Genomic DNA, 69,845 nt, shown 5'->3' on the forward strand with positions numbered 1-69,845 from the left:
CTTAATATGTATTTGTTGAGCGAAACTGTCACAGATGACTTGAATGAGATGAGGGCCTGAGGGGAACTCTGTTAAGAAGGCAAAGAGCAAGGCTGGGCCCCGGGTGGCTCAATGGGTTGAGCGTCGGACTTTGGCACAGGTCATGATCTCACGGTTCATGAGTTCGAGCCCCGTATTGGGCTCTGTGCTGTCAGTGCAGAGCCTACTTGGGATTCTCTGTCTCTTTCCCTCTCTCTCTGGCCCTCCCCCACTTGTATTCTCTCTCTCTCTCAAAATAAATAAATAAGTTTAAAGAGCACACATTAAAAAAGAAGAAGAAGAAACAAGGCACAGGCCGGGTTGGGGAAACTAATAAACGCTCTGTAGAGTCTAGATCCAGAGGCTCTGAGTCAGGGTTCCCATAAGTCTGGGCTAGGCTGACCCTGTAGCACCCCAAGGCTGGGGACAGGGCTGGAATGGGGGCGGCAGGTGATTCCCAGGCTGAACCTCCCAGTTGGGAGAACGAAAGTTACCACCACTCTCCCACAGTTTGTCTGCAGGTGGCCGGCCACTCTGGTCGACAGGGGGCTGGGACTCGAGCCGACCCGGGGTGTCCATCAGAGCAGAGCCGTGACCCCTACCTCTCTGTTAAGGGGGCAGATGTCAGAAGGTGCAGTTCTCAGCCGGTCATAGAGAAGACCAAGGCCCCGCCGCACAGATCTTCTTGTTGTAAAGAACAGGGGGGGCGTGAAACTCATGAAATTGGGAAGCTTTGTTAATTAGGTCCAAGGACTGTGGTTTTATTTGCCCTCCTAAGAAAAGATGCATCCCCAATCAGCTGCTGGATTTGAATGAACAGAATCGAGGCAGCAGAAAGGGAGAAGGGGCATGTGAACAATCTGTTAACTGGAGCAAGGATTTCTTTCCTTTTTTTTTTAAGTTTTTTTTTTAACGTTTATTTATTATTGAGAGACAGAGACTCAGAGCATGAGCAGGGGAGGGGTAGAGAGAGAGTGGAGACACCGAATCCGAAGCAGACTCCAGGCTCTGAGCCATCGGCACAGAGCCCAACGCGGGGCTCAAACTCACGGAGTGTGAGATCATGAACTGAGCTGAAGTCAGTCGCCCAACCGACTGAACCACCCAGGCGCCCCTGGAGCAAGGATTTCTTTTCTTTTTTTTTTTTAACGTTTATTTATTTTTGAGACAGAGAGAGACACAGCATGAACAAGGGAGGGGCAGAGAGAGAGGGAGACACAGAATCGGAAACAGGCTCCAGGCTCTGGGCCGTCAGCACAGAGCCCGACGTGGGGCTCGAACTCCCGGACTGTGAGATCGTGACCTGAGCTGAAGTCGGACGCTTAACCGACTGAGCCACCCAGGCGCCCCGCAAGGATTTCTTAAGTAACCTTGGTCAGTAATCAGGTCCTGAGGGTCAGATGGTAATGAACTGATTTTGTTGAACCTACGCATTAAGTGAAATAGTGACATTTTTCGTTGCCCCCCCCGTCTCAATTAAAGCAATTAATGGCTTTGGGATTCTCTGTACATTTTATCCCAAAGTGTTCATGCACTTCCTTCCTATGAACATTGCCGCTGGTCAGGGTTTATCCCTGCCCGCCATGTGTTTGTTGCTGACATGTTTGTTTGCTTGTTTTTTTTTTTTTTTTTTTTTTCAGGAACAATCCACAGTGGTGACGTGGTCAAGTGACATCCACTTGGGTAAATCCCAACCTGCCAAACTATCTTGCCCTTTTCTCCCCCCTTAACTGCTATGTGTCCAGAATCTGACACCTCTGGTGACACCTGTGGCTACTGTTCTGGCCCAAGTCAACATCATCTCTCCCCTGGTGCCTGTCCACGGCCATAGATGGTGTCCCCTCTTCCACCCTAGCCCCTGCAGTCTGCTCCTAACACAGAGCCACAGTGCTCCCCAGAGCACAGCAGACCTTTGGAGCCAGGCTTGCTTGACTGCACCCGCCGGCATGTCTCATCTGTTGTTCAACCTCCTCGGATAGGATTCAAGTGCATCCAAAAATACCTCCAGAGACTTGATCTTCCACATAAATTGTTCAGGAGCACCGCTGCTTCCTCTACGGTTTGAAGGTAGAGGAACACAGACGGACGTCAGAAGGGGCTGCCAGAAACTGCCCTAATCGGGAAAGGAAAATGTCACATCACCAGTGTAGACGCAAAACAAAACACCCAATTTTATTTTTATAATGTGAGTTGCCGTCTTGCGTGTTAGTGAGTCACCCGAAGTCGGCTCCGCTTGGATTCTGTCAACTCCTCCGCGGTGGCCTCTGACCTTCGCTGGGTTTGGGTTGTTTCAGGCTCGGGGCGAGGGTGAACGGGCTCCAAACTTTTCACTTCCTGGCAGGGTACTGCTCAGTGGACTACGGAAACAGATGTTCCTGTCTGCTTCTCAGACGGACTCCGAACTCAGGCTAAAGTAAAATCATCTAGTTTTCTTCGCAGTTCTGTTTAAAAGGTAGGAACGTGGATCACCTTGCCATCTAAAACACTCATCTAAAACACACCTCAAACTATGGGAAGCTGTGCATCTTTTTATCTTAACTTCTTGTGAAGACCTTAAAAAAAACTGGAAACGGGAACTTTTTTGCCTCTTGGGCAGCGTGACTTTATTTGACTCCAGAAACCCACTGGACATCGTGGCAAGAGCACGGATGAAAGCAGAGCTTAGTTCCTGGAATGCCCACTTCTGTACCGCATGGCGGGGATAGTGATCTATCCTTAGACGTCACGGTTTTTCATTGAAATGGAAACCACAAGGCTGGTGTCAACCTTTTTGTGGAGTGTTTTGTGTGGGATCTCTGGGGTGACTGCCGGCCCGTAGTCATGCTCATGTACATATCTCTTCATCAGGACTGCCCTGGCTTGCCGGCTGTTGGCCAGATCCCCAGGTACTTTCAGGGCGAGGACTGTTGTGTTAAAACCACCTGCCATCTGTTGGTGAAAATTTTTTGGACTCTAAATGATGAGTCACTGATTTCTCCTGCTGTTCCTTCTGCTGCCAGGACTGATTTACCTCTTGGACTACATCAGGAGAAACGCTGGGAAAACTGGCCCTGAAGCTTTGTCCTATGCAAAGTTCATGTCCCTGATGACCAGACTTGCTGGTGCCATCACCAGAAAGGTGGGGAGGACCTCCCTTTGCACTTCCACGAGGTGGTGAGGAGACAGCAACAACTGGTCTGGTCCTCACTCCAGGGTCTTTCACGGGGAAAGCTAACAGCCAGCAACTTCAGCCGGGTTGGGCTGGAGTTGAGAGTCAGAGGCGGTTCCACATTTCGTTGCCAATGCTCTCTTGGTAGGGCACTTAATGCCTGTCACCCAAGGGTTGGCACAAGGTAGGTCCTCAGTGACCACTGGTTAAACCAATGAGTGGGGTCTGTGACCACAAAGTGGTCACCCAAAGCGCCAAGCCACCAGGAGTAGGGCGCTGGACCCAGTTTAGCCCACTAGGCCAGGGTGCCCAAGTGGCAGTGCCATCGGCAGAACCACCACTCTGAAATTCTGATAGTGTCTGCTCTTGCCAGCCTCAAGAGGAGTGTACTTGGAATGATTTGCAGGAGAAGTTCAGGAAGACTTCTCATACAAAGCTTAGTGCTAGATCATATAAACGGAAAGGAAAGGCTACAGGAAGGGTGGACACCCAGGGTGCCTGGGGGCGAGGACTTGGATTTCACAGAGGAACCCAGTCGTTTCCCAAGAAGCTCAGGTTAACGAACCCCTCTGTCCGCTAGAGCGTGGTAGCCCAAGTCCTGTGCTAAAACAGAAGATACGCTTCTCTGCTGACTCAGTTTCACACAAATCGATTTTTATTGTAGCCTTTCGTTCAAAAAAAAAAAAAAGTTGATTAAGGTGTCTCAGATCTAGCTTTATTCACATGTCCTAAAATACCCTAAAATATTTCTGTTTCATGCCTTCCACTTTGTTTTTGCCACCCCCAAATTCTAGCTAAATAGCAGCACACCCCTAAGTGCAGAAGATTCTAACTCCCTCGAGCATGCTCCGTCTCACTGAAGTTTTCCAAAGATTTCCTGCCTGGAGAAATTACCGAGTCCCAGGTGGGTGGGATTTTATTCTTACACACAGAGTAGGTGTGATTTTGTGGGAGGCTCTTCTCCCAGCCTCCTAGATCAGAGGCAGATATGTGCCTGAGTCCTGGGTGGGAGGTGAAAGTCCTGTACTTTCCTGTACTGTGATTACCAGGCTTGAGCCGCCAGTCCCTTCTGCCACGGTCAGTGATTGGGAGAGGGGACCAGTTGTGTGGGCTTGCCCAAGGCCCTGAAAGCCCCAGCTGACCTTTGCAGCCGAGACGGGATTGGGAAATTTTACCCCGTGTTCAGAAATAACCCACTCTCCGGTGATCTGGGTGGTGTGGGATGCAGTTAGGACAAGGCGAGCCTTCTTGAGAGGAAACGGCGTTGGTGCTAATCTCCGTGGCTGAGTAGCGATTTGCTGGAAGTAACGAATCCAGCCACGTTCCTTATCTAGGCACAAGATGCACTTGTTGCTGAGGCTGAAACACTGATATGCTTCTAGAACTCCTGCCTTCTCTGTGGACCCAGGAGCAGAGGGAGCACATTGGTACTCGGGGCTTCATGATGGCTGAGCTCTTGAGGGACATGTTTCCCTGCTCTGAAGGGTGATTTGGCCGTAAAGAGGATCCAGATGAGAGGTGGAAGTCTCGCTAAGCTCCCAATACAAGAGAACTTTGGCAAATTGTCCGCGTTACCACTTGAGAGTTGGAAAACCAACACTCTATGCTCTAGAGCACAGCTACGGGCTAGGGCATTCAGATGCACTTCATGCCAGTCAGACAGACCCTTAGGCACGTGGTCTCTAGCAACAGGTGCAATACAGTGACACCCGCCCGAGGCACCCTTGTCCCCTGGAGGTTACCAGATCACAGAACAGGGGCACCGCTGTCCTCGCTCTAGGGAGTCTCCATGTTTGAAGTAGATGAGACACCCGGGAGATAAAAATCTGTATCCCCACCCAGATAAGCCAAGGGGGCCTTCAGCGTAAACATGCACAGACTTGTAGATTTATATGATTTAAAAACAAAAGATTCCGAGAGTGACAAAAAGGGAAATCAGAAAGGGAAATCTGAAAGGGCAATCAGATTACACTGGCCTTTCTGTTTGGGAAGAGTTTTGCATACATAGAGTAGTTACCAATATTTGCAAACCTACTTAGTCTCTATTTAAAAGTAGCTACTGGGCTAATCCATGGTTGTGGACGCAATTTATTTTCTAGCTCCAAGACTATTTCAGAAATGCCGATGTGTTGGGGGATTTGTATTAGCAAGTCTTTCCTTTGAAGCCACATCACACAAACAGTAATCCCCAAGAAACTCTAGCCACCCGATCCCAGCACAGTTGCTGCTTCTAAGATAGCGTCAACTGCCAGTTTCTTAAAGATGCTTGCAAGAAATACAAATGCCAGTTCGACATTTCCTGAGCCCTGGTTATTTACCAGACTAGAAGCCTCTCTGGGAAGTGTTTAATCCTGCATCAAATACAGAAAGGCGAACCACTGGCTTCAAGAGAGGGAGGGTTCGTTGGGAAGGCAGGCAGGTGCTCCTGAAAGGACCCAGAACTCTGGGGAGGAGAAGGCCTGGTCACAGCAGTTTCAGGAACGTCCCTGGAAACCTGCCGGTTCACTCCAGGGGTGGGAAGGATTGAAGAACTGGAGGAGAACCTTCTCAGTGCCCCGGGTGCATGTACAAATTTTGCTGCTTCCAAAGGAGATGCCGTGGAGAGGGAGCCCCAACGATCACAGCGGCAGCAGGTTCACATGGCACTTGGAACCGAGCTGCCTGGGAGGTCACAGCACCCAAGCGTGCCCGTTACTCAGAGACCCAGGGCCCCAGCTGGGTGGCTGTGGGCTCAGGGCCACTCCTCCCCTTCTTCCTGTGAGATGCCCAGCACCGACTTGTGGGGGATCCTGCACTCCTGCAGAGACTTGGTGAGGTCAGAGAAACGTCTCCGGGGTACCTCCATTGTTTCAATGCTGCAGTGGTGGTAGGCAGCCTGGTCCTCGTGTTCAGCCACGGCCACAACGCTGGATAAGTCATCAGTTGGCCGGAAATAGCGAACGAACCTTCGGCCCGACGGCGACCTGACCGCAAGCAGCAGCCGAGGCTCCCCTTCTGATGGCTCCTTCAGGTCTCCAGCCCTGGAGGAGGCCTGTCTCCTGGCTCGGCCAATGGCTTTCCTCTCTGGGGAACAAGATGGAGCTCTGGGACCTTCTTCACTTGTCTTCACAGTGCCGGTCTCCTCCTCTCGGTACAGAGCCTGGGTGTTGCTCAGCTGCAGGGAGCTGGCCTTTCGAGCGACAGTCTCCACGGCCCCCTCCTCCAGCGTCTTCCTGTGGATGGAAGGAAGGACTGGGTATTTATTGAGGGAAGAGGAAGCCCCCAGGGGCATCTGTTGCAGCAGCTCAGGGATCTCATCGGGAGCTCCCGGGTTTGGAGATTTGGGTGCACAGGCTCCTGGCTTCTGGCTGCTTGGCGACTCACAGCGAATGGCTGGAGGCAGAGAAGCCGGCGCGCGGTGAGAGCACAGCGCCGCGTCCTGCGGTTTGTGCCGACTCGGCCGCGTCCGTCCCTTGGCGGATTTGGGCCTGGTGAGGTGCATGTTTATGGAGTCTGGCTGCCAGATGAAGCTGTCAGCTGCTGTGCGGCCAACAGCGTTGCGTTCAGGGGGAGTTATGTTCACCGGGGCTTCCGTGGCCATTGCTTCTCAAGACCCCTAAGGAAGCAGGAGAAGAGAAAAGAGAAGCCGTGGATGAAACTTCCTGGGGCTCCCCGATCCAAGCCCTTCACACCACCACCCCCTTCCCCCGGGGTGCCAGAATTAGTGCCAACTGGCTGGGAGTTAGCGGCTTCCCTCTGGATTTCTGGCATGGGAAGAGGGGCGCTGGCTGCAATTCATTCATTCATTCATTCATTCACTCATTCATTTCAATTACTTGGAAAAAAAACCATCAGTGAACCAAGAGTGACGGAAGACGGGTGTTGAGCCTACAAGTAAACAGATACTTTCAATGAGTAATAGTTGCCGTGAAGAAAATAAACAAGTGTGCACTAGACGGTGACTAGGGTGGGAGACGAATTCTTATTCTTATGGGGTTGGGGGCGGGGGGGGGGGTGTGGACTTTAAGCTGAGAGACCAGACTGATGAGAAGCAACAGGTCATGTCACAATCTACAGCAGGGCTGGCTAACTTGTTTGGGAAATGTTTTCGGCTTTGGGGGCCACGTGATCTGTGTTCCAATGACTCAACCTTGCCATTTTAGCCACTGACCCGTTTCCCCTTGCTCCCGTAGTCCTGACTTTTTTCCTGTCTACCCACAGCTTGACCTTACTTCAGTTTCCTTCCTCTTGCCTTTTCTTTCAACCTTGCCAGGTGGCTGTGCACAAATCAATGTAAAAAAAAAAAATCCTCCCTCCACTGCCCTCACTTTGTCACCAGGTGGGGAGGGAGAGGGGAGGGAAAAGGAAGAACAGTGCTCCCACCCCCCCTCCAGCACCCCCCGCCCCCGAACCTCCCCGCCTTGCTGATCCACCCATTGGCTAGAATTCACAGCGAGGTACGTGGGTTCTAGACCAGAGGTCAGCAAACCTTTTCTGTAAACGTCCAAACAGCCAATATTTTCAGTGTTGCCCACCATAGGGTCTCTCACAACTATGCAACTCTGCCCTCTTAGTGGGACAGCCACCACAGAGAGGATGTAAATGAATGGGCGTGGCTCTGTTCCCATAAAACTTCATTTATGGACGCTGAACTTAGAATTTCATATAATTTTCATGGGGCACAGGATATTCTTCTTGGTTTAGTTTTTTCAATCACTTCAAAGTATAAAACCTATTCTCGGCTCGTGAGCCACACAGAAACAGGCGGCGGGCCATCATTTACCAAGCCCTGTCCTAGACCAACTCCCCAGGGGACTCTGGGGACTTGCAAATTCTACAGGTGCATGAGCCAGAAAGGCAGAGCAATTGCCCTAGGGTCACAAAGCAGAGCCTGAAATAGAACCCAGGTCTTGTGACACCTGGTCCTGTTCTGGAGGACCAGCCTTCGCCTTCTGTCTTCCCAGCTACCTTGTAACACTTTGAGGGCCTCAGTGTCTGGGTCTCCCGCTAGGGGTGCTCGTGAGTGCTTAGCTAAACCACACAGAAGGCGGGTTCCCCGGAGGCACGGGCATTTCTGTGTGTGGGCCCGAATTGCCAGGTCAGGTGTCCTTCCTCACCATCTTGGCGGCCCCTTCATTAACACAGTTACCACCACCTGGTTACATCCTTCCCAGGACACTTGGATGTCTCAGACTCCCCTCCTCCCTCCGAATCCTGACCACCACCAACCACACTGCTGTTCTGTGCCCACAGGCCGACCAGGTCTCTCTCCACCCTCTAAAGACCATCCGGTAACTTCCCAGGGCCTCACGGTCCCCAAGAAGCAACGTGTTTGGATGCAAAGGACACAGGACCTGGTACAGTAAGACCTGGGTTCTATTTCAGGCTCTGCAGAGTTAGCTGTGTAGCCAGGGGACAGACATTCTCCCTTTCCGATACATCTCTTTCCTAATCTATAGAATTCGCCATCTGAGTTTGAAGACATTGTGTAAATACCTCTAACATCAGTCCCTTTATCTACAACACGATGACAGTAATATGAGATAATGTAACCACAGCTGTAGGCACCAGGCATGGTGTATGCACGGTAAAGGCTTACTAGGTGGGAAGGTTCTTTTGCTTGTGTTTTTGGTTTTCTGTCTGTCCAGTGCTTTCTCTTATTTTAGGTCCAAATGCCTTACCTGTTGCTTCAGAGCTTTTTCCCCAGGGGGCCCTTGGTGGTTCTACTCCTAGTCACCTCTAACCCACTGGGCAGATCATGGAACCCACACCCGCCCCGCCCACCGCCCAGAAATACTGGAAGGTTGATTTCAATGAGCTGCCGCCTACGAACTTGCCTCAAAAATGCAAAATAATGCCTTTCTAATACATGCCTTCTGATTCCACACTCTAATTGCATCCTTAGCTCAAACTCACTCAGAGCTACCTTCGTCACACGGTCCTGAACGATGCAATGCCCGCCCCGCAGTTTTCCATTCTAACGTTACCGTTCTGTGCATGTTACCAATATTGCCAAATTTTAGAAAGAATCCTCTCCCTCTCCGGCAAAACCAGAACCAGACAAAACACAGTCTTCCTGTATATTCCTGAAGCTCTACTCAGTTCAAAATCTGCCCTCTCTCTCTTAATGTAAAGGCCTCTGTGTTTGTTCTAGTCTATCCACAGACTGGGTCTCTCCACACTTCTAGCTAGGTTTTCACACACAATCTGGCTGCCGGGAGTTCAGGAACCTTCTCCCCGGCACCAAAAAAGCCTGCCCATCTCCTTGTTAATTTAATCTATTTTCTGATCAACTGTGAAGCGTGTGTGGTCCCTCCCTCCACCACCACCCCCTACCCCCCACCCATTCGCTTAGTTCTGAAGTCTTTCCCTTGCAATTAAGCAGCTCTGCACTTGAACTCAGGATGACAGAGGGGGTCATAACTGTCCAACTGTTCTGCCTGAGATAAACTCCAGCGAGGAACCAACTCCCCTTCTCGGCCCACCCTCCCCCCTCGAGGAGTGGCTATTAATTTGCCACAGCTTCTACAGAATTATCACAGACTTGGCTTCTCACTCCCACACATGCCTCGGGAAGGTTTAACTGTCAGTAAGTTTGGTAACTTAGAAACCTCTTCCTTAACAACTTTGATGAGGAAAAGTCATGTGTTCTCCCAGGCTCCTTGCTGGATTATTTTTAACAGTATGTGCATGCACTTTCTATACCTTTTGGTACTATATAATTATCCATGTTTGGGGGGGGGTGTCATATTCAAGACACCCTGGTCATAAGATAACATGACTGCGAGCTATCTCAGAGAAAAACCTCAATTATGACTAATTCCTATAAGCCCACTCATGGTTATTTAGAGACTAACACCTCCTTCAGGTAAAACCGTTCCATCGAACCTGCTTTCATAACCCACTGCCTCCTCCCGAGTGCAGGGACCATCTGTTACATGGAGGGAACACCAACTCTCCCCAGCATCTACCCCATGGAGAAGGAAAGTGGGGGAAACAGGTGTTTGGGGACCTGGTCCAATCTTGCCTTTGTTCCCACACTTTGTGCCACAGTCCCGGGCTCTGCCCACCCCCCTCGGTCCAGGAGGGTTTGTGCAGCCCCCGTCATTACGCCTGCTCAGCTCCTTTCCCCACCTCTAGTCCTGGCAGATTCTCAACCACAAAGTGATTTGACAAGATCTAGGCGTAGGCATCCGTCAAGCTGCCAGCTGAATAGGCAAGTGGCCTGTTTACTTAAACAGAATAGCTGCGCCCCAGAGGCCAGCGAGGAGTCAGGAAAACAAACACTGATAACTGTTTCCAGGGAATTGCCAAAGAGCAGGCGCCCATTCCTTGAGATTAATCGCCAAATCAACGGGAAACAAAGAACGTGTGATGGGAAAGGCGGAGGCCATATTCCTGCTTTCCAAGGGAGCCTGCCTCGCATCACAGGGTCAGACCACCTCCTATCACTCACAACCCAAATCGAAACCCACAGTAAAGGCAATAAAATATAACCACCCACATACCATCTGCTGATACCCATCAAGGATGCATACATTTGAATTGGTCTTTTAAAAATGTTTATCAGTTAATAGTATCCCCTGCCAACCCCCAGCCCTCCCTGGCGGGACTTGCAGGATGAAAGTGCTCAGAAGAACTAACAGGAGACAGGGGTTGGCCTGAGCAGGACAAAACTCTGGTACTATTTCCACTTCTACCCCCCCCCCCCCCGACGAAATGATCAGAATGGACCGTCCCACGCACAGTGCCTTGTTTAAAAGGGGGAGTGGAGAAACTGGACCACAGGCCACCAAGTGATCAAAGGTTTGGAAAAGGCAGTGGCGATGGTTGCAACAGCAGTGTGGGGAGGGGGTAGGTGGAGGAGGAGAGCTCAATTATTTCCAAGTACTGGCAGCTCTAGAAGAAAACAAACTGGAACGGCAGAAGCAGGCATTTGGGGGAGGGGCAAGGAAACAAGACCGTCTAGAAAGTGAGAGGTGCCTTGGGTCTGGGGGAGGCTCTGATCTGGTTCCGGTCTCTCCGTGTGTCCCTGTGGGTCTGCGTCCCCGTCCGTACTGCCCAGCCAGGAGGGCACGGCCCGCGCTTTCCCGGGAGTTGTCCCATTCCAGCAACGGTGAGCTGGGCCGGGCTGGCTTGGCCCCGGGAGTGGCCGCTTCTCCCCGGGCCCGTCCTGTTCCCCCGAGGGCGCCGCCGGGTCGCCGCAGGGTCGGGGCCGGGGAGGCCCGCCTCGTCGCCGGGCGCGGGCACGCTCACCTCGCCGCTGGTCCATCCGCTGCGGTCGCCTGGCCGTGTCCCGCTGGTAAACAGCCGGCGTCTCCCCGGCAACCGCGCCGGAGGGGGCCACGTGCTTCCGGTTGGGCTGCCGGGTCGCGCGGTTGGGGGCCCTCCTGGCTCCTCTCCTGGGGAAGGTGACCCCTGGCCTGCGGGCGCTGCGCCGGGCAGGAGAGCGTTCTGCCTGCTGGCTTCGGGGCAGGCCCCCACCCTCTCTGTGACCCCGGTTGGGGAGAAGCTGCTGGACTGATTCCTGGGAGCCCTAGAACCTCCGTGGCTGCTTTTAGGGCACCTGTTGAGTTGGGCCACTTGTCTGCCTTGTGTGTCCTCAGTGCAATTCCTTCAGCACCACTTCCGTGACCCCCATTTCCACATGAGCATCCCCATTCCCCGTGGCATCTGGACCCTTGTTATCAACCACATCTGCCCCTGCTACGATGACCCCCACCCCAACCACCACCCCTATACCTCCAGCAACTCCAGGCTAGCCTACCACGTTTGTCTGGAAACTCCAGTCCATTGCCTTCTGGGCTTTCCCCCTGCAGACCAACCTGCTTCTGCCCTACTCTGTCCAGCCCATCCATGGTCCTTTACCTGGGCCGTTATCGCCCCTGCCCTTGTCCCACTGGTCTTTTCATCCCTCCCATCTGCTGAAACTCCATCAGTCCACCTCTACCAGGGTGCTGACAAATCCTTGACCCACCACAGACGTTGCCCTAATGGAAACGTGTGGTCTCCAACCTCTACCGGACCCTCAACCCCCACTCAGAAATCCTTCCAACTCCCCCCAGTTCAGTTGTGTCTCCTTTCTCCTCCCGGGTTATTGCAAACCTTGTCCTCTCTCCTGAAACCTCTCCCCTTTCCCCCGCCCTCCTCCCACTCAGAAGAATCCTTCCCTCCTCAGAGACAAAGTAGAAGCCATCCTATGGAAGCCTTCTTGGTGCTCTGACATCAGATTACACACTTGCCTGCTTTCCTTCCTCCCTCCTTCTCCAATGGGAGGAGACCCGTCCTCTGACTCTGTCCAAGACCTCCAGCTCCTGCAGACGACCCTGAAGCCCATTCCCTGCCACAGGGCCACACACATACACACCCTCCCCTCACTCCAGGCCTTTGCTCCCGCTGTCCCCTAGGTCTGGAAGATTCTTCCCCACCCTCCCCGAACTTCGCCTCCTCCCTCTTTTTCCCTAATGCCCACTTACCCTTCAGACCCCAACTTGTCAGATGAAGACTTGCTTCCAAAATGGACTTAAGATAGCTTTAGAAAAGGTCCTTACTGGTCTATTGCCTGCCTGCCAGGCACAGCACTAGACTCTTGGAACATACAGATGAATAACTTAGTGACTCTGTTGTTGGCAGATAATGTTAATCGACATCTAAGAACCAGATTACCGGAGGAAAGAATTAGGACTTATTACCTGGCATTGTGGCCAAATATGTACTATCTTGTCCATCCTGGACGCATGGACACAGGATTGCAATAGGGTACAACTCTGACCCTCCTACAAGATATTCACAATTTGGTGGTGGTGGAGGGGGGCAGGGGGGCATGTCACACACCCAAAGTTACAAATAAGATTATTTTCAATACAATTTGAGCCAAGAATGGAAGAGTGGGTACAGGCTGGACATGATTATGTGCCAAATGATTGTCGCAGACAGGAGGTTCTTTGGGCCTGGAGAGGGGGGGCGGTGGATCATCTGGGAAGTGGGGGGTGGGGGTGGGGGAATCATTTCAGCAGTGATGTCTCTTCCCTTCTCAGAAAAGCAGCACCTGATCTGTGGGAGCTGCTGGTGGGCAGGCCTCCTGCTAGGGTCACCCCCTCCCCCCACCCCCCACAGCCAGGGTGGTGTCTGAGGCCCCAAGAAGGTGCAGGAGGTGGCGGTTTTACGAGCTGTTGGCTTTGAAGCTCCCGGCTGGTGGCTTAGTTCTTGTAAATGATTCTGTCAGAAATATCTAAGCAATGCTCTTAAGGCCTTCAACGCCCACCCAAAAAAGATTAAAGTAGATCCTTCATCAGCTATTTTAATATCACCTAAGAATTATGCAATCTTTTGGAAAGTCAGATTGGCTTCTCACCCCCTATGTGTATTTGTGTGTGTGTGTGTGTGTGTGTGTGTGTGTCCCAGTATCCAGTAAAATGTTGCCTATGTCCAGGGGCTGCTTAGTATTTAGTGGTATGTGCCCTTTGCTCCCTGGGGCCATGTAATGCACGGTGCCAGGGGAGGCTGGAGGGAAGGAAAGGAAACCAACCAGCCAATTGCTGTGCCTTCCAGCTCTTTAAAGAGATTGCTGGCTTGGCTACTTCTGTGTCCTCTCTTTCTTTAAAGAGCGTGTCTTCAAAGGACAAACCCTATAATGTCTGGTCTCTGGCACACGAATAGATTCTCAGTAAACGTGGCCAGAGGTCTCTGCCCTGAAAAATTAAATGTGGACTCATCCTCCTTCCCAGCCACGGTTTCCTTTCTCCCCAGCTTGTTCCCCAAATGGACCTTTAGCCTTTTCTCTCTAGGGTCATGCCTGCCCCATCCTGCTTCCTTCCTTGAAGTTAATCCAAATTTATCCATCCTTCAATGTTAAAAGTCACCTCTTCCATGAAGGCCTTTCCTGACCACCTCCTCCCCACCCCCAAACCTCATGGGCTTTTGCTGATCCCTTCTGGTCCAGTGGAACATGCCCAAGATGGCACCATGCACCCTCCCCAGGCAAGCTCCTCTTTCAGAGCTCTCGTCCAGAAAGGCATCATTGGCCTCCTGTGCCATAGAAAACTGACCCTCAGGATCCTTCAAGTTAATGAGTGGCAGAGCACTTTCCAAACCCTAAACCACCTGATTGCAAAGCCCACCCTGTGCCCCACCCCCACCCTGGCATTCCCGCCTGTACCCACCTATTGTGCTGGTCGTGAGGTTGCAGGCATGGCCCCCGGAGTCAAGGCTTGAGTTTGAATCCCTGCTCCACCCCTTGGGTAGCTGGTTACACTGCTCTGGACCTCGGTTTCTACCTCTACAGAATGTAGGGCACAGGAATGGGATTGTGGTGGGGGTGAAATCAGATAATACATGTAAAAGTCTTAGCACAGTGCTGGGCACGTTGTGAGTGCTTGGTGAGGGTTAACGCTCATTATCATGTTGGTTTCATCCTACAGGGTGCCTCTCCTTCCGTAGGTTATGAGCTCCTTGAGGGCAGGAACTTGCCTGGGTCTGAGTCCCCTGCTTTGCCCACACAGTGCCTGCTTCATGGTAGGCGCTCAGCAAATGAGAATAAAATTAATGAGGAGGCAATGCTGATTCCACAGTGGCTTTTCCACTGAGAGACCCAGCTAGCTGCCATTTGGTGTTCCCCAGGGATATGTGGTTTGAAGTCTAAATGACCTGCCCCAGGGGCTGGGCTGAAGCCAGGAGCTTCAGTTTCTCAGCAGCTTGTCCCCAAAGAGCACTTGGCCTCTTTTTGAACTAGCAACTTCTAGATTCTGGAGTCTATACCCAGTGTCCTATTCTGCCCTCAATCTCATCAGATGTGTTGATTGAGACTGTGGATAATCTTTAAGCCGAAGGAGGACTGAGTGCATGCTCTGGTGGAGAGAGCTTGCCTCCTGATGCACCAGCTTCCCAGGGGAACCTGCAAGAGGGAAGTTTCCAGGTAATGAAATTTACCTCTGGAAGTGCCGCATATTATTGGAAAACATCCATAAATGCGCCTACTCCCCAGTCTTCTTGAGCAGAAAATATCAAACACGGTAACTCACCTTGGCTACTGTTGACCAAGGGCTTTCAACTTCAGGAGCTTGTTGAAGCTTGCTGGCGGTCCGCGGGAGGCCAAGGCCATTGTCTCCACCTCACAGATAATGAAGCTAAGGTTCCAGGAGCTTAAAGGGCTCTGCTAGGGAGTGGTGGAGGCTTGCTCCGACCCCCTTCTCCGACCTAGAATCTCAAGTTCTTTGCTCTGCACCTCCACGGTCCCTTCCACGATGCAGCCTTTTCTTGGCGACCGGAAGCCAATAACTACTTCAGGTGCACCAGTGTTGATGCGGCTAGAGACGTCTGTCCCTACACTCAATGGCCCTGGGTTTGTAGGCCTGGTCATTTATCGTTGTGATCATTCCTCTCTCTCCCTTGCCTTCCCGGTAACGGCCGCCGCTGTAACTCCCTTCCCATTCAACTGCTGGGTCCGAGAAAAAAGAAGCTGACGCCTTTTGCTGGAATGGTGTCTAAAATAAGATCGTTTGTGGCAGCTGCTTGGACACTCGGGTCGTTTTAGTTTTGTTTTCTCCTCTGTGTTTTGGGTACGTACAGCCCTTAGCTCGAGGACCTACAGGGAAACAGGAGAACAGCTAAGTGTTAGGGACGCTGCCTTTGGAGTGGACACACCTGGGGTGAGTCCCGGCTCTCTCAATTTGCGGGGCCGATACCTCCGCCGGGCTCTATTCCCTGGTGGATAAACTGGGGTTGATCTTCTAAGCCTCATCGGGAGTGCTGAAAGAGGATTTTAGGAGATAGTCCACAACCCATGCTTTAGCCCTGCGCTGGCCCTCAGCAGGTTGTAGTTTTGCTTCCGTGTCTGTAACTCGAAGCATGATCAGACTCTGATCATTCATTCATTCATCCATTCATTCCTTAAATGCTTGTTTACTTCTCATCTCTCCGTGCCTGGTTTCCTTATCCGCACAAGGAGGGTCATGGCAACACTTCTCCAGCCAGGGGACATGAGGACTTAATGGGTAAATAGACATGAAGTGCTCAGAAGCCACGCATGGGGGAGAATAAGTGTGACACAAATGTTACCATCCTCACCATCAGTACTAGTGTGCACTGGGGCCTGTGCGGGCCAGTCAGGCACAAGGGACAAAGAGGGGAGCAAAATGGAATGATCTTTGACTTATGCAATGTGCAGGGTCCTTCCTCCTTATTGTCTCCATGGGGGAAAAAAGCCGAGCCATGTTTCATCATTGTCTACGTAAGACGAGTTGATAGCTCACAGAGACCCACCAGCTTGCCAGCTGCTGTCCTAGAGGCTGGCACTGGAGTCCCTGATGGGCCCCCTCCTGTGTTCTCACCCTTCATCAAGTCCCTGGGCCTCCGGCCCTGTGCTCTTGGTTTTAGTTCGGCACAATCCAAAGTACCTGCAAATAATCAGTCCAAAGGAGAGAACCATGGCCATCTTGCCCAAGTCACGGCCGTGAAGGCAGGTGTCTGTGAAAATGCTCTGTAACCCTCAAAATGCCACACGGGCGAGAGCTCTAGGCCGCGAGCCTGGATTCGGAGGTTGGGACCAGAGGTGAAGTCCTGGTCCTGCCACTTGGCAGCTGTGTGTCACTTGTCTCTGAGCGCTTGCTCTCCACAGCTACCAAGTGAGAAAGCGAGAGGCTCTTTCTGGTAGGGTTGTATGAGGAGCAAATAGGAGCAGAATGAAAATTTAAGGAAGTTCAAGGCCCCCTCAAACACCTCCTTTTTGGAGGTGGGTTCACTGCTTCTCACTCTCCATGGGCTTAGACTGGCGTCCCTGGACACAGATCTGCAACAGAGAAGTGCATTCCCAGGAGGCTCCCAAGAAAGACACGTGTCGGGAAGTGAACAGGGCAAGATTGGAGGGAAGGAGGAGTTGACACACAGACACTGATTTCACTGTCGGTAATGCATCCAGGTCTCTTTCTTTGTCTCTCCAAAGCATCATCACCTGCTCGTGTAAAAGACGTGTGTGCCTTCTTCATGGACTAAACCCTCGCATGGTTATTTTTGCAGACTCAGAAGAGGAAAGGGAGCCAGACTGTAGAGATGGAACCTAATTTAAAAACATCCATGCAGCACTTGAAACAGAGGCCGGCTGGGACCAGGTCTGGTCAGGGCCAGGCCTTCCAGCATCCACCAGAATCTTGCCAAAGAGGGTCAAAAGTTGCAAAGGCGCCTGATGACCCCTCCCCCGCCAGGGCTCGGCAAGAGGATGCTCACTTTGAAGTTTTCCTGGGAAACTTGGTCACTAAGAGTAAATCTAGCCAAAGCCCTGTACCTGCCAAATTCTCTGGGCTCAACGGAGCTATTGTTCATCCTCCAAGTATCAGATTTAGCCTGATTTCTAATGAGCAAGACCATGGGTATTTAAAGAGAGCTGTCGACTGAGCAGTGGGGGCTCCACGGAATGACGGGGGACCCTGAGCCCACGTCCTCCTCTGTTGTCCTGTGGGAAACGGGCCACAGATAGGCACCCTCACCGTTGCTCATAGTAACAAGAGGGGTGTGTTTCGCCATCCTGGCGTTTGACTGCACTAAGTGGGTTTATTTGCTTTGTGTGTGTAGGGCCCCGCAAGTCTGTGACACTGGGGGCTGTCTGGGCTCGAGGAAACTGTTCTGACTCTGTTTCTCCATCTCTGCAACAATCACAGAGACTCTCAAGTTGTGGGGATCAAATAATGAAACACCATGAAGACCTTATAGAAAACAGCAGCTGGCATTTAGTAACTTCTTTTTTTTTTTTAATTTTTTTTTCAACGTTTTTATTTATTTTTGGGACAGACAGAGACAGAGCATGAACGGGGGAGGGGCAGAGAGAGAGGGAGACACAGAATCGGAAACAGGCTCCAGGCTCCGAGCCATCAGCCCAGAGCCTGACGCGGGGCTCGAACTCACAGACCGTGAGATCGTGACCTGGCTGAAGTCGGACGCTTAACCGACTGCGCCACCCAGGCGCCCCTTTAGTAACTTCTTAATAAATGTTTCAAATTACTGATAGGTACCTGACCCTCACTCTGTAGGAGGGGCAGCCGAGGTTCCGGGAGGCTAAGTTCACGAATAAGATCCCTGAGTCTCAAGGAGGCAGACACGGGCTGGGGGGAAGGGGGCACCATGCAAATGGGGCTAGACTTCCTGGCACTGGATTTCCATCATGGACCCTAAATATGACTTTAAACTTGGCAACAGAGGAAATGCTGACTTCTCAAAATCAAAAAGAGAAGAGTGGCGGCGGGGGGGGGGGGGGGCGGGGAGGAGATAAGGTTGCCAAAAAAAAAAAAAATCCCTTTGCTCTGAGCCCTGCGCTGTGATTGGGGTTTCACACCCACATGGCCTCCCCTCTTCTTGGTCACGTTCAGGAGTTCATCTGGCAGACACCTCGTGAGCAGAGGAAGGTGTGACTGTGGTGCCTCCGACCCCCCAGATGTCCTCGGGAATGAAGGCCATTGGGGTTCTCGTGGTCTTTGCCTCCTGCTGTGAGTAGTAAGGAGCTGGGAGAGCTCCGGGGTGCTGTCCTCGTGTCTGGGTGTCTGTGTCTTGGGGTGGCCCCTCCTGAGGTGGCATCGGGTGAGGGGAAATCAGGTGTCATTCAAAAGAGACTCAGGAGTGGAATAGGTTCCCACCAAACTCCTTCTGCTTCTGTTTCTTCTACAAAAGGGGGTGGTCCCAGCCTTAGGACCTCACAAAACTTCTAGAAAATCAAAGGTTGCTAACTATTTGCTAGAAAAAGGGCCTTTGACTACTGTTTTACCACACGCCCCCTCCGGGACCCTTTTTTATTTTCCTTTGGATGCCAGTTGCCCGCAGGCCTGAATCTAGCTAGTTTAGGGACAATTAGTTCTCATCAGAAAGGCTCTCTTGTGGTGACTTATGGAATCATGGGTGATTATAGGTCATTGCTACCAGGAGATCAGATAACACCACTCCGCAAAGTGAAAAAGAGCTTCACAGGAAACAGTGTTGGAAACAGTTGTTGGAAAATTCTTTGACTCTGCTCTGGTTAGTTTGATTAGTAGAGATGTCTCCGAATCCGTTTCGCTGCTTCAACAGTGTAGCTTTCGGGTCCCTAAATCGAAAGATGTCAAAAATGGAGTTCCCATTTTTCCCTCAGTCAGTGGTAGAATTTGCAGTTTTCAAGACCATGGTGGGGGGTGGGGGGGCTCACGCAGGGAGAACCAGTTCCCTCCTTGGTGTCCCCCACTCCATCAGCGCCTGAGGCACCCCTGACCACAGGAGCTTCCTACCCCCTCCGCAGTGCTTCTGCTTTGGGACAACAAAACCACAGGAAGTCTCCTGTGAACGCTTCCCAAAACCCTGTGTCTCCATCTCCGTTTTCTTCAAGTTCATGTTTTTATGTTATTGTATGGCAAAATTAATATATGCAGGTAATTAAGAAGTAAAATGAGTGAGTCTATATAGAATACCAAGATGAAGCCACTTCTTGGGGCGCCTAGGCGGCTCAGTTAGTTAAGTGTCCAGCTTTGGCTCAGGTCATGATCTCACGGTTCTCAAGTTCGAGCCCCGCATCTGGCTCACTGCTGTCAGTTCAGAACTCGCTTCGGATCCTCTGTCCACCCCCCCGCCCCTCCCTCCCTCTCAAAAGTAAATAAACATTTTTAAAAAAAGCCACATCGCATCCCTCCCAGACTCCAGTCCTTCTCCTACACCCAGATGTAACTAACCACTCTTAAGAGTTTGATATACAACCTTCTAGGCTTTTCCACACACACATTTTGAACATTTTAATACAAAAGTAATACATGCTCATTATAAAAAAAAAAAGACAGCATAAAAGTATATAAACAGTGCCTATCTTTTTCTCCGCCTACTTCCTCAATCTCACTGCCCGGAGATATTGCTTTTAAAAGTAGATGTTTTCAAGACATCTCCCCCGTCAGTGGATATGTAGGTGGTGTTCAATTTTTTTCATACCACAGGGGACGCGCTGCAGCAAACATCCCCCAGAATATATATATTCTTTCCCCACTTTTGTAAACATTCTGTAGAAGTAAAAAATTGCTGGGTCCATGTGTATTTGCCATTAAAAAAAAATAGACTGAGGGCATCTTTTCTGCCTCTCAAGTATTTTGTTTCTCCTGCGAGATTGTAAATGCCTGATGATATTTGGAGAAACTGGCATCTCTAGCTTTGAACTTTTCCCGTTAATGTTGCATTAGACCTAAGGGTGTTTCTGCCTTAGATAGTGGATTTGGGGTTTGTTTGGGTTTTTTTCCACTGGGGGTGGGGGGTGGGGGGAAGACCTAGTTGACAGTATTGTCCTGAACATCGTGGAAGCTGGGTTCTCATCCCGGACCAGCAAGAAACTGGCCATGGGACACAGTGTTCCAGCCAGATTGTCTTCCCCCCGACAGGGGCTGGTGATCCCAGCCATGCTCAGGCAGCATGTTTGGGGGTCTCCTGAGGTCCCGGCTGCAAGCCCTCTAGTTGCTGGTATTGTTCTCACTGCACCCCGCCTTCTTTCTTACTTCCTGCCCTCCAGTGATGGCCCCTGCCCACAGCAGCTTCTGGCAGTTTCAGGGGATGGTCAAGTACATCACAGGGCGGAGCGCCTTCTTCTCATATTACGGATATGGCTGCTACTGTGGCCTTGGGGGCAAAGGGACCCCCGTGGATGACACTGACAGGTGAGTCCAAAGCGCTCATTGGATTTGCACTGAAACCGGTGCCCGAAGGGAGGCAGGAGGTTAGGACGCTTGTGTTGCAAGTAACAGAAGCCCATGGATGGTTGGCTGTCCTGTAGCCGCCATCTTGAAATCCTCGTGTCTGAACAACGTGCCCTGGATTCCCGTTTTGCACCAGACCTCGAAAATTATCTAGTCAGTCCTGCCCAGAGCTCCAGAAACGTTTTCAGTTCTCAGACGTCACAGCAAACATGGTCTTCTCTCAGCAACCCAGTTTTTTAGGCTTAGAGCACAGCAAGACTGCCCTGCTGTCTCCCGGGCCTAATTCCACATTCGGGGAGAGAGAATCCCAGTGGCCCAGTTTGCAAAAGTTGTCCATCTGGGCGAGGCCACATGGCCCAACGTGGCTGCCAGGCCTACTCCTTGGTGTGGGGGTGGGGAGCGCGAGCCCCAAGAAAAAGCGGAGGTTGGGGTGACCTGGAGAGGGTACGGGGAGACAGGAACCAGGATAGTTTGCACGTCGTGTGTCTGGAGAAATAAGAAGTGAGGTGTTTCTTGCTGCTTTCAACCCCATGTGGATAAATACGTCCCTGCAGCGGGGCCTCAAATGTCACTCCTGGAGCTTGAGTCTTCCGGGCCAGGCATGGAATAGTCCAGCTGGAGGTACCCCAGAGCCCTGCGGGGGCACTGACATCGATGAAGTACCCATCATGGGCCGAGCAGTGGGATTGGTGATTTGCACACAGGGCCTACCTTTAAGCCTTGCATCCAGTGGCCAAGGCAGTGTGACTGTCCGTATCCTACAGATGGCGACTGTGAGCACCCACTAAACCAACGTGGCAAAGCCGAAGACACAGCAGCCCCTGAGTGGCTAGGTCAGGATTTGAACAAGAACTTGCCTGGTTCAAAGTCCCGGCTCTTTGATGCTCTGTGCCTCCCCTTCCGAGACCAAAGGCTGGCGAGAATTTTACCACCGTTAGACGACGACGACAAACAGCAGAGAGCCCACTTGCAGGTGGGGATGGCGGGAGGAAGGACCGAAGCGTCTGGCCCAGAGCATCTTCTTTTCTGTGTCTTAGAATCCAGTCCCCGGTCTCTGCTTTCCTGCCCCTCATGCTCTGGTTGAGGCATTCCGAGCTGTTTTCTCTTTGTGGATCTTCTCCCTCCCTGTCCCCGGCCGCTCTCAGCACGGTGAGAACAAGGACTAAAGAGTTATGGGTGTTTTTGCTCACACCTGTCTCCTCAGGGACTGTCACAGTGCTTGGCACGTGGTAGATGCTCAGGAAAAAGTCATTACATGAATGACTGAGCCACACGGACCTAGATTTGAGCCCCATGTCTATCATTTGCCAGCTGTACAGTTTTGGGAAATTCCCCTCTTGGAATTCTGCCACCTCCTCTATGAAATGGGGACAATGATCACCCTTCACAGGGTTACGCTGAGGAGCTAATGGGATAGCAGAAGGTGCCAGAAAGAGCTCACTAGATGTTAGTGGTTATTTTTGTAGTTTCAATATTTTCAGGAACTTACCTCCTTACCCTTCAATGCCTTCTCACGCAGGGGAGGAGGCGGGGGAGTCCTTTCCGGTTTCCACCTATGGTCTTCCCGCTGATTCCCCAGGGCCCACATGCCAGGGAAGCCCCTCACCTCTCCTCTGCTCTGGCCCCCAGATGCTGCCTGGCACATGACTGCTGCTATGAGAAGCTGAAGCAATTCGGCTGCCAGCCTGTGATGAACAGCTACCAGTTCCACATCGCCAATGGGTCTGTGGCCTGTGAGTAGCCCTCTCTGTAGGGAAATGGCTTTGAACCTGGGCCTTTCCTAATGTCTGCCTCCTGGCAGAAGAGTGCTTTGAGACGGAAAGTGACCATTCTAGGAGTCAAAGCTTCTCGGGAGTCTTTGCTTGGTCTCCGGTCTCTCCCGTCCAGCGCCCTCTGGGAGCATGGAGCATGGTGCCTGGGGTATAGTACCTGCTCAATAAATAGTGGCTGACTTGAGACGACATGGAATCTTGCAGCTTCACCTGGGAACCGTTGCTGTTGAGAACATTCCTCCTTATGTCTGTCATGTGTTAACAAAGCAGCTCGGCTGTCTTTCAGTTGAACAAATATTTGTTAAGGGCGACTCTACGCCAAGCGCTAGTAGGTGCCATGGGGGACACAAAAGTAAATAGGAGGGGGACGGGGAAGAGAACTCACATGTCGTTGAGGCCATTCAGGGAGGAGAGCAAAGGACAAGGGTGGGCAAGTACCGAGTGTCCCGCACGTGGGGCGTGGCCCCTAATATCCCGGGGCATGTTCTGGGGCTACCGGGGTGTGGGGTTTGTGTAGGGCAAGTTTGAAGAGCAAGCCCATTTGAAGTCACTGGGCTGTAGCCTTCTTGCCAATGCCGTTCATTCCGGTGGAACCAGTGGTTTGAGTGCCCCTTAGGGCGACTGGCCTCCTACCCCGCCTTGTGGAGTTGCATGAACCGCTTTCCTCCCCGTGTGTATTCGTGCTTAGCTGTGAATGTGTTGGAGTCTACCTGTCTCCTCCCGAGGTCAGGGAACCACCACCTCCCTTCCCTTCATCTCCGCCTTAGAGAGGGTGCTCAGCGCCTAGACCCTAGGGCTCCCCAGCACCCCCCCCCCACCCAGGGCCCCAGCTCAGGACACACCCAGATTGATCGAGCAATACAGCTACACGGTCTCCCTGGTCCAGTGGTGAGACCTGAGCCATGGGAGGCTGCTGGTGGCTCAGATCCCTGCCATCTGAGGCCAGATACAGCCTGGTCTGTTTCTCAGCCTTCACAGCCTCTGGCCCCAGACACACTGTTGATGGGGAGAACCCTCTTTCCAGCATGAGCTCAAGGAGACTTCTGTGTTGGAGCTCTCTGGCCATGACTGTGCTCACACCTAAAGCAGTGTCTCTTCTGGGAGGTCCCCAAGGCCACATACAGGAGATGGGACAGGATCAGGACCTAGTGGAGGGGCAAGGAGAGGGGGCTGGAGGAGATTGCCCCGGAAGTGTTGTTTGCTTTGGCTCACGATGCCCTCGGAGGGAGGGACAGAGTTTCTGACCACCTCTCCCCACCCCTCTGGGCCCCACTTGGTGGGATTGGGGGCGGGACAAGCCTGGCCATTGGTTGTAGGGGGGCACACACAGAAAAGGTGCCCCTGACTCTTCTCAGCCTGGCACATGGTCCTGCTTTCATATGGTTCCTTCTCATCTCTTTTCGTCTTGATCATAATATCTGTCATGTCAAGTGTTATCTTAAAGTGGTTGAAAAGTTCTCCCTTTTAGAGGAAATACATTTGAGGAGCTCTGTCTTCTGATGCCCCCATAAAGTGCAAATGCCAGGAAAGAAGGGAAAAGATGCCCTGAGGAGGGAAGTGGATTTTCAGCAGATGCAGCCTGTGCGCGCTGTGGTCGCAGCCCTGGAAGAAGCCTCAGCCCTTTGCACCTGCTGCTGCTGCGTTCTTTTTTTTTTTTTTTTTTGAGCATCTTCTTTAGCACCTCTCTTCCCCCTCCCCCGTGAGGCCAGAGCCGCAGCCTGGGAGCCCAGGAGACGGAGAAGAGTGACCTGGGGGAGAGCCCGGAGCCCCCTCCCCCGAGGTGGCACACAGGAACATCTGCTTGGCACATGCTGGGCAGCGGTAGGCGGTGTGGGCAGGGACTGGGCACTGGGCTGGGAAGTTTAGGGTCTGGGCTGTGCTTTCCACAGATGCCGCCAGGCAGTTAGCGGCTCCTGAAGCTTGAGCAGGGCCCCCGCAGTCCAGAGCCCCGCTTAGGGAGTTAGCACTGGGGTGGGGTGGGGGGACATCAGTATCCCCCGCCTCAGCTGACCCAGCCGGTGAGTGCCAGGTCGACCCCCTGTCCTCCCCACCCCGCCTTGCCAAGCCCCTGCTCCCAAGAGTGGGGCCGGGAGCTGAGTGATCTGGGTTCTGACCCCGGGTCTGCTGCTGATACGTGCTGAGCCCACAAACCAGACACAGGAACATTCACTTACTTGCCCAGCATTGCTTGAGCGCCTGCTGGGTGCCCCTCCAAGGCCAGCGCTGTGTGGGGGCCGGGCGCAGAGCAAGGCAGCCTCGGGTCCTGCTCTCCTGGCACGCTCCAGAGCTGAAAGCGCCCTGAGAGACCCTCTAGACCCACACCTTATGGTAGTGACAGGGAGACTAAGGCCCAGAGAGGGCAAGAGTGTGATCCAAGTAACAGGCAACATTAACATGCATGTGTCTGGAGCCTTTCCAGTGCTCAGGAACACACTGCTTGGCCTGAGTTTTCTGGGCCTCAGTTTCTTTATCCATGAAATAGGTATAATAGCAGCAGCTGTGGTCTCTGAGCATCTGTGACATGTGCATTACATACCGCACCTTGGACCCCTGTGATACACCCCTGGGGTGGGCATGATTATCAGAAAGGACCCTGAGGCTCAGAGAGGTTAGCGGAGATGGCCGAGGTCACGCAGCCAGGAAAAGAAGAGTCACGATCCCGACCTAGGCCGTCTGCCCCCAGAACCAGCGTCCCTGCCTTACACTGCCCTCCCCAGCGGCATGGGGCTGCCAGGAGGGTGGCGGGGGGGACACACTTGGTTGGAGGGCTCACACAGATGCAAGTCTTGTTGTCCTGTGGGCAGCATGCTCGTGAGGGGGCAGAGAAAGGCAGATGGTCTCGGCTCATCTATAACGCCCCAGATCTTTCTGTTCTAGCGCTATGGACCCTGCTAAGAGGCCCAGAGAGAGCACATACCTCGGGTCTGGCAGAGCTGGGTCTGAACCCCAGCTGCACTCCTTCTAGCTGGGTAATTACACAACCACCCTGGGCCTCAGTCTCCTCGTCTGTAAAATGGGGATAAGAGTCTGCCCTTCCTAAGGTTGCTAAAGTAACCCCGCTGAAGGGGCTGGCCCATAGCAGGTGCTTAGGTAGTGCCTTTCCTTTTAGAAACTGAGACTTCTTTTTGCATCAAAGTTTTCTTTTCCCCTTCGCTTTGGTGGAAAAGCACTGGGATTTTCTTCATCACTGTTAGGAGATTGCTCTGAAGCATTTCCTCTGCACCTGCATCCCCTTGCGCTAACGTCATTAACTCCCTAGAGAAGAAAAGCTCTCCCCCCCCACTCTGGTTACTCTGCAGTTCAAAGAGCTGCCTTGCAAGGGTTAACGCCCCTCCCCTCCCCCCAGCCTCCAAGTTCTGAAATCCTGTACCAGAGCCTGGTCCCGGGTTGCCTAGCAACCAAGGGCTGATCTGGGATGTAGTTGGTGAGCAGGGAAGGGGAAAGGAGAAAAACAACTTGGCCTGTCCGTGTCTTTAAATGTCACCGGAAGATCCGTGCAGAGAAAGGCCTGGAACCCAAGCCCTGGGGCCAATTTGCCAGGTGGGGAAGGCTGCCCTCGGGCAACCAGGGAGGTCGTTATCCCTCCTTTGACTGGGCTTACATAAGCACTTGGCATTTGCAAGGGACTTTAAGATTAGCCCGCGGAGACGCCCCCTCCTCCACCCACACATGCATGTGTGGCTTGTGCAGGGGCCGTGGGAGGCCAGCCAGGTTCCAGCCGGAGGCATGTCGGAGCCTCTGCCCTTCTCCCTCTGCCAAAGAGGGAAGGTGAACATGAGAACCACTGGAATTTGCAGTTTGCAAAGATCTTTCTCCAGCACTGCTGAATTGATCCCTCACAACACTTCCATCCCTGACACATCACCCCTTTTCCTCTCCTAGCATTGGTCTCCACCTGAAATTACCTTGTGTACTTAGGCTTCCCCTCTCCCGCCAACCCAAATGTGAGTTCCGGAGAGCAAGGGACAAGCCTGTCCTGTGGGGGCGTGGGGGGCACTCATCCTCACTGGAACGCACAGAGAGGGACGCCCTTGGAGCTAAGTGATGTGGGGTCTGCTTGCTCAGACCTGTACCCCCAGGTCCTAGCCAAAAGCCAGGCACATGTTAAGAACTCAGGACCTGTCAGTTTGATGAGTGAATGAACAAAAACCTCATGAGATAGTTAACATAAGTATCTGTTTCCTGATTTGAAAGCGGAGGACACAGGCTTGGGGACACGCAACTTGCCTGACATTCTAAAGCACACACAGGTGGTGGGTCTGGCCCGAGAACCGGGCGTCCCGGGTCCTGGGACGGGGACCCTTTCTCTGACCCACAGACCGTGAGCGTCCAGGCAGGCAAGCTGTAGCACATAGCGATGGAGTGTTCATTGCGTGTTCAGAGCTGAAGACGTGCGATGAAAACACAAACTCCCTGGGCAGAAAGAGCCTGCCTTCTGGGAGGAATCCAGCTCACAAAATATTCAGAAGTAAAGTACACTCGGGTGTTGACTAGTGCTGTGACAAGGTGACAGGCTACAGAATGATGACAACAGAAGGAGGGAAGGCTGGCTACTCCAGGTGGCCTTTGGCTAGTGTGGCAGGAGCAGAGGCAGCGGGTGGCCGGGGCTGGTGTCGCACAGGGGAACGGGTTCCTTCGTGGGGCTTGGGGGAGGGGCAGACAGGGAAGGAGCTCACCGCCTCCTCCAGTGGCAGGGGAGGCTGCCAGAGCATTTGAAGCGGGAAATGATAGCTCTAATGTTGCTCTAGAAAGATCGCTCTGACCACTGTCCGGGGTGGTTGGGGAGCAAGGGAGGAAAGATGGGGCGGTGTCAGTGAGCTGTTTCAGGAGCACCGGGGAGAAGCTACCACAGATGGTAAAGTGGAGGGGAGAAGCACCAGATGCTGGGTGTCACGGAGGTAAATTGTCAGGGCCTGCTGATGGGCTGGATGTGGGGTGGGAAGGAAAAAGAGACTGAATCCAAGGTTCTGGGCCAGGGCGGCCACAGGTAAAGTGTCGTCTATTGAGTTTCTGCAAATGGGGAAGAAACAGCTGTGAGAACACAGCAAGGAGTTCAAGATGCGAATCAGACACCCACCAGTGAGGGAAGTCGGGTGGACCCGAGCACGTTGGAGTATTGAGCTCAGGCGGGACACTGGGCTGGGATGAGAACCCAAGAGTCATCGGCACTGTGATCGGTATTGAAGGCCCTGAGATCGAACCAGAGACTCAGGGAGAGAATTTGGAGAGCAGGGAGGAGGCCTGGGACGCAGGCAGGTGGCGGCCTCGGCAGGAGGCTGAGTTCACGGAGGGCAGCGATGTGGAGCGTCCTGCTTCATCCTATTTATGGGAGTCTGTCGTGGAATGACAAAGAATGCCCTGAAGCCATGTTCCTCTCTCATGCCTCAGTTTCCCTGCTAGCAAACTAGAAGATGCAGGAACAGATTCGGGTTTGTCTTTTGAAAAGATGGCTTGCAAACAGGGCATTTCTCGCCTTGGGGCTGCCTCTCCTTCCGGGTCTTAAAAGGCCTGGTCCTGCCACGGCTGTGGGATGCCCCAGGAATGAGAGTCCATGCCGTCGACCCCTGCTCGGGATCAGTTCCAGCAGGCCTGGGGCCCGGGAGAGCATCAGAGGTCACACTGCGCGTCAGGAGAGGGTCCTACTCCGTGCATCGGCAAGGACAGGACAGAGTGAGAAAGGGACGGGAAAGTGAGCGAAAAGACAGAGGAGGTGTGGAGAAGTGAGACGGTAAAGAAGAAGAGAGGAACAGAAGACAGAGACAACCAGGAGGCCAAGGCAGAGTGAGAAAGGTGTCTCACTTCAGGCTTCCAGAAAGACAGCGCCGGGGTGAGTGACAGCACAGGGTGCCAGGCCCTTTCCGAAGGAGAGCCAGGCTGAAGGGGGTAGGGCCCTGCACCCTGAGAACACCAGCCACGAGACCAAGTGGCGGACCCTTGGCCCCTGCAGACTGTGGCGGCCACCCAGGAAGGAAGCAAGGGGCATGCTCGAGGCAGTCGAGGCGAGAGACCTAGAGGGGATGGGGCGTGGCTTGGGAGGGGCTCCCGGGGGAGCTGGGGCCTGGAGGATCCTGGAGGATGCTCACAGATGGAAAGGGGGAACACGAGGGCAAAGGTGACCCAGGTGTCAGGGAGGGTGGGAGCGGCGGGATCCCAGAGCCAGGGGCGCGAGCATTCCTGGCCCATTTCTAGTGGGTGAGTGGAGGGCGCAGCTGAAGCGTGGGGTGGGTGTCGACGTGCCTTGAGAAATCAAGTCTCCAGGGAGACGTGGGAGGACAGCTTGCTGCAGGAGTTGGACTTTGGAGGGAGAAAGGCAAACAAACAGAGGACAGTCAGCACTGGATCCAACTTCAAAGGGCTCTTCTTCCGGGATGCACCACTGCCATCACCAGAAGCTCATAGGGAGCACTCCGTGCATGCTGCAGCCAAACCACTCTCCCTGTAAACAGGGAACTGGGGCGCAGTTCTCTAGAAAGGGGAAGCCACAACCACACACACACACACACACACACACACACACACTCACACGCACATACACACACACACACACACACACACACACACACTTCAGCTCCAGTAACTAAATAAAAGATCCCCATCTAGTGGTAGCTCGGCCAAAGGGCAGACACTCAATCCCAAAGGCCCGGAGGGGCTTCATTCGCTTATCAGGGGCTGTCGGTTGAGCACCTACGACGTAAGGAACATTTGCTCCGCATGCTGGGCATACTGTGACGGACGAGATGCGCAAAGCCCCAGCCTCACAGAGCTCACACTCCGTTGAGGAGGGATAGACGGAAGCAAGTGAATACCCAAGAGATGTGCGGGTTGTGCAAAGCACGATGAAGGCAATAAACGGGGATGCGCAGGGGGGGGGGCTCCTGATCAGGGGTCAGGGAGAGTCTGTCTGAGGAGGGGGCATCTCATCCCAAACGATGAGATCCTGGTGAGAGGTGTTTTAGACAAGGAGAATGGTGAGAGCAGAGTCCCAGGACAAGACCGAGCCAGGCCTGTGACAAAGTGGCCAGTGTGCCTGGAGCAGAGCAAAAAGCCACGGCAACGGACCAGTTGGGGAGGCTGGATCATAGCAAGGCTCCCCTGGAGACCCCGGTGAGGATTTGGACGTCCTCCTCCAAATACTAGGAAACCCAGGGGCTTGAAGCAGGAGAGTGGCCATGATCCAGGCTGCAGTTTAGGGAGGAAGAGCTGGTGGCGATAGGGACAGGGGGAGGGTAGCGGCCAAGAAGGTGGAGACAAGAGGGCGGAGAGCGAAGTATTTTAAACAGAGAAATCAGCGGCGCTGGCTGTGGACTGGATGTGAAAAGTTGGAAGGCGGGTGGGGGGAGCCCAGGCTGCTGCTCGCTTTCTGGCTTGAGTGGGAGGTGGTGCCGTCTGCGAGCTTTGAGCGTGGGTGAAGGCCGGGTTGGTGGGTGGGGGGAATGCTACTTCAAGTGTTCCTTTTTGAACGTCTTAAGTTGGAGATGCCTCAGGCGTCCGAGCGAGATGGCCAGCAAGCAGCTGGACATAGGTGAGTCCTGAGAGAGGGTCCCGTGCCCTTGGCCTGCGCGCTAACTCAGGGCGCCCCTCCGTGCAGCCCCCTCCCCCTGCCCTCCTCATTTCCTTCCAGGCTTCTCTTCCCTCCCGTCCTCGTGGCATGTCCAGGTGTGACTGGGGACACAGCGAAAGGACGAACGAAAAGGACTCCCCGTTTCTTCCCTTTCTGTTTTCAACCCCCGACCCCTTGTAGCAAGCCCCCTGTTCTCCGCAACCTTAGGACCAAATGGAGCCCCCCCGGTGGCCCTCTGTCTCTCTGCAGGTACATGTGCCCTCGGTCCCGGCGTCAGCTGTCTCTGTGGGCTGCGGGCATGTGAGTGTGACAAGCAGTCTGCATACTGCTTCAGAGAGAGCCTGCCCACCTACGAGAAAACCTTCAAGCAGTTCTCCACCCGGCCCCACTGTGGGAGGCGTAAACTCCAGTGCTAGGCAGCCACAGGCCCCTGGCCGGTCAGCATGTGTTCCGGAGTCACCCTCCCGGGAAGCCTTCTCATGCCGTCCCCAACAGGCTCCAATGGTGGCTGCAGCCACCATTCGGCACAGGGCCTAGGGTACTCCTTCGTCACTCGACACCAGAGGGCTGCAGACCAGCAATGGAAAAGATAAGACCCTGGCACGCGAGGGAGGGAGACTGCCCGTTCACATGTACACAAATAAATGACGCTTTCTGATAGTAGTAAGTGCTAAGAAGCAGTACATACAGCAAGGTGACAGGGTAGAGAGATGTTCCCAACCCCCATCTGGGAATTCCCAGGAGGGCAGAGGACCCAGGATCTGCCCTAAACTCCCCCTCCGCCCCCACCCCAAAGTCAGGATGCAGGGCGGACTTGGGAATGGGGCACACGACCCAGGTCCAGCCGGGGACAGAGCAGGGACCGTGCAAAACAGGGACCCAGCCAAGGATCCGAGAAGCATGCTTTGGACTTTTTTCTCATTTGCTTGGGTTCTGCTCTCTGAAATCCCTCCGGTGGCAAAAATTAAGGCCACTTTCACCTCTTAAGAGACAGAGCGTGAGAACAGCCACATCCACTCCACGTGGATGTCGGGGCCAGGAAGACGTCAAAAAGTTGGGGAAAGATGGCCTCGGAAGAGTGCGTCAGAGGGACCCGAAATTTCCATCCGAGTTCAGGAGGCCCTGGAGATATCAGACTCCGATGCTAACGAACACCAAAGTCGCCTGACGTGGGCGGATTCTGTTCTTTGTCACGCCCACGTGGCGTGGTAGGTTGCAAAATCGGCCGCACAGCTGTCCTCTCTGGAGGCTATGCCTCTCTGTACCCTCGCCTCTCGTGAAGGAACGTTGCCCATCAGGAAGTAGAGTCTGCTCCTCCCAGTGGTTGAATCTAAACTCTGTGCTGACCTCGTGAATTACTTTGGTCGACGGAACGTAGTGGAACGTACGAATGGTCGGTCTGCCAGTTCCGAAGCCCAGGCCTCAGCAGGTCGGGTCTCAGGACACCTGGCGCTGCTGAGAACAAGCCTTGGGCTGACCCGCTGGCAGACGGGGCCCAGAGTGTCAGTCCAGCTGTCTCAGCTCAGACCTCAGACATGTAAAAGCACCCAGCCAAGGTCAGGCACGCCCACTCATTGCCGACCATGACCCACGAGAGAAGCTAGCTGGAACCAAGGCAACCGCCCAGCTGACCCCAGGCTAAGTGGCCGATTGCAGAAGTGTGAGCTGCATAAAGGCTGCCGTTTTAAGTCACTAAGTTGTGGTGTGGTCTGTTATACAGTTAGTACTCGCCGGTCTTCGTTCATGGCTCGCTGAGAACTGTGACCAGTTCTCCGCACTGCGCTGCACGGGGAGGCCACAAAACGTTGTGCACGTGGCCCCTGCCCCTCACCTTGTAGGTCTGGGAGGAGAAAGGCTGTGATCAAATATAATAAGGACGAACGCACAAAGGGCTGTAATCACACAGTCATCCAACAGACGTTTATTGAGCCCCCACTACGTGTCAGACACAGTGCTGGGCAGTAACGATTCAGAGATTTAAAGAAAACAAACCACATCAGGTCTGAATATCCTGGGGAGAACTTCGAGAGCCATAGCAGCTTTTAGAAGTTCAAGTTCAGACACTTACACTCTGGATTGGGTGATGCTGTCACTGATGTGAGGACAGAAAGGGAAGCCACGGGCAGGTGGTCAGCAGAGGGTCTGGGAGCCATGGCTCCTGGGCTCTGCTTTGCTCAGCTGGCAGAGTCCAGTGGTAAATTCGTCTGCCTTTCCTTCCTCCCTTCCTCACTCCCTCCTCCCTCCCTTCCTTTCTTCCTCCCTCCCTCCTCCCTTCCTTCCTCCCTCCCTTCCTTCCTTCCTTCCTCCCTTCCTTTCTTCCTTCCTCCCTCCTCCCTTCCTCCCTTCCTTCCTTCCTTCTTCCCTTCCTCCCTTCCTTCCTCCCTCCTCCCTCCTCCCTTCCTCCCTTCCTTCTTCCCTCCCTTCCTTCTTCCCTCCCTTCCTTCCTTTCTCCCTTCATCCCTCCCTTCCTCCCTCCCTCCCCCCTCCCTCCTCCCTCTTCCCTTCCTTCCTCCCTCCTTCTTTCCTTCCTTCCTTCCTTCCTTCCTTCCTTCCTTCTTCCCTTCCTCCCTCCCTCCTCCCTCCTCCCTTCCTCCCTTCCTTCTTCCCTCTCTTCCTTCCTTTCTCCCTTCATCCCTGCTTCCTTCCTTCCTTCCTTCCTTCCTTCCTTCCTTCCTTCTTCTCTTCCTCCCTCTCTCCTCCCTTCCTTCCTTCATCCCTCCCTTCCTCCCTCCCTCCCTCCCTTCCTCCCTCCCTCCTCCCTTCCTTCCTTTCTCCCTTCATCCCTCCCTTCCTTCCTCCCTTCCTCCCTTCCTTCCTCCCTTCCTCCCTTCCTTCCTCCCTTCCTCCCTTCCTTCCTCCCTTCCTTCCTCCCTTCCTTCCTCCCTTCCTTCCTTCCTTTCTCCCTTCCTTCCTCCCTCCCTCCCTCCTCCCTTCCTTCCTTCCTTCCTTCCTTCCTTCTTCCCTTCCTCCCTCTCTCCTCCCTTCCTTCCTTCCTGCCTCCCTTCCTTCCTTTCTCCCTTCATCCCTCCCTTCCTTCCTCCCTCCCTCCCTCACCCCCTGCTCCCTTCCTCCCTCCCTCCCTCACCCCCTGCTCCCTTCCTCCCTCCCTTCCTCCCTCCCTCCTCCCTTCCTTCCTTCCTTCTTCCCTTCCTCCCTTGCTTCCTCCCTTCCTTCCTTCCTTCCTTCCCTGCACGTGCTGTAGTGATTGCAACAAGAGGAGCTTGAGATTGACGGGCATTGGTCGACTTAAAGGCAGGTGCTTACAGAAGGGCGGGTGTGCAACTAGTGGGGCTGGGTCCCCTCCTAGAGGGGTTCTGGCCACAGCAGAGGCCAGCTCAGGACTCTAGATGTAGCTAGCCATGTGCCACGGAGGAGGAAGAGAGCCAAGGCTGCCTTCAGCATGGGGCACGGGGGATCCAGTGAGAGATCCAAGCTACCTTCTTCTCCCTGGGCATTGACTCCTAATGTCTAAAATCGAGGGAATGGGCCCATGCTGGCATCCAAGCCCCACTCAGTCCTGAGAGGCGCAAGGTGCGACTGCAAAGGGATGTCATTGACTTTCACCGGGAAAGCCTGCTGTCTTGGAAGGACAATCACTCACCCATCAACAAGTACACTCTCAGGGTCTACTCCAAGCCAGGCCCTGTGCTAAGAGCAGAGAAATAAAGATGCGTCAGACTCCAAGTGGCTCTCAGATCAGGGGAACACAAGTCAACAGACAATCACAAAGCAGGCTGGGGAATGTTGGAACGGGGTCAGTGCGGGGTGCAAGGACACCATCCGGGGAGGCCAGGCCAGGCTTCCCAGGGGAACGCTGGGGGTCTGACATCTCATCTGCAAGCCGAGACATGAAGAGGAACTCCGGGCAGATGGATGGCAGGTAATCAACATGCGTGCAAGCGAGCGCCTCTGCCACCTGCCTCTCCCCGTCTTCGCGGAGGGGCCCCTCCTCCATCTTGGGCCCCCCCACCCCCCCCCCCGCACCAGCCAAAAATCTGCATGTCAAATTCTTTCTCCCATATCTCACATCCCACATCCAATCTGTTGGCTCTCCTTTCAAAATAAACCTAGACTCTGTATGTATTTATAAAATACTTAGTAAAATGCACACATTAAAAAAAAAACATAAAACGAGAGAGGAAACATCTAGCATCTGACCACTTCCCACCACCTTCATGGCTGCCATGTTGGTCTGAACGAACATTACCTGGGCCATGGCAAATGCTTCCTCATTCTCTCCGCCTCTGGGATCTCTTCTCCACACAGCAGCTGGTCTGCACAGAGCCTGACCTCTGGCCGTGTCCCTGCCCTACTCACGTCCTCCAGTGGCTTCTCATTTCCCTCCAAGAGCCAACGTCCTCCCGGTGCTCGGGGGGTCCCCACGCCCCCTACTTCTTGACTCACCACCTATACTCTCTCCCCACACCACGTGAACTACTCTGGCCTCCATGCTGTTCCTTGAACACACTCATCACCCTCCCTCCGGAGGACTCTGCCCTCTGCCTGGAAGTTGCTTCCCATACAGCTCCCTCCCTATCTCCCCCAACTTTGCTGGAATCCTACCTTCTTCATAAAGCTGACGCCAACCACCCAGTCTAATACTTCCCACCCCCCATTGGCATTTCCCATCTCCCTTGCCCTGCCCTTCCAGTCCTCTTCTCTGTTACTCAGTGCACCACACAGTCTCCTATGCTTGTTTGTCTGCCCCGCTAGAATGGAAGCTCATGAGGGCAAGAATCTTTGTCCTTTTTTTTTTTTAATCATTGATGTCTATGTTGAGAGGGACAAGTGGTCAAGAAAGAATGTGGAATGCAAAGGAATTACAAGTCTCTCAGAGTGGGGAGCGTGGAATGTGGGGAGTGGTTTTCCAGAGCCAACGAAAGTGAGGAGGTGGGAGGGCTGGGCTAAGGCGAGCCTTATGTTCCCCCTGAGAAGTCCGGGCCCAACCCTGGGAGTAACGGGGGTCCCCACGTTCTCTGCAACCCAAACCACTTCCCCCCCTGCGTGAACCTCGGCAGCTCAAGCATCTCGAGCCCCAGAGTCCTCACGGGCAACCTAGATGCCCGAGACGGTGGCAGGTGGCAACAGGGAGGGCACACGTGGAGCTGGCAAGGGTTCAGTGACGTTCCTTCCCTTCGCCACTTGGCCCTGTTGGAGGGAGTGCCCCGCCTCGAAGGGGACAAGCTCTGAATGTAGTTGTATTTTTACAACAGCTCTCTATAGCTTTTCCCTGGCTGTCTCTTGTTGTCTGGTGAAGCTGTCAGCCGGTGAGGGAGGTGGGGTAGGGGACACACCCTCCGCCTTGGGCAGGCGTTGGGCTCCGTGCCCTACTGGGGAGAAGCTGTCACTGCTTTGGGCCCACTGTGCGCGTGTGGGCTGAGTCTGTGGAGTCACTGTCCCCCATTCCCGCTCCTGGGGTGTCTGTGAAACTGTGAAAGGCATAGGGATGAGCAGATGTGGAGAGTGAGGCATATGGCCGCGTGGGTGTGGCTGTAGGTCTTAGAGGGGGGCAGCGGGCCGGGTGGCGAGCGAGGTGACTGGGTTTCTGGGTCAGCGAGTGCCCCGGCTGGAATGGGTCAGGCACTACTGAGCTCCCTGGGAAGTGGAGTCACATCTAGCTGGGAGAACGAAGCAGGGGCATGGCCCAAGCCCCGGGACCCTGAGTGGGGAGACTGCGCCCCCCCTGCCCGGCCAAGCAGTCTCCGGGTAGCTACCCTCGAACACAGAACACCCGACGCATCTTCAGGCAGCTGCTGTGCAAAACTCCAATTTGTCTCAAGACCACACAGCTAACAGGTCCAGAGCAGGGGACTTGAGCCCAGTGCAGCCAGATTCCGTCCCCTCCCCTCCAGCCGAAGGTTCCCCTCAGCAGGCTTGTCCCAGAAGGAATCCAGAACTGGAGCGACTTAGAGGAGGGGCAGTAGCTAAGGAGGCTGCTGCAAGGGGTTAAGTACTTGCCCTAGAGGGAGGCCTGGGTTCTGGTTCGTCGTGCAGTTTCATTCATTCTTTCATCCCCTGCACGGATATCCAGCGTGGGAGACTGGGCTGAGCACTGCGGATCCTGTTGGAGTAGGAGGGGTTTCCCCTCAATGAGCTCTCGCAGCCCAGACGGGGTCACACGGGTGATAACAGGACAGTGAGGGGCGGGGAGCCCAGATTCAGGCACACCTGGGGGCACCCCATCCAGACCGGCTGGTCAGTGAAGCCTTTGGACCTACCAGAAGTGGGAGTTAGCCGGGCAAGGCAGGGAGGAGGGGAGGGGGCTCCCGGCAGAGGGACCGGTCTGAGCAGAGGCCAGGAGGGAGGCTGGTGCTGAGAGGACGGGAGCAGAGGTGAGTGCAGAGCAGGCGTGAAGCTGGAGGGGGGCCGGGGGTGGGGGAGACGAGGGGGACAGCGAACCATGAGGCTGGAGAGAAAGTCCCCGTCTGGGGCACTGGAAGGAAGCTGGAGGAAGGATGACCTCACCCTCACACAAGACCCTCTTCTTTCTGGGTCTGATTTCCTCAGGGTATCGAAAACCCAAATTAGGGTACATCTGCCCCTTCCAGAGGCTCTTTCTCATCCACTGTCTTATTTAAAATTTTTTTTTAATGTTTATTTATTTTTGAGAGAGAGAGACAGAGTGTGAGCAGGAGGAGGGGCAGAGAGAGAGGGAGACACAGAATCTGAAACAGGCTCCAGGCTCTGAGCCGTCAGCACAGAGCCTGACTCAGGGCTCGAACTCACGAACTGAGAGATCGTGATCTAGGCCGAAGTCACAGGTGCCTGCCTTTCGTCCATTGTCTTATTGTTCATCAGAGGGGTCCCAGGAGTTATTCATCCCCATTTCACAGACTACAACAGAACTTCCAAGAGGGCAGGTAGGCTGGAGCTCGAACCCATGTTTTCTGATTCAAATCTCTTATTTCCCATTCCAGTTCTCAAGAGGAGGGGGCTGCCCGGATGCTGTCTGAACGAAGGCTCCGAAGTCAGGGTTCAAACCCTGCTTCCTCTGCATGACCTTGAACCTCTCCTTTTATAAGCAAAGCTATTACCGGCCCCCACCCCACAGGGTAGCTCAGAGGATTGAATGAGATAGCACACACAAAGCTCCAAGCACAGTGCTTGGCATACAGTAAGTGCTTAATAAACCCCCGCTCTCCATACTGGGCCCTGACATCCTGAGAGCCTGGACAGCCTGCCCAGGCAGAGGTGGGTGTTCCAGCCGTGTGGCTGTCGGCAGGGCCCGGCGCCTATGAGCCTCCACGTCCTGAACTTGGCTTGTTGTCACCGTTGGTGGCATCAGTTTCTTGTTAGAAAGCCACAGCTGGGCAACTGACAGCCAGTGCTGCTGTCTCAACCCCTGGGGAGGAAAGGGCCGCCTGTCTGCATGCACAGTCCGGTCCTGGGCATGCAGGGGTGGCGGCTCCCAGGCCCCGCTGAGACCAAGGCTGGGCAGGTGCCAGGTGCCTGGATGCGGGTTTGGGGTTAGAAGTGCTACCCAGAACCTTCCTACTGCCTCTGTCCCCTCCTCCCTCTCTGCCTCTCTCCCTCCCCACCTCACACCCATAAGCAGGGAGCCAGATTTTCTTGCTAAGCCACCGCTTCACTTTGGCCACGTTTCCATTTTGGGGAGGATGTCCCCCATGAATGTTCACTAGCTCCTTCTTCCTTCTACTTACTGCTTTTTGCCCATCTGGCCCCAAGGACTTTTGGTCTCACCCGCCAGCCAAGGGCACCAGTCACCAGTGCTGGCAGTTTCCATTCCCCACGCCAGGCCCTGTGCTGGTGCATCCGTGGCCTCATTTCATCCTCAAACCCCACAATGTGCTCTTCATCATGGTCCGCATTTTACAGAAAGAGAAATGGAAGCTGTGTGTGTGTGTGTGTGTGTGTATGTGTTGGGGGGTGATGCGCTCAGGGCCATGTGGCCTGTGAGTGGCAGAGCCAGGGATGCCCCCAGTCTGCTCTTTGTGGGAGATGGTGTTGATGGCACTAAAGGATGGCAGAGGTGATGCTGAGCATGTCCTGTGCCCTCCTGGGCATCGCTGGTCTAGGTCCCTTAGCAGAGGGGCAGGGGGTGTGGAGTGCGGCATGGGCAGTGACCTAGAATGACCACTAGGTGTCACTCGAGGTCTAGAAAAGAGTCGGCAGCCCCTCCCTGGAGGGCTCTGAAGAATGGGGTAGGGGGAGCAGTGCTTCCGGAAAATGCAGAATTCTGACCTAGATCTGGGCAGAGATGCTGATGTGGAAAATCAGAACTGGAGAGAAGTTCAAGTGAAAACAGATTTCCTTCAAGAACTATCGCAATAAGGGGAAAGAGAACTCAGTATAGAACTGGGCTCTGCTGAAGCCAACAAAGGAGAGTCAGGATGTACAGCCAAGGAGGGGTTCGGGGGGTTGGGGGTTCAGTGGATGGAGAATCATTAAGATGGTGGAGGGGTTCTTGCTAAAGTGACCTAACGGGTTCTTGCTGAAGGCAGGCCTGGCGACCAGACATCACTTGGGCAGGGGGTGGGAGGGTGGAGGGGAGGGTGAGGAATTTGACCAAATATTGAGGGTTGGGTGGGGGTTCTTGCTAAAGTGACACAGCAGAGTTCTTTTTTTTTTTTTTTTTTTTTTTTTGAGACAGAGAGAGACAGACCATGAGCAGGGTAGGGGCAGAGAGAGAGGGAGACACAGAATCCGAAGCAGGCTCCAGGCTCTGAGCTGTCAGCACAGAGCCCAACGCGGGGCTCGAACCCACAGACTTGGAGATCATGACCTGAGCTGAAGTCGGACGCTTAACCGACTGAGCCACCCAGGCACCCCGACACAGCAGAGTTCTTGCTACATGGTGGCAGTGTGGAGATGGACTCAGAAGCCCAAAGGTCAAGTTGAGGAGAGGTCTCAGAGGACCCTGACTAAGGTCTGGTCAAGGAGAGGGTCTTGATCAGTCCCCATTCTTGTTCAAGGAAAGAAAAGACATTCTCCTTTCTGAACAGCATGAGTCCGTTTCTCATCAGTCTCTTTGTTCGGAAGTGACCAGCAGAACCATCTGTTAGACTTGGTCTTAGTGGATGTTTGCTAGACCCTGCAAAGTACCAGCCATTTAAACGAGGAAGATTTCTATGCACATCAAAGAAAACCAAATGGCCGGAGGAGACAAAACCCCATCTCTGCATCCAGAAGGCAGCTGGTCGAGATTTCTAGATGCTGAACCTGGAGCATCTTCAGATGGTTGAAGTGAGGACAACAGAGGCAATCCCAAGGACTTCCTGGTTTGTGGCTGGAATGTCACTGGTCATGGCGCGCTCATCAGTGTTCCGGTCACACCTATTTCTTCCAGAAGAACATGGAAGCGTCCAGCCTCTGCTCACAGGGCCTCTCTAGATTACTCCCAATAAGTACCCCAATCTGGGCATGGGGTTTAGTTCTCAGTGACTCCAGGTCAGCAAGAAATGTCAGTTTGGAGAGTTGTGGTTAGATCTCGGAGGAAACTAGAAAAATTGACAGAATATGTACTTGGCAGGATCCAGCCCGGCTTACGGGTAGGTAACAAAGTAGACAGGAAAATGGAGTTTCACCAAGGGGGGGAGGTAAAAACAACTCACAGGCAATGAATAGAACTATAATTTAATAACCCACGAGTATGTGCCATGGTTTCCCATTGAAACATTGAAAACCCATCACTATAGTCACCCTTCTTTTTGATTCCTGTTCACACAATATGTCTGATCCCATTAGATTTGGCATGAGTTTTCACGCAAGGGCAGCAAGAATGGTGATTGACCGCACAGGCCTTTTTGACTTTGCTTTGTTGGAATCTTTCATAAGGGAATCTCAGACTAGACCTTTAAAAGCTTCTCAAGGCTAGGAAGCAAAGCTAAGAACTCACAGCCAGACTTTTCTGGCAATACCTACAGATTTGGGTGAATTCCACTCCTCTCAAGGTCTCAAATATATTCCAAGATTCCTGGGTGGCAAGGAAGTGACCCTCCTTCCCCCCTCAATGCTGGGAGCCTGTAAAGCCAGGTACGAGGTTCGTTTTTCCAGGAGAGCTTTGTAAGCATTGGCTCCATAAATCAACTCTAGCTGCTTACATTGTGTTTCATGCACCTAATTCTCAAATATGACATTCCAGCCAAGGCCTTGGGAATATAGCCAGTTTCCAATGATGTTCCATTATAAGGAAACTGATTCCTACTGAACTTATGCAAATAATTATATTGCCACAAAAATAAGAATACTCAATACAAGTTTTTATATTCTGGAGGGATCAGGTAGGGAGAAAAGATACATGTTCTTTCTGTTTGCAAAATTACCATGCACTAAATTGCCATGACTTATAGATAGCTTGAAATAAGAGGGAAATGAGTTCTTTAAATCTAGAAAAGTAGAACATTAAAAAACAAAACAAAACAGTACTGTTCTAAGAGAAAACTGAAATCTTCCTTCACTGGTTAATTCAGTCCCATGTAATTAATTCTTGTTCTCCTTGATCTTGTGTTAACAATTTGATGAACTCATTAACTTCTCCGCTAGTTCTGGAAACCCTTACTCAGATCAGTGATGTGATCTAAAAGTTATTCGGTGTCATCAGAAGCCTGTTTCCCAGAAAACCTGCCCTAGTCTCTTCCAGGAGTTTCTGAAGGAGCTCTCGCTAGTGAAGATTTTGCCTGCCAGCTGATTGTGCGAGCCTTCAAGAAAGCATCAGAGAAAAACTCTCTGTAAATGACAAAAGGCTTAAAATGGCCACTGTTCAATGAGAAAAAATGAAATATGGCCTTTTGTAGCAACGTGGATGGAACTGGAGAGTGTGATGCTAAGTGAAATAAGCCATACAGAGAAAGACAGATACCATATGGTTTCACTCTTATGTGGATCCTGAGAAACTTAACAGGAACCCATGGGGGAGGGGAAGGTAAAAAAAAAAAAAAAAAGGACGTTAGAGTGGGAGAGAGCCAAAGCATAAGAGACTGTTAAAAACTGAGAACAAACTGAGGGTTGATGGGGGGTGGGAGGGAGGGGAGGGTGGGTGATGGGTATTGAGGAGGGCACCTTTTGGGATGAGCACTGGGTGTTGTATGGAAACCAATTTGTCAATAAATTTCATATATATATATAAAAAAATAAAAAATAAATAAAAACATTAAAAAAAATGGCCACTGTTAAAGATCTGATGAGAGTTCATTATAATGCAATTAACTGACAAAGGAATGTACTTTTCTCTGGGCCATAGGACACAAGAAGATAATAGCTAGAATGATGATGGATGATGTTATGCCAGGACATCTCATAAGCAGCAAAGCATTGACAAATTTTCATGTACTTCATGAAATTTCTGAAATATCTTTTTAATGTTTATTTATTTTGAGAGAGAAAGATCATGAACGCAGGCATGAGAGTGTGAGCGGGGAAGGGGCAGAGAGAGAGGGAGAGAGAGAATCCCAAGCAGGCTCTGGCTGTTAGTGCAGAGCCTGACGTGGGGCTCGATCCCATAAACCGTGAGATCAAGAGTCGGAAGGTTAACCACAGAGCCACCCAGGCACTCCGGTTAAAGCACTTCTGATTTGACAATGCCTGCTGTGCAATTCAACATGTCAAAGAAACCAAATTATTTTCCACATCTGTCTCTTTACAAGGGGAAACATCAAATCCTTGGAGATTTTCCAGGGACCCAGTTCGAGGTCAGTTTAAGATCAAGATTTCATTTAGGAGTTGATTTTGGGGGAAGACAAAATTGTCAACCATGTAAAAACAACACAACACAAAAAAAACCCTAGCTTTTTTAAAAGTGAGAAGTCTTGGGGCGCCTGGGTGGCGCAGTCGGTTAAGCGTCCGACTTCAGCCAGGTCACGATCTCGCGGTCTGTGAGTTCGAGCCCCGCGTCAGGCTCTGGGCTGATGGCTCAGAGCCTGGAGCCTGTTTCCGATTCTGTGTCTCCTTCTCTCTCTGCCCCTCCCCCGTTCATGCTCTGTCTCTCTCTGTCCCAAAAATAAATAAACGTTAAAAAAAAAAAAATTTAAAAAAAAAAAAATAAAAGTGAGAAGTCTATATTCTCTTCAATAATCAATAACATGACATGGTTAGTGTAAGCCCACGAAATTATTCTGATAAAACAAAACCTTTGTGTCCTAGGTAGCTTTACTGAAAAGGGGAAGAAAAATCTTCTGTAGTATCTTAACAGAGATCAGACCGATAATCCAAGAAAACTTTGTTGTTTCAAAAGAAAGAAAACCAAATTCTAATTCTGCATCTGTACACTATGAGTCTCATTTTTAAAGCCTTATAAATAAATCAGTTCAATCTAAGCCAACTTGACCACACATTAAATTCCTTTTCCACAAGCCCTCCACAACTTTCTGTAGTCATTCAAATGTTTTGTTTTTTGTTTTGTTTTGTTTGTTTTTGTCCTGTATTTTCCTCTTTCTCATTCTAGAACAACTTTTAAGCAATCTCTGAACAGTTTGTACACTGAAGAGAGAATTTCTCTCTTTTTTCCTTAACAGAAATATATCCCACATTCTTCCATATTTTATATAGTTTTTTTCTTCACCCTTATTATTCCTAGAAATTTCTATCAGTCATTTATAGATATTGATTCAAATTCTTAACTGTTAGTAATCTTAAGTTCCAGTAAAAACAAGGAAATAGACAACTGCTTACCGTTTGCTATAGAGCAACATTCTATTAAGTCAGTAAATTTTGTGAATATACCGTCTCACAATTTCTACAAACATTTGCTTCTTCTAGTATGACCTTTCATGTTTATTAATGGACTCAAAGATATTTTCTTTCTACCAGATAAAAATAAAAAGCCAAAATATATGAGCCAAAACTTGTGTTTAGTAAATAATGCCTTCGTGGTTTATCTGGCTGAGAAATGATTTAGGTATTTAATGAATACCTGCTGCTTAATTTAATTTAGCATAACTCTTAAGATTGCAAACTACTAAAAAAAAATCTGGACACTGTTTTTAGGTGGGCATATTCTAACATTATGCAAAACTAGCTAGCATTTCGAGCTATTTCCCTGTTAACTATTTTGACAGCCCATGCAAGCTAGACAAGGATCATAAAAACAAAAGCCTAAAAAAGTTAAAGACGTAAGTTTTCTTTTACTGCTATGCTTGATCTACATGAAGTAATGGATATGAAGCAATTCATCTTGACAGCGCGTTTACTTATACATTTGTTCTTAGGTTCAATTTATAATTTGTATAATCTTAAACATCTAGTAGGTATGACAGTCCCTTATTTAACTGCTAGACCCAAGTTGAGATAATCACAGGGTGTTGTATGTAAGCAATGAACCATGGGAATCTACCCCCAAAACCAAGTGCATATTTTACACACTGTATGTTAGCCAATTTGGCAATAAATTATATATATATATTTTTTTTAAATATTTTTTTTCAACGTTTATTTATTTTTCGGGACAGAGAGAGACAGAGCATGAACGGGGGAGGGGCAGAGAGAGAGGGAGACACAGAATCGGAAACATGCTCCAGGCTCTGAGCCATCAGCCCAGAGCCCGACGCGGGGCTCGAACTCACGGACCGCGAGATCGTGACCTGGCTGAAGTCGGACGCTTAACCGACTGCGCCACCCAGGCGCCCCGTATATTTTTAAAATAATAAGTAAATACTTAAATTAATAAACTTTAAAAAAAGATTTGTTCAAATCATATGAGCTTGAAAAATATGTGGGTTAGTTTCTATATTTCGGGGTGTTTTAGGAATACTTAATTTCATTTTAATGTTTTGGTTTTCTTTAAGTAGTTTCTACACCCAACGTGGGGCTTGAATTCACAACCCCAAGATCAAGAGTAACATACTCTACCAACTGAGCCAACCAGGTGCCCCTCTAGGAATATGTATTTTTTAATATTTATCTATTTTTGAGAAAGAGAGGGAGAGCGTGAGATGGGGAGGGACAGACAGAGAGGGGGACAGAGGATCTGAAGCTGGCTCCAAGCCGTCAGCACAGAGCCAGATGCAGGGCTCGAACTCAGGAACCCTGAGCCAAAATCAAGAGCTGGACACTTAACCGACTGAGCCACCCAAGCACCCCAGAATACTTAATTTATAGAAGTGCTGATTTATATCTAAGCCATTTTGAATAGAACTCCATTAAGGGATTTCATAAATTAATTTGATAATGCCATCTTGAGTAGAAAAATACCACATCATACACACACAAACTGACATGACACAGAGATCTTCTGGGTTTCACTCTAAAATTTTAGCCATGAATCAGTAAAACATAGTGACGCAAGCTCCCTGGTTGATATAAAATAGTTAGATCTCCTCTTTATTCCATTATATATAAATATAATATATATATATACTATATATATATATGTATAAAACTTTATTTATTTTTGAGAGAGAGACAGAGCATGAGCAGGGGAGGGGCAGAGAGAGAGGGAGACACAGAATCCGAAGCAGGCTCCAGGCCCTGAGCTGTCAGCATAGAGCCCGGCACGGGGCTCGAACCCACGAACCGCAAGATCATGACCTGAGCCGAAGTTGGACTCTCAACCAACTAAGCCACCCAGGTGCCCCTCCATTTTATATTTTTTATCTGAATTGGGTTTCTGGCAGATGGGACGTTAAGGTTGTTTATTCAATGAGAGCTGAAGCTTTTTACCAATGTTTGTGGAGGAGACTTTTAAGCTTTTCAGTTGCCCTGATGTATACTTCTCAGGAGGCCATGGAATACATTTTAGGGGAGACATTGAGGGGACATCAGCAGCCACCTGGATGTCTCCAAAGCCCATAAGTGGATAAAATATCCCAACTATTTCCAAAGAGCATTTTCCTTCTTAGTTTCAAGTAGTTGCTTGAGAGTCCCTTGAAAACCCATGATGGGGGAAGGGAGCTGAATATTCAAATGCCCAAAGGAGTGGAATAGGCAGGGGAAAATTCTGGCAAAAGGAGACAGAGGGAGGGAGGAGGCAGAGGTTTGAAGGGGTCCCATCAGCAGATTCAAGGGACCTACCTGAAGGGAAAATCAAAGGCTGTAGGAGGGGAGATGGGAGAAGCGAGGTCTTAGAGGGAGCAGTGAAGTTACAAATTCGGCAGAGGTTTGGAATGAGGGGCTTCAAGAGACTGAAAAGTTTCCTTGGAAGAAGCAGGATCAAATAGAATAGAGAGGCTTCCCAAAGAGCCAGGAAAGATATTCCAGTCTCGGGAGTCAGGGAGGGAATCCCCACTCAAAAGAAAGCCAGGAAGAAAGACTTTGAGCCCGGTAGGTATCTGTCAAACAAAGTACTCTCATCCAGTTTCACAGAGCAAACTCAGAACCTTAAGAACCAAAGCCTTGTCTTTGCTGTACTTCAGTGGACATTTACCTGGAGTGCTGACTCAGGAGTTGGGCTCACAAGAGATCCCCGGTCAATTACTCAGGACTGAAGACAAAGGCTCCCAGACGTCCACCTGGGGTCCTGGGGTGAAACGACCAGGGTCCAATGATGAATCTGATCTCGTGCGAGTCATAGCACCGTGGCTATTAGAAAACAAGACCCAGGCAGCAGTTTAAGTGGTAAAAACAGGTTTTATTCAAGAATGATCACAGCAGGGGCCAGGATAGAACTGGGCTCAATTCTGAATACAGTTATGAATCCTCACTTTTCTTAGGTGGGGGTTTATAGCCAAGGAGTGGGGAGGGGAGCTGGTGGATGCAAGATTGCTAAGAGGGTTGGATGATTCTTGCTAAACTGACCCTAACAAGATTCTTGCTAAAGGCAGGCCTGGGTGATCAGGAACCACCTGGGAAATGGTGGAGGGTGACGAACTTGACAAGATATTGAGGGCAGGAGGGGATTCTTGCTAAAACTGGGCAGTGCTCAGATGGATGCGGAAACCCTAAGGTGTCAGCCTGGTTGGGAAAGGTCTCAGAGGATCCTAACTAAAGTTTGGTCAAGGACAGAGTCTTTGTCAATGGCAGCTCCAGACCAGTGGAAGCCAAGTACAATCCTTCCTCAAGGTTTAGCCTAAAAGATCTCACTAACTTGGAAGGAGTCCTGAAGAAGCAAAGAGCCACCCAGATTACAGAAGCAAGGGCCCCCTCCTCAAAACATGTGACCCGCCCTTCTTCTCCACCTCCAAGGACCTTGAACAGGCCATCCCAGCCCCACACCTTATCCCCTTGGGGGCCCCTTCGGGACTACCAAGGACACACTTGGGGCTTCATCCTCCGTGCTCCCCATGACACTGCTTGGCACCATATGTCAAGGTTATCACATGTCTGCCTCCCCCTACCAGCCTAAGGGATTCCTGCAGGTAGAGTCTGTGTCTGATTAAAGGTATCCCCACCAAACCCCCTGCACCATGCCTGGTCCATAGAAGACCATCAATATAGGTCCATTGAATGAATGAACCAATGGATGATCTTGTCCCAGAGTTTTCAAGCTTTTTAAAAAAATTACTGAAGAATGTCTTTTCTTCTTACAGTAGCTCAGGTGAAAGCTCAGTAAATAATACAGGAAAAGCAGAGCTGTTTAATTGAAGATTGAGGTGGGGAGGGGGAGCAGAGTCCCAGGGATCATCCCAGATGTGTCCAGGAAAGCACATAGCTTTGGGGAGCACCTGAAACAGCTATTCTGGTCCCTCTACACATGGGGAAACCGATGCCCACAACAGAGAAGGGACATAAGTCAGAGAATGTGCTAAGACCAGGACCTGGTGTCCTGCTGGATTCTCGGTCACTGGTCCCACTGTCTCCAGCTGCGCCTGCATCATCGTTAAGAAGGTGCAAGGAGATGGGGCGCCTGGGTGGCTCAGTCGGTTGAGTGTCTGACTTCGGCTCAGGTCATGATCTCATGGTTCGTGAGTTTGAGCCCCACGTCGGGCTCTGGGCTGACCGCTCAGAGCCTGGAGCCTGTTTCGGATTCTGTGTCTCCCTCTCTCTCTGCCCCTCCCCTGCTCATGCTCTGTCTCTCTCTGTCTTAAAAATAAATAAAAACATTTAAAAATTTTTTTAAAAAAAGAAGATGCAAGGAGGGATAGTTACAAGTCAGATGCTGAGGATTCAGACACAGCCCCATCACTTACAACCTGTGTCACTCTGGACAAGTTCCTGTTCCTCTCCGGGCCTCGGATGTTCAACAGAAAAGGATGGGGTGGAGACTGATGCCTGACAAGCACCCACCCAGCCTAACAGTTATCATTGTCCATCCGCTGGCCCACACCACTTTCCTGATGCTTGTCTCTCTGCTGGAGCAGGGCCACTTTGCCCAGGCGGGGGGCAGGAAGGGATTCTGCTTCCCCCTGAGCTGGAGACCCTGGAGGGAGTCTCTGTGCCCTCCCCTGACACCCGGCCAAGGAGGACCAACAAGAGGGAGCTGAGGCAGGAGGCCTTTATGAGATTGACGATGGGGCGCCAAGTCCTGTGGAGGACCTCTGGGGTCACAGCATCTTGGACAGGCTGGGGCAAGGTGAGGGGGACAGGGGGAGGCAAGACTCCTCGGCCGCAGAATCTCATCCCAACACACTGGCCCAGACTCTCTGGAGTGGAGGTGTGTGCAAGGTAGAGGGGCGTAGGCAGAAACCTGGGCTCCCACAGGTGCGGGGCCGGGGCCTCTGCAGACCCCATCTTCTAGTGGACTGTGGCTGCCCCATCCTGGCTCCACCCTGGCTTAGGGGGGCTTCAGCTCAGAGATAAGGGACCAGCCCAAGATGGCCAGAAGAGGTTAGTTAGTTAGCCAGGGTAGAAGATGTTAGCGGGAGCCTGGGTGGCTCAGTCGGTTAAACGGCCAACTTCAGCTCAGGTCATGATCTCACGACTCATGAGTTCGAGCCCCTCATCGGACTCTGGGCTGACAGCTCGGAGCATGGAGCCTCCTTTGGATTCTGTGTCTCCCTCTCTCTCTGCCCCTCCCCTGCTCACACTCTGTCTCTCTGTCTCTGTCTCTGTCTCTCTCTCAAAAATAAATAAAGCATTAAAAAAAAAGAAAGAAGATATGAGTGATGAGACACTGGGGACCACAGCCACCACACCAGGGCCAGAAGGAGGTGAACGGTTGGAAGGGCCTTCTCTCATGCATAGTGACAGCTGACTCCAACCACCAAATTCATCCTCAGTCCCCAGGGCTAGCATTCTAGAAGCTGCAGCAAGGTGAGGCTTCTTCCCAGTCCTGCTATTCTGGGGGGAGATGTTCTCTCCCCACCCCCACTCCTCTGCTGCCTCCGCCTTTCATGACTGGCCCAGTGACAGTGGATCTACAGGCAGGGCGGGCCAAGCTTCCTGATGGCTGAGGGTGTCTGGGCGGGTCTCAGCGCTGTGTCGGTGTGTCCTCAGGGTGAGGCAGGGCACGCTGGCTACTTGGAGGCCGCTGACCTTGAGGTCAAGAGGCGAGGCAAGGCAGGAAAGGGGCAGGTGCACCTGGAGAGAGAGCAGTACTGGCACAGAGTCAGGAAGCTGGCCCCGCGGGGGCTGACTCTCTTCCATCTCTGCCCACAACCCTCAACAGGAACCTGGGCCCAAGGGGGCCCCTGCACCCCAAGGCTCCTTCACCCCACTTCTCCTGCCGAGACCCCTCTGGACTGGGCGTCTCGCCTTGTTCCGCTTCTCTCCCACCGTCTCCCCTCCCTTCTGTCTTCATGCAGTTCCCTCCCCACTGCCTTCTGGAATCTTCTCCCAGCCTCCTGCCTGGACCTGGACCCTTCTGCCTTTGTTTCCCCTTCAGGGAGGTGGGTCCCAACCCTCGGCCTCCTCCCCACTGACAGGGCTTCTGAGACCAGAGTGCAGCCTTGCGTCTCCCTGGCAGGGAGAGAGGGGTCTGGGGTCTTCCCACCCACCGGCCCGGCTGCTGCAGGAGGAGAGGCACGGGGGTGGGGTCCGGTGCACCTCAGACCAGTGCCGTATGGCTGGGCCGGGTTAGCAGGGAGGTGGGGGGAGACGTGAGGGTGCTGGAGACATACTTGTGGCCCCGTCTTGGTCCCCATGCACCTAAGGGAGTGCCACTGGGCATGGGGGTTCCGTCAGCGCCCCCGAGCCTGATCTGAGGCCAGACCTTGTGGCTGAGACACTAGCCCTGTGGCCCTCCTGTGATGTCTGGGCCTGGACTCATGGGCCACCCTGCCCTTAAGGGGGCTCTAGAGAGCCAGTAGGCCCTCAAAGCGAGGAGCGCCCGGGGTTGTCCCCTAGGGGCAGCCAAGAGGCCCCCAGAACCCCGGGACCAGCACTCTGTCTGTCTGGGAACCTGTCTGAGGACACACCAAGCTCTGGGGCTGTACTGGCAGCTCAGGATCTTGGTCTCTAACCTTGACGGTCAAGCCGAGGAAGTCAGGCTGGGGCCCGTGGCAGAGACCACTCAGAGGAGCCACCTCTTTTCCTCAGGCCTTGCCCTCCACACTCAAGAGAGACCCCAACAGGCTACATGTTTCCTGCCAAGTCTGGGATCAGCGGTAGGACATGGCCACGCCCAGTGCTGGGCTGGAGGGGCCTGGGAGCCACAGTCAGCACCCAGGCCTCCCTGAGTCCTCTGGGGCCGGTCCCCTGGAGAGTTCCAGGGAGGAAGCAGCCAGAAAGCCCTGGGCTCTCAGTCTTCCCCCATCTCCACCTGGTCTGCCTGTCTGGTCCCCAGAGCCAGAACCTCCATCCCTCTTGCCCGTCAGCCCCGGGGGGCACTAGGGAGGTGCAGGGGGAGTGGGGGAGATGTGCCTGTAGGCCGCCTCCTCCAGGGGCGGCTCGTAGATGCTGCAGTTGGGCGTGGGGCCCTGACAGTAGATGTTGAGGTAGTTGCGATGCTTCTCATTGTACGTCTGGTTCCGGAGGCACAGAACCACGTTCTTGTCACACTCACAGGTCTGCTTGTCACACTCGGTCTCGTTGAGCTCACCTACGCGGGGGAGAGGTTCTGGTGGGTCTCAGAATATGGTCCCCCGGTGGGCAGCACTAACGTCCCTGGCAGTTCGCCCCAGGCCTGCGGGCTCAGAAGCTCTGGGCCGGGCCCTGCAGTTGGCATGATCCGCCATCCGGGTGGCTCTGGAGCATGTTTCCATCAGAAGACCCCGGAAGTCCAACCTGTCATCTTATAGTCGGGGAAACGGAGGCCCCGGGGACGGGTTTACCTAAGTCACACAGCAAACCCAAGGTGGACCCGAGATAGACACTCGGGTGTTGGGGACTCCCCACCCTAGGCCTCCCCCTTCCATCACAGAATCGCAGGACACCCACCCTGGAGGGAGCTCGTGGTGAGGAGCCACTGAGGAAGGACTCCTAAGAGCTTAGCTCAGGGCCTTTCCCACGAGTGAGTGCTGAAGCCGCCTGAAATCATCTACCCTGATAGCGGTCAACCTTAAGGGGCGCATTAGGAGCCACTGGGTGGCTTGCTGAGACAAAGACGGCTGGGCCCCAGGACCACAGCTTCAGATTCAGTAGGTCTGGGTGGGGCCTGCTAATCTGCATTGCTAGTAAGTTCCTAGGGGATGCCGATACTGCAGATTCGGGGAACACCCTCTGAGAACCGCTCACTAGCTCGGTGGTCGGCAGACTTTTCAAACTTTCTATCAGCAGAATACTTTCTCTCAAATGAAACTCTTTGCAGAAGGCCAACATATCAAGCGGCCGAAAGAGAAACCACTTAAGCTGTGAAATGGGTTAATGGGACCAGCTGAACCACTCAGGAACACCCCCCACCCATCACCTGAGTCCAGGAACCCCCAGAACCCAATGTGAAAACCCCCACTTGGGTTCGCCCACCACCCTTTGAGGATCCTCGAAATGCATTAATGAGGGGACACCCCCTCTCCCAAGCCAGCCCCTCCACCCCACGTTTGAACAGCAGAATATGAGGACCACAGTGCCCTGGGTTCCCAGGGCGCCCCAGATGCACCCAGTTCACCACCAGGACTCTTCCCCAGAGAACAGAAGACTTGGGATTTTTTTTTTCTTTTTTTGCAAAGCTGGGCTTGCTTGCTTTTAGTGAGGGGTAGTGAGGAGAACCTGGTGAAGATAAGGAAACAAAGGGAGCCCGGGGCTGCCCGTGGGACTGGGCCAGGGGACATCCGCCACCTAAGAGGAGGCACACAGGGACACCTGGGCCATTAACGTGGATCTGCACCTCTCAGTTGAGGAATGGCCCAGAGCGTCCATGGTAACCCCACTGGGCCTGGTTCCCATAGCTTGAATTCCTAGAAACACTGAGGGTCTTGGGATGAGGCCACCTTCTGGTAGGGTCCCAAGGACAGAACTAGAAGGGAACATGTCTGCTCTGATCCAAACCCTTCCATATATCCATGGGGAGACTGAGGCCAGGCAGGGAAGTACCCTATATAGGGTTACACCGCAGGAGATGCTGGCAGAATCCAGGTTTAAACCCAGACTCATGTGTCACCAAGTCTTCCCATCGCCTGATGATCTGGTTAAAAACAGATTCCTGGGCCCTCACCCAGGCCCACTGAATCAGAACCACTCCCTAAGCTCTCCGAAGCTTAAGAATCAACAACTAGGGCAGCAGCCTGCTGATTCGGGCTTGGGGGGATCAGAGCACATCAGAGAGACGTGCTAGGGCCACGGCTAGGGTTCTCAGAGTTAACAAACAAACAAAAACAAGAGGCTTGACTAATTTGAGTTTCAAACAGTAAATATTTTAGTATAAGTATGTCCCAGTACTACATGGGATATACTTATGCTAATTCTTATTTTCATGCCAATAGTCATTGTTTTTATGCTAGCATTTAATTTTTAGTATGAGTATGTCCCGTGCAATATTTAGGATATACTTATGTGAAAACATGTTTCGTTTACCTGAAATTCAAACGTAAGTGGGCATCCTGTATTTCACCTGGCAACCCCGTGCACGGGCCCCCCGAGCAGCCTGGGGGCACTGGCAGTCTAAGCCCCTCTCCTGGGTGGGGGAGGGAGGAACGACAGGGGAGGGACTCACTGCAGGTGATGGAAGTATTGTTCTCGATGGTGTATTCATAGTGGTCCACGTAGGGGTGGCAGCCCAGGTCGAAGAGCTTCTGGTAGCAGCAGTCATGGGCGTGGCAGCACCTAGGGGCAGGTAGAGGACAGCAGGCCCACATAGCCAAGCTTGGCCCATCTCCCACCGGCAGAGACCCCAGTCATCTGTTTCGGTTCCTCGTGGATCAGACCTTCAGACTGAGGCCCAGAGAGGGGCAGTTACTTGTCTGAGGTCACATAGCCAGGCAGAGCCCAGCTTCCCCCCTTGGAGCCCTGGCTGCAGGAGGCAGGAGGTGGGAGGCGTCAGGCTGTCCGATGATGTGGTCAGGATGGGAAGGAGGGTTAGGACTAAGTTGGTGTCAAAGGAGCCTGAGCCTATGAGGAGGCCATGCCCGGCTGGGCACGATGGTCAGGGAGAGACAAAAGTCTGGAGGGTTGAGTGGGCATTGGGGGTGGGAGACAGGAAGCAAGTGTAGTGTGGCCATCCCCATCCCTTCTGGTGGAGGAAGGCAATTAGTCAACATGCATTTATTAAGCCCCCCCAGTGATACCAGACTTAGCGCTGGCTGCTTTTGGGGAGATAGGAGCAGAAAGTTAAGCCATGGCTTCAGTCTTCAGTCTGATGGAAGAAACACAGCCCTCCATCAGGGCCTCTAGGGTGATGGGAGTGAGAAGGGTCACAGCCCTTGCTTGTGTTGAGCATGAGCTGTGCGTCTGTTGCTCTCACGTGTGTGGGGGCAGGTCAAAGTTTCCTTCCTGGCGAGACTGGGAGTTCAAACGCCTCCAAGCCCAAGACTTGGAGATGCACAGTAGAAACCACCCAAGACAGTAGAGGAGGACATGGGTCAAGGTCAGGCTCTTGGTCACAAACTCATTGAACCAGCCTCATCCTTTGGGGAAAAGACCCTCTCCCATGTCTCAGAAATGGAGACCAGTCTGACCCTCACTGTCCCCCTCCCAGGCCTGACAGTGGCCCAGGCACTCCGGAACCTACCAGTCCACCTCATCCATGGGCAGCCCGTGCCCTCCTAGTCCACAGTAGCAGCCGTAGCCCACGAAGGACAAGATGGCACTCCTCCCCGTGATGGTTTCCACCATGGACTTCAGGTTAAGCAGGCTGCAGCGGGCTGCGGGCAGGACTGCAAGAGAACCAGGGGGGTGCTGTGAGCTCCCTCCCTGGTGGGGGGCCCCCTCCTGTCTGACTGTCCTCCCCACACCCCAGGCCTGGGAAAGGTGGGCAGAGAGGGAGGAAGGAAGCAATGTATAAAAAGCCATGATGTCCGAGGGCCCTTAGAAGGAAATAGCTATTACTCTTTATTGAGGGCTTCTCTGTGCCAGGTCCTGTCCTGAGCCCCTTCCAGGCATTAACTCATGGAGTACTGTTGTTGCCCCCACTTTACAGATGAGAAGACTGAGGCCCAGAGCTTACCCAAGTAACTTCCCCAAGAACATCATCAAAAAAGTGGTAGGGGTGGAATTTGCACCCAGGCAGTGAGGTCCCAAGTGACGGGTCCACCGTAAGGGGCTTCACAAATGCCACGTGCTCTTGTGAACACAGGGGTTTGATTCTGGGTCCTGGGCTTGGTCTGGCTCCTCTGCCCCCCAGTAGGAGCTCAGTGTCCCCAGCACGGTCCTGGGGCTCGGGCATCTCACGATGAATCCAGAGACAATGCGGTGGTCTGGTCATTCGGTGAAGACAGACAGACACACACACACACACACACACACACACCCTTTCCCTTTGGCCCATGTCTCACCGGAAGCAATAGGTCAATGACCCCCTTCCCACGCCAGCAAAATCAGCAGCCTCCCCGCACCTGCCAGGTGGGTCTGCCCCAGCGACATACCCTCCTCTCCCCCCCTCCCTGCCTCTTCACCCCGGCCTGTGCTGACTCTACATCTGCTCCTGGCTCCCTGCTGAGTCACTCCGGAGCCTGGGGCTCCAGTCCATACTGGGTGAGGCCAACCCGCACACGGGAGAGCCGCTCTAGCCCCACTTAATGGGCCTTGGGAATCCCGCTCCACCTGAGCCTTCCCGTTTATTGGCTTTGTGACTTTCATCATTACAGAAAATAAGGAGCAAATGAGAGAGGCAACAGGGAAGGAGCTGGGACAAATGACAGGCGACTCTAAGAGGATGGAGGAGAGAGAGGCACATGTCTCAGGTGGGGTCTGAGGCAGGGAGAGGGAGGACCCTGTGTCCAGTGGACCCAAGCCCATCCCTGAGCTGCACAAGGGACGTGAGGGCCGTCGGTGGGAGTAGGACAAAGGGGACCTTAGGTGTGTCCCCTGGCCCTTCCCCCACTCTGTGCTGGGTCCTGTGGCTGGAGGGAAATGTCAAGCAGCTTGGGAGTCAGATCTGGAATCAGACCTTGGGAGTCAAATGCAGACAGCCCTGGGTCCGCAAACAGGTCTCTCCACGAGGCCTGCGGTGACCACGCGGGCAGGTTGCATAAGCTCCTTGACCTCAACTGTCAAACCGGGGACGGGGACGGGGATGGGGACAATGCCGCTCTCCTGCTGGGCACTGCGAGCAGAGGCTGTGAGGAGGGAGCACCCTCTGTGAGCTCTGGCCTCCCGCAGCCCAGCTGTGCAGGTGTTTCCCCCGAGGGACAGCTTCCCCCCGCCAGGGCCCTCTGACCAGCAGCTGCACGCAGGGTGGGATGTTACCACGCCAGCCCTCCACACTCACACACGGGGACACACACTCGCCCACAGAGGCCTCGCACGCTCGCACACCACACACCCGCCAGTGGAACCACACTCACGCGTGCGGCGCCCACGGGGAACCCAGGGAGCCGAGGCCACGTCCACACTCGCACTCCAAGCAGAAGAAAGCGAGTCGGGCAGACGCCTTAGCGGCCAGCAGTTCGGGCGGAACTCAGAGGCTTGCTGTCTCAACACTCGCTTCAGCCGTCAGGTCAGCCAACCATTGTCACCTCTGGCCACGTTTAACCCTTATTTTGTGTCCAGGGGTTCTTTCTTTGCCCCAGAGCAGGCTGCGCTCCGGCGATATGCAACTGGCCGGATGAAGAGTCAGTGACACCTCTAGCCCAGCTTCCACCTCCCGGAGGCACCTGCCACAGAACACCTGGATGTGTGATGGGGTCACATCTGTGTCAGGAGCCTCAGCTGTCCCCGACCGGTGTTCCCCGGGAGCACAGGCCCTGGGAAAGGAGCCCCCAGACCTTCCTTGCCAACTTCTTGCACACTCACACCGACGGCCCTGGTACACACACACACACACGCACGTGCACCTGCAGTTAGTACACACTTACACATTTTTTAACTTGTGGAGGACACACAGATATCACTTTGCTGAGACACAACCCCCCCCCCCCACACACAGATACATGTGTATATCCACACCCAAACCCATTAGCTCTTGTCTCAGGTACACATGTACACAAATACTCTTATCTACACAAACACCCAGGTTTTCCCGGGGGCGGCCAGACGCCCAGCAAACACTACCATTTTACGATGCTTGCTCAGCCCGGGGCCCTGCCTCCTGGGAGGCTCGTAAATGCCCACGGCCCTTGGTGTGTTTATAGTCGGCAAACAGCCCCAGGTCAGTGAGGGCCTGACAGGGGCCCGAGCTGGGAAGCAGGGGCCCAGAGAGAGCCAGTCAGTGGATGGAGAACCTAGGTGCCCAAGGTCACAGGAGCAAGTGGGGGAGGGGGGGAGAGACAGGAGTCTCCCCAGAGCCTTTACTCACCGCTGCCGGCCAGGACGACCATGGTGAAGAATTTCTTCATACCCAAGCTGGACCTGAGAGAGGAGAACATCCAAGCCCCAAGCCCGTCCCTTCCAGGCTCCCGCAGCTCCCTTCTGAGGCCCCTACAATGTCATCCCCCCGGGCCCCCGCTGGTGCTGCCGCAGCTCTGGGATGAGCTCCTCCCGCCTGCCCCCCACCCCCTGAATGGACCGTCCCCCGGATGGCAGAGCCAGGAGGCACCGGGAGCCTCCTTCCTCCTTTTACCCCGAGCAGGCTTCTGAGACAGGAAGCTCACCGCCTCATGGGGTCGGGCTACTGTCACAGATCAGAACGACCCCCCCTTCCATAGGCACTCCAGGAAGTCACGTGACCCAACCTGGTGGCTGGGTCTTGCACTTGGAGCCAAGAGACCTGGGTCCCCAGGTTCTAGTCCCGGCTCTTCTGCCAAAATGCTGTGTGACCTCAGGTAGATCCCATAGCCTCTCTGGGCCTCAAGTGCCTCGTGAGGATTGACTGGCTGATCTCTAAGGTCTTCTGGTGCTGAAAATGTACTGACATATCTCAGCCTTCACTCAGAGACTTAGAGCTCTTTTTTCTGGAGACACGGATTCTAGGAGCCAGTTCCCCCAGCCCATCCCTGCTCCTCTCTGGGGAGGATTCTATCCCAGGGTAGCAGGCACATACCTCGAGGTTCTCCAAGGAAAAGAGGCCCTGAGACTTGGGCCCCTCCACCCGGAGGGGTGCCTAACCAGCACCTTCTTCCTCAACATTTTGGGGTTGGCCTGTGCCCCATCCGCCATGTTCTGTGTTCTGGGGGTCCAGCAACATAGGGCTCGTAAGGTCCGTGATCGCTCTGAAGGCTCCGGGGAGCAGGCCCCAGTGTCACACTGCCACACGCACACGGGCAGGGTAGCGACGGGGCAATGCCCCTGGGCGGGAGGCAGGTGACACACGCCCAGGAAAAAGGAGGCTCCACCCCCTCCCTTCCACAGCCACCGCCCTGCCCACAGCCGCCCCGCCCCGTCCAGGCCCCGCCCTCGGGCGCACCTGCAGGTGGGGGTTTCCACACCTGACCAAGAGCTGGCCCTTCCCTGTACATCTGAAAGGAAGTTCGCCCAAAGGTCTCTCTCTGTTCTCACCCAAAAGGATGTGAAACAAAACATTATTCAGTCACATTTGTAACTGAACAGCGCGGTGGGCTTGACTCTAGGGGGCATCGGAGAGGCGTGGGACCTCTACAGTGGAGTTATGCGGTGGGGGACAGAGGCTGTGCTCAACGCCAAACACAACAAAGAAAAGGGGAGTTTGTAGCCAAGGGGCAGGATGGGGGTCCGCAGATGGAAAATTACTATGTGGGGGCTGTGGCAAGAGGATTCTGGCTAAAGCCACCTAGCAGGACTCTGGCAGAAGGCAGGCCAGACATCACGGGGGAGGCGGGTGGCAGGGGCAGAGGAACCCCATCAGACATCAGGGGCGATCCGACATGGAGGGTGACGGTTCCTGGCTGAGCTGGCTCAGCGAGGTTCTTGCAGAGAACAGGACACTGCAGAGATAGACGAGGAGTCCGAAAGCCCACGCCTCTTTGAAAAAGAGCTCAAGTGAAGCCCGAGCAGGGTTTGGTCAAAGAGAAAGTCTTTGTCGGGAGCCCTCTGTGTGGATATGCCCATCGTCCAGAGTCTGCAGAGAACTCTCTACCCACATCTGCAAGCACGTCGGTGTCCACACCTGCCTAAGACTGGAGGAGGCGCCCAGCTCACATCTGAAAGGGCGAGCTCATCTGACCCGGGAGCAGGACCTCTCTGCCACAGCGCCACTGTGCCGTGCGGCCCGGCACCTCTCTGTGACGGGGGTCGGGGTCCCCTCCCCACACTCCTCTCCCCTAACCTTGCCACGGTGGAACAACCAGAAATGTCTCCAGACATTTCTAGACGTAACCTTGGGGCGCGTAGCCGTCTCTGGTTGAAAGTCTGGTGGCCTGCGAGTCGCTGCCATGTTCCTCTTGTGGGGGTGGCATTGGAGGGGGGTGGAGATGGACAGGAGAGAAGCGGATTGGGGCTGAGGCCCCTGAGCCCCTGGAGGTTTGGGCAGTTGTACCGATAGGGGGTCCCTTGCTTCTTGGCTCTGAGATCCCGGCTGGAGAGAGCCCTCGCCTGGCCTCGGAGTTCTCAGCTGTAGAATGGATACAACCAGGCGTCACGGAGCAAGGATCTTGCTAACAGATGACCCTGTTGAGTCATCTGGGCCCGTGGCAAGTGCCCAGTTAAAGATCTGACTGCTGCAGAGCAGAAGCCTGTTCTCTAGCCCTGAGGAGAAACAGGGAAGGGGAGAGAAGAGCACTCTTGGACATTAACCCCAAACAACCCCCCACTTCACATCTGCCCGGTGTCCCCAGACTTGCTGACAAGGGACAGAAGTAATCCCCTGAGGCTTCCCTTCCTACCCTGGGCCCATCCAACTTCCTCTTCCCGCTCTACCAAACCAAGTGCCCGTCATTCCGCCTTCTCCCAGCCTCCACCTTTCCTGTCCCAACTTCCTCTCTATGGAACCAGGGCCTCCTCTTTCCCAAGAAGTTACCCTACAACCCCCCCACCCCATCCCTGCACGGGAGGCACGAAGGGACACTGGCTTCTCCATTCCTTTGTAGGTATCTGCTTTTGTCAATCTTGATACTTCACTCAGACTGGAATCCCAGAGAAAAAAAAACCCTATAATTTTATCCCAAAACCTGGGGGTTCCCTGTGGAGTGGAGGCTGTATCCACCCCAGCAGACAGGGAGCTCCCTGAGGACCAAGAGAGAAAGGAGGATGAGGCTGGTCTCCGTCTTCACACGTCTGCACAAAGCGTGGCTTCAGTTGTTGCTCTGATTTGTGCCAACACCTCTTAATGATATCACTCAGTCCAAAAGAGGAAGAACCAAAAAGTAAGGTATAGTCCACACACTGAAGATACAGCCTCCACCCTGCCAATCTATGCCAAGAGGCCACAGCCAGGGTGGGGGACCCCTGAGACCCCCTGAACTGCCTTTTTGCCATTTTCTCATCTCATGCCCCACCGGCTGTGCTGGTCGGGCTGTTCTCCAGAGACTAGAGAACGGGGCGGGGGGGGAGGGAAGAGACGGGCTCTTCCCTCCCCCACCTCCCCTCCAGCACAGGTTGTTCAACACGAGAAGTCAATAATAAACTGGCCGACCCAGTAATTCCACTTCTAAGCCTGTAAACCAAGATGCACACCTGAGTTGTTCCCAGCGACAGATGCGAAAGGTGCTGACTATGGCGTTCTCTGCGATGCTCCCTCCACAATCAGAGGCCACATAAGTTAGGGGATGAGTTAAGCAAATTATTAACCATCCATTCATAATCATGTCTTCAAAGATCTGATGATATAAAAAACAAAACCCCTGGACATTAAGGGTAATAGCAATTTTGTAAAATATGGCAGTGGGGGTCAGGGGGAAGTAAGGAAATTGGTGTGCACATGTATAAAAATCATCCGGAAAAGTAAATAGCAAAACAGGAGTAATGGCTATTTTTAGACAGTAGGGTCACTGGTAGTTATATTTTCTTGCATTTTTTTTATTAAGATGAATGTAAGACAATATATTCAATAACCAAGATGGAACAGCCAATTTCCTTGAAAGACACAAGCTCATACAACTGGAAATAGTCCTATATCTATTAAAGAAAGTGAATATGTAGATTAAAACATTTTCATAAATAAACTCCAGATTCCGATGACTTCACTGGTAAATTTGACCAAATACTTAAGGAAATGATACCAGTTGTATTTGACTGCTAGAGCTACCATAACAAACTACTATGGATTGAGTGGCTTAAATTTCTGAGAAACAGAAATTTATTTTCTCATAGCTCTGGAGGTTGAAGTCCAAAATCAAGGCATTGGGAGGACTGGTTTCTTTCTGAGGGTCTCTCTCCTTGACTTACAGATAGCCATCTTCTTTCTGGGCCCTCACAAGGCCTTTCCTCTCTACATGTACATCCCTCTGGTCTCTTTGTGTGTCCAAATTTCCTCTTCTTACAAAGATGCCAGTCCAGTTGGATTAGGGACCACCCTAATGATCTCATCTTAATCACCCCTTTAAAGTCGTATCTCCAAATACAGCCCCCTTCTAAGATACTGGGGGTTAGCTTCAACATATGAATGGGAGGACACAATTCAGCTCATAACACCAATTATTAATAAATTCTTCCAGAAAATTAGAGTGGAGGAAATGCTTCTACTTAACTCACCATTATTCTGATATCAGAACCAGATAAAGACATTACAAGAAAATAAAACTACAGATTAATATCCTTCATGAACATAGATGCAGAAACTCTTAACAAAATGTTACATAAGATTGTAAACAACCGAGGCTCCCAAGAATGTGATCGCAGTATTTCTTTACATTTATTTGAAAGAGGTACTCTAAAATGTGCGAGATCCTCCAAATATTGAGGAAACTGTGGGCAAGAAGATGGAGGTAACAGAAAAGGGTGTCTGCAGCGGTCAATAACTGTTATGGGGACTCAGTAGCAACAATGAGAAAAAAAATTTTTTTTAAGTTTATTTATTTATTTTTGAAAGAGACAGAGAGAATGTGAGCAGGGGAAGGGCAGGGAGAGAGAGCGAGAGAGGGAGGGAGGATCCCAAACAGGCTCTGCAGTCAATGCACAGAGCCCGATGCAGGGCTTGAACTCACAAAACCATGAGATCATGACCCGAGCCGGAATTAAGAGTTGGATGCTCAACCGACTGAACCACCCAGGCGCCTCAACAGTGAGAAATTTCTTTATGTAAAGGGAAGAATATAGCAGGAACAAAACTACACATTAATACCAGTTGTAATCAAGTTTAAACATGCTAATGAAAGGGCACCTGGGTGACTCAGTTGGCTCAGTCGGTTAAGCGGTTAAGCATCCAACTTCGGCTCAGGCCAAGATCTCCTGGTTCATGGGTTCAAGCCCCGCTTCCGGCTCTGTGCTGACAGCTCAGAGCCTGGGGCCTGCTTCAGATTCTTTGTCTCCCTCTCTTTCTGCCCCACTCACACTCTGTCTCTCTCTCTCAAAAATAAATAAGCATTAAAAAAATTTTTTTAAACATGCTAATGAAAAAGAAAAAAATGTTAGCTAAGAGTCTAACAGTATAAAAAAGGAAAATATAGCATGAGCAAGTGGGGTTTATCCCAGAAATTAAATGTTGATTTTACATTAAAAATCAATGTAGTAGACCATATTAACAGACCAAAGAAGAAAAACTATATGATCTTTTTTTTCAATTTTTTAAAATGTTTTTTTTTATTTATTATTTTTGAAGGAGAGAGAGAGACAGAGAATGAATCGGGGAGGAGCAGAGAGAGAGGGAGACACAGAATTTGAAGCAGGCTCCAGGCTCTATGCTGGCAGCACAGAGCCTGACACGGGGCTCGAACCCATGAACCGCAAAATCATGACCTGAGCCGAAGTCAGACACTCAACCAACTGAGCCACCCAGGTGCCCCTATGATCTTCTTAATAAATGAAAAGAAATTGCCCATTTGACAAAATCTGACATCCATTCCTGATTAAAAAAAAAAAAAAGCTGTCAGCAAACTGAAATAGAAGAGAAATTTGTTAACTTGAAAGAGAGCATCTACAAAAACCTTGCAGCTAACATCATAGTTAATAGTGAATAACTGCTTTTCCCCCTAAGATTAGGAACAAAGCAAGGATGTCAACTGTCACCACTTCTACTCAACCGTGTACTGGTGATTTTAGCCAGGCAAGAAAACAAATAAAAGTCATTCATATTGGAAAGGATGAAGTAAGATTGTCTCTACTGGCATAAACATGGTAGTCCATGTAAAAAATACCATAGAATTTTCAAAAAGCTACTAAAACTAATAAATGAGTTCAGCAGGTTACATAATAGAAGATGAAAATATAAGAAAATTAATTGTACTTCTATATATTAACAACGAATAACTGAAAATTAAAAAAACATTTATGATAATATCCCCAAATATGAAATATTTAGGAATAATTTTGACAAAATATATGGAAGACATGTATACAGAAAACGGTAAAACAATGTTCAGGGAAATCAAGGAAGACCAAAGTAAATGCAGGGATATACCATGTTCATGAACCAGAGGATTGCATGTTATTAAAGATGTCGGTTTTCCCCATTTGCTCTATAGAGTCAATACACTCCCAATTAAAATCCTATAGACTTTTCTTATAGAAATTGACATGCTGTGGGGCACCTGGATAGCTCAGTCAGTTAAGCCTCTGACTTCGGCTCACATCATGATCTCACGTTGGTTCAAGCCCTGCATCAGGCTTTGTGCCAGCAGCTCAGAGCCTGTAGCCTACTTCAGATTCTGTGTCTTCTTTCTTTCTGCCCATCCCTCTCTCATACTCTATCTCAAAATAAATAAACATTTAAAACAATTTTTTAAAAAGCAATTGATAGGCTGATCCTAAAATTCATATGGAAATGAAAAAAAAACTAGAATATCAAATCAACTTCAAAAAGAAGAACAAATTTGCTGGACTTACATTATCTGATTTTAAGGCTTATAGCATTACTATAATCAAGACAGTGTGCAGTGGTATAAAGATAGACAAGGAGACCAATGGAACAAAACAGATGATCCAGAATTAGACCTACATATTTATGGAAATTTTATTTTTGACAAAGATGAAAAGGTAATTCCATGGAGGAAGAATAGATTTCCAACAATGATGCTAGAACAATTGACTATCAATGAGAGAAAGAAAGAAAGAAAGAAGAAAGGAAGGAAGGAAAAGAGGGAGAGTGGGAGGAAGAGAGGGAGGGAGAAGTAAAGAGAAAGGGAAAAAAAAAAAGACCTTCCATCCATACCTCTCATCATATACAAAAACTTATTGGAATGGATCATAGTCCAATGAGGTGCCAAGACAATTCAATAAGGAAATTCTTCTGCAGATGGTGCTGAGACAACTGGATATCCACATGCAAAAGAATGGAGTTGGGTCCTTTCCTCACACCATACACAGAAGTTAACTCCAAATGGATGATAGATCTAAAAAGAATGGTTAAAACTATAAAACTCCTTAGAAGAAAACATAGGATTAAACCTTTGTGACTTTGGGTTATGTGGTGTTGTTTTAGATATTACAGCAAAAGCACAAGTGAAAAAAAAAGATAAACTGAACTTAATTAACATTTAAAACTTTTTCCTGCAAACCATACCACAAAGAAGTAAAAGGACAACCCAAAGAATGGGAGAAAATATGTGCACATCATATGTCTAATAAGGGACTTGTGTCCAGAATATATAAAGAACTCTTACAACTCAACAATAAAAAGATAACATCCAAATTTGAAAATAGGCAAAGGATTTGAATAGACATTTCTCCAGGGAAGATTAATAAACGGCCAATTATCCCATGAAAAGATGCTCAACATCATTAGTCAGTAGGGAAATGCAAATAAAAACCAGAATGTGACACTATTTCATGTCCACCAAGATGGCTATAATTAAAAGACAAAGGGGCACCCGTGTGGCTCAGTTCTGCTCTTGATTTCGGCTCAGGTTGTGATCTCACAGGTTCATGGATGGAGCCCTTAGAGCAGGGAGGCTGCTTGGGGTTCTCTCTCTCCCTCCCTTTCTCTTTGCTCCTCCCCCACTCACTCATTCACTCTCACTCGCTCTCAAAATAAATAGACAAACTTAAAAAAAAAAAGACAAATAAAATGCATTGTTGAGGGTGTAGAGAAATTGGAACCCACGTACATTGCTTGTGGGAATGTGAAACCGTGCAGCCACTTTGGGAAATTCTTTGGTAGTTCCTCAGAGTACTAAAACATGGAGTTACCATGTGACCAAGCAGTCCCATTCCTTGGTATATACCCAGGAGAGATGACAACATACACCCACACACACAAATTGCACACAGATGTTCACAGCAGCATTCTCTGTAATAACCAAAAAGTAGAAAAAAAACCCAAATGTCCGTCGGCTGATGTACAGACACATAAAATGTGGCATGTCTATATTATGGAATATTATTCAGCAATTAAAAGGAGTAAAATATTGACCCATGTTATAACATGGATGAACCTTGAAAACATGATGTGAAATTAAAGAAGCCAGTTACAAAAGGCCACATATGATATGATTCCAGTTACATGAAATGCCCAGAATAGGCCAATCTATAGAGACAGAAAGTAGATTAGTGTTTGCCTAGGGCTGGGGGGAGGGAGTGTGTGACAGGGTGGGTTGGGGAGTGACTGCAAAGGAGTAGGACTTCTTTGGAGAGTGTGGAAAATTAGGTAGCAGTGATGGCTGCATAACTGTGAATATACAAAAAAAAACCCCACATTGAATTATACACTTGAAATAAATGAATGGTATGGTATGCAAATTATATTTCAATAAAGCTATTTTTTTAGTGGATCATATTATTCAGCTTTTAAAAAGGGAAGGAAATTCTGATACATGCCATCTGGATAAACCTTGAGGACATGATGTTAGGTAAAATGAGGCAGTCCTAAAAAGGACAAATACTGTATGATTCTACTTATACGGGGTACCTAGAGTAGTCAGATTCATAGAGACAGAGAGCAGGATGTTAGGGGCCAGGGACTGGGAAGAGGAAGGGACAGGGAGTTCAAAAATGGTACGAGGATAGTAAATGTTAGTTTTGTATATTTTACCAAAATTTAAAAAATAAATATTAAAAAAAAATGCATCATAGACCTAGTTGTAAAACTTAAGCTTCTAAAATTGCTAGAAGAACATACAGGAGAAAATCTTTGTGTCAGATAAGTCAGAGTTCTTAGTATAGCACAAAAAAAAGCACAATAGATAGGAGAAAAACACAATAAATTGAACTTCATGAAAATTAAATTTCTGCTTTTTAAAAGAGTGTGTTAAGATAATGCAAAGACAAATCACAGACCAGAAGTAAATATTTGCAAATATCTGATAAGGGACTTGTATCCAAAATATGTAAAGAGCTCTCAAAACTCAATAATAATACAATTTTTGTTAATGAGTAGAAGATTTGTACAGACTTCACCAAGGAAGATATTGGTTGACAAATTAGCATATAGAAAAGGTGCTCGGGGGGGGGGCCTGGGTGGCTCAGTTGGTTGAGCATCTGACTTTGGCTCAGGTCATGATCTCATGCTTAGTGAGTTCAAGCCCCATATGGGCTCTGTGCTAACAACTTGGAGCCTGGAGTCTGCTTCCGATTCAGTGTGTGTGTGTCTCTTTCTCTCTGCCTCTACCCCGCTCATACTTTGTGTTTCTCTGTCTCTTTCAAAAATATAGAAACATTAAGAAAAATTTTTTAAAAACTTGCTGAACTTGAAACATTTTATTAGTACATTTTGTTTTATGTAAATCGTACCTCGGTAAAGTTGATTTGAAGAGAAACAAAAGACGTTTATGAGAAAAACATATTGCTTCTACTTTTAGAACAAAAATGTTTATATATACATATCTGTAATGATTGGTTTGCCAAATCATTCCTAATCATTAAGCAGTTGACTGTGGAGTGAGGTGTCGAAGGGCATTGTTCCCATTTTATGGAGGCGGAAACAGAGGCCAGGAGCTGCAAAGCCTTGTGTCTCAGCCTGGTGAGTCACGGAAGGCCCGTCTACAGACAGCGTCCCCCAGGACCAGGCCAGTCCCTCACATCGGATCCCTGTACTGCAAGCATGGTGTGTGTGAACGCTGGGGGGAGGCAAGCAGAAGAAAGAAGGCAGCTGCTCACCTCCTCCAGGGAGCCTGCCTGTGCACCTATTATTTTCTCTGGGCTCTCTCTCTCTCTCTTTTTAAAATTTATTTATTTATTTTGAGAGAGAGAGAGAAAGTGCGAGTCAGAGAGAGGCAAAGAGAGATAATTCGAGAGAATTCCAAGCAGGCTCCGCACAGAGCCCCACCCAGGGCTTGAACCCACGAGCCGTGAGATCATGACCTGAGCCGAAGTCAGATGCTTAACCGACTGAGCCACCCAGGCACCCCCTCTGGGCCCTCCTAACACCTGTGTTATTTTGCTCAGGCTGCCGTAGCAAAGTACCACAGGCTGGGTGGCTTAAACAACACACATTTATTTTCTCACACTTCTGGAGGCTGGAAATTGCAGATCAAGAGGTCAGCAGGGTGGTTTCCTTCTGGGGTCCTTCCTCTCGGCTTGCGGATGGCTGTCTTCTCCTTATGTCCTCACGTGGTTGTCCCTCTCTACCTGTCTATGTCCCAAGCTTCTCTTGCAAGGACGCAAGTCATACTGGATTAGGACCCACCCGAATGATTTTGTGTTAACTGAATTACACTTTTAAAGACTCTCTCTCCAAATATGAGGACATTCTGAGGTACTGGCGGCTAGGGTTTCAACATATAAGTTGGGGGAGGGGGTACATAATTCAGCCCGTAACAACACCCATTGTCCACATGGCCCACGGCTACAGCCCATCAGGAAAAACCAGCCTTGGGGGTGACACCGGGTCTGGTCAGTCCTCTGCTTGAGAAGTGGTTTGACCTTTTGAAGCCCCACTAACTCCCTCTGTAAGCGGGGCAAATATTACCAGCTTATAAATTGTGCTTTGAGGAGGGAGTGAGAGCAGAGACTTTGCGCAAGGCAGAGTGGTGTTATTTCCCACGGAGTGAATGGTGTATCCCTTTCACCAGGTCTCACGGAGGCTGTGGGCCCCTGGCGGGTCATCTTAACGGTAAGAAATGGCTCTGGCTTGTTATCCGGCCTGTGTAAGTCAGAACCTCCGTGAGCCCCCACTTCCCAAATAAAGCCTTGCTGTTAATTCTGGGAGTCTCTGTAGGAGCCTTGGGAGCCCCGGGATTTTCCTAGTCTCCTCTGCTCCCCCATGTGACCGCCACGGCTGTTCATGGAGGCCTCAGCACCCCAAAGCTGCAGGCTCTCGGATGCCCGAAGGGGCCGCCCTGCCTTCCAGCCTCAGGGCCACACTGTGCCCTGCGCAGAGCAGGGGCCATGCCTCCAGCCCCAAACTGTACCGTGTTTCTCCCCTGTGTCCCCTGTGCCCTGCCCGGGGACCGTAGCCTATGTCTGGAGCTTCCACATGGTCCTCTCCACGGGGCTTTGGCAAAATCCACCCTACATATATCTTGGTGTCCACAGTCATCGCCCCGTTCCAACTCTTCAGGCGGATCAACCCACCTCCCTGCAAATCAACTCATGCAGATTCGTGCGAGGCCCCCACACCCGCCCGCCAGATGGGGGCCGCCCGCCAGGGGTCTACACAGCCTGGGTTCCAACCAGCTCAAAAGTGGCTGGTTGTTCTAGGCACATCATAAGTCCCTAGCGGGGACCTGCCTCACTCCTTCCTGTCTGCACACTACACAGCGCGCTGGGCCTGCTGGTGGCTGGCACATAGTAGGTGCTCAGCAAATGCCTGTTGTGTGGAATCATTTGCTGGCTTCCTGTGGGATTTCTTGGAAGTGTGGCATTTGCCTCCCATAAGCTAATGTTAATAACAACACTAACTACCACTATTGAGTGCTTAGAGTGTGCTAGCCAAGCACTGCACATATGCCCCGTGTCTGGGAATCCTCACTAAAACCCCAATGAGGGGCATTCTCATTTTCCTCATTCTCATTAACAGATGAGGAAGCAGATGGGATGTCCGGATCCACAGCAGGCCTGACTGACCCCGGTTCTTTCTGAACACCCAGACTCTGCCGCCTCCCAGCCTGATTGTGGCCCTTGAGGAAGTCAGCAGGTGCTGGGCCCAGTCTGAGAACGGAGGAACCTTCCAGCAATGACCACCACAAAGCTTGCTGGCTGTGGGGATTTTGAGTGATTCTGAAAGTACATTCTGCGGCCACTAGTCCGAGTGTAGGTCACTCTGAATGAACTGAGAGGCCAAAGTGGAAATCCCCCTCCCGTGTGTCACCAACTCTACATCATTTAGAGACAAGAGACTGTGGGCCTGAGTCGTGTGGCGAGGTCAGTTTGCCTAGCCCCTCGCTTTGGTCAGAAGTTTAGACTCTTTCCTCCTGGGAGGAGGGGGAACTTGGTGCCATACATTTACTGATCACCAACTGTGTGCCTGTGACCCCCATCATTCCATTTGTACTCATGACAGCAAGCCGGCAGGGGATGATGCGTCATTGGCCCCATTTTGCAGATTTGAAACCTGAGGCTCAGAGAGGTAAAATAGTGGAATCCAGGTAATGCCATTGCTGACACAGAATTTGAAGCCACGTCTGGCTGATACAAAGCTGAGGTTTTCTTTCTTTTTTTTTTCTTTTTTTTTTAACATTTATTTATTTTTGAGACAGAGAGACACAGAGCATGAACAGGGGAGGGGGAGAGAGAGAGCGGAGACACCGAATCCGAAGCAGAGCACCTACTTGTTGTGAGGAAACCAAACTCTTTTTCTTTTTTTTTTTAATTTTTTAAAATATATTTATTATTTTGAGAGAGAGAGAGAGAGAGAGAGACAGAGCATGAGCAGGGGAGGGGCAGAGAGAGAGGGAGACAGAGAATCCGAAACAGGCTCCAGGCTCCGAGCTGTCAGCACAGAGCCCGATGCGGGGCTTGAACTCACGGACCATGACATCATGACCTGAGCCAAAGTCGGACACCCAACCAACCGAGCCACCCAGACGCCCCGCTGGGGTTTTCTTTCTACTACACAACCTCAGCCCATAATCTGGACGATACCTGATAATCTAGAAGATATTAGATAATCTAGAAGAATATCAGATAATCCAGAAGATAGCTGATACTCTAGAAGATACCTGATGATCTGGAAGATATCAAACAATCTAGAAGAATATTGGATAATCTAGAAGGTAGCTGATAATATAGGAGGTAGCTGATAATCTAGAAGGTATCTGATAGTCTAAAAGATACCTGATAATCTAGAATATCAGATAATCTAGAAGATACCAGATTATCTAGAAGATACCTGATGTACTCCCTGCTGAAGTTTGAGGCCATTTAATTTTATCACCATCATCATCATCATCTCTTGAATATATTGAAGCATAACATAAATACAGGGAAATACACACATCGAAAGTGGATAGCTGTTGAATGAATGTTCACAATGTGACCACACCAATATAACCCACACCCAGCCAAAGGAACAGCATACGCACGACCCTCAGCCCTCTTGGGAGTGGCTCCCAGTCTCCACGCCCCTCAGTCCTGGCTGGTGAAAATGGTCACTCTCCCATGAAGGAAGCTGGGTCTCTCCCTCCCTTCTCACCCCCTGCCTGCACAGAGTATCAGAGCCTCTGGGGAAGCCAGCTTTGCTACTTCAGCCTCTGCCTGCAAACCTTCGGGGACTCTGAGCTTCCTAATATCCTGTGCAGGTCCCCATGCGTGGGATCCAGGCCACAGGACCGTCCCAGTGAATGGGGCTTTGCAGGGAGGGACGGGTAGGGGAGGACTCTATCACTGGCTGGAAGGACACGCTCTACCCCACGGGGGTACCTCTTAGGAGATGGGGGTCCACTTTCTTCTCTTCTGCAGGGAGGTTGAGGCATCAGGTTTCCAGGCTCTGCTAGCTCTCTTCATTTCCACGTCCATCTGTATTCGGAGGGCAAGAAAGTATGCCCGAGCCCCTCGGCGCAATGACTCATCTGTACCATGGGGGTCAAGGCAGGACCTGCCTTACGTTACCATGTGTGAACCACTTAGAGCAGTGCCCGGCACAGAGTAAATGTGGCTCTGGCAGATCCGTGTTCAAACCCAAATTCTACCGCGTACCTGCTATGGGACCCTGGGCAAGTTTCTATCCTCTCTGAGCCCCCACTTTCTGCACCTGTAAAATGGGAGTAGCAGGGCGGCACCTGGGTGGCTCAGTCGGTTAAGCGTCTGACTCTTGGTTTTGGCTCAGGTCCTGATCTCGTGGTTTATGGGATTGAGACCCGAGCTGGGCTCTGCGCTGGCAGTAAGGAGCCTGCTTGGGATTCTCTGTCTCTCCCTCCCTCTCTCTCTCTCTCTCTCTCTGTCCCTCCCTGCCTCAAAATAAATATTTTAAAAAATAAATAAAATGGAAATAAAAGTATCTTCTTCATAGTGTGGTTGTGAAAATTAAGGGAGACAACAACCCAGTGTCTAGGTTGGTACAGGCTTAG

General features: G+C 51.5%; 3 protein-coding genes across 3 annotated transcripts; 1 reads left to right on the forward strand and 2 right to left on the reverse strand.

Moving 5' to 3' along the window:
• Positions 1-5,897: 5,897 nt before the first annotated feature.
• On the reverse strand, positions 5,898-6,746 carry UBXN10 (UBX domain protein 10). Its single transcript, XM_047083536.1, has one exon. The coding sequence runs from the start codon at positions 6,744-6,746 to the stop codon at positions 5,898-5,900; it is 849 nt and encodes a 282-aa protein (XP_046939492.1).
• An 11,820-nt stretch (positions 6,747-18,566) lies between these two features.
• Positions 18,567-30,575, forward strand: PLA2G2C (phospholipase A2 group IIC). Its single transcript, XM_047082387.1, has 4 exons — positions 18,567-18,618; positions 20,643-20,787; positions 22,456-22,559; positions 30,409-30,575. The coding sequence occupies exons 1-4, from the start codon at positions 18,567-18,569 to the stop codon at positions 30,573-30,575; spliced, it is 468 nt and encodes a 155-aa protein (XP_046938343.1).
• A 19,179-nt stretch (positions 30,576-49,754) lies between these two features.
• PLA2G2F (phospholipase A2 group IIF) lies at positions 49,755-56,553 on the reverse strand. The gene is made up of 5 exons (XM_047083209.1): positions 56,438-56,553; positions 55,754-55,806; positions 53,030-53,174; positions 52,016-52,125; positions 49,755-49,966 (listed from the first exon to the last, which is right to left on the reverse strand). The coding sequence occupies exons 1-5, from the start codon at positions 56,551-56,553 to the stop codon at positions 49,755-49,757; spliced, it is 636 nt and encodes a 211-aa protein (XP_046939165.1).
• Positions 56,554-69,845: the final 13,292 nt, after the last annotated feature.

The sequence above is a fragment of the Lynx rufus genome, unplaced genomic scaffold (assembly GCF_022079265.1).
Source record: "Lynx rufus isolate CCGP_SWC_20201006 ecotype Redwood Valley unplaced genomic scaffold, mLynRuf1.p SCAF_2, whole genome shotgun sequence".
NCBI classification, from domain to species: domain Eukaryota; kingdom Metazoa; phylum Chordata; class Mammalia; order Carnivora; family Felidae; genus Lynx; species Lynx rufus.

What these genes read in the sequence shown, in the direction of transcription:
- UBXN10 (XM_047083536.1), bottom strand. Translation starts at nt 6,746, where the DNA reads ATGGCCACGGAAGCCCCGGTGAACATAACTCCCCCTGAACGCAACGCT.
- PLA2G2C (XM_047082387.1), top strand. Translation starts at nt 18,567, where the DNA reads ATGTCCTCGGGAATGAAGGCCATTGGGGTTCTCGTGGTCTTTGCCTCC. An exon ending in CCCGTGGATGACACTGACAG is followed by an intron (nt 20,788 to 22,455) that starts GTGAGTCCAAAG and finishes TCTGGCCCCCAG; the next exon opens with ATGCTGCCTGGCACATGACT. An exon ending in CGCCAATGGGTCTGTGGCCT is followed by an intron (nt 22,560 to 30,408) that starts GTGAGTAGCCCT and finishes GTCTCTCTGCAG; the next exon opens with GTACATGTGCCCTCGGTCCC.
- PLA2G2F (XM_047083209.1), bottom strand. Translation starts at nt 56,553, where the DNA reads ATGGCGGATGGGGCACAGGCCAACCCCAAAATGTTGAGGAAGAAGGTG. An exon ending in TTTCCTTGGAGAACCTCGAG is followed by an intron (nt 55,807 to 56,437) that starts GTATGTGCCTGC and finishes CTCCTCTCTCAG; the next exon opens with GTCCAGCTTGGGTATGAAGA. An exon ending in GGTCGTCCTGGCCGGCAGCG is followed by an intron (nt 53,175 to 55,753) that starts GTGAGTAAAGGC and finishes GTTCTCTTGCAG; the next exon opens with TCCTGCCCGCAGCCCGCTGC.